Source organism: Setaria italica, chromosome VI, assembly GCF_000263155.2.
Source record: "Setaria italica strain Yugu1 chromosome VI, Setaria_italica_v2.0, whole genome shotgun sequence".
NCBI classification, from domain to species: Eukaryota; Viridiplantae; Streptophyta; class Magnoliopsida; order Poales; family Poaceae; genus Setaria; species Setaria italica.
Window position 1 is genome coordinate 29,928,161 of NC_028455.1, and position 60,948 is coordinate 29,989,108.

General features: G+C 45.9%; 1 protein-coding gene, 1 long non-coding RNA gene and 1 pseudogene across 2 annotated transcripts; all 3 read left to right on the top strand.

Annotated features, from left to right (window-relative positions):
• The first annotated feature begins 19,714 nt into the window (after window positions 1-19,714).
• LOC101752487 lies at window positions 19,715-20,510 on the top strand (annotated as a pseudogene).
• A 16,924-nt stretch (window positions 20,511-37,434) lies between these two features.
• Window positions 37,435-38,661, top strand: LOC111257554. The gene is made up of 2 exons (XR_002678025.1): window positions 37,435-37,602; window positions 38,326-38,661. It is a non-coding gene; the product is annotated as an uncharacterized LOC111257554 (long non-coding RNA).
• An 8,847-nt stretch (window positions 38,662-47,508) lies between these two features.
• On the top strand, window positions 47,509-48,955 carry LOC101770353 (zinc finger protein 8-like). Its single transcript, XM_022827422.1, has one exon. The coding sequence runs from the start codon at window positions 47,812-47,814 to the stop codon at window positions 48,739-48,741; it is 930 nt and encodes a 309-aa protein (XP_022683157.1). The 5' UTR covers window positions 47,509-47,811; the 3' UTR covers window positions 48,742-48,955.
• The last annotated feature ends 11,993 nt before the right edge of the window (window positions 48,956-60,948 follow it).

The window sequence follows — 60,948 nt, forward strand, 5'->3', positions numbered from 1 at the left end:
CAGTGATAGGCAATCATTACTTGGTCAATTAGTTTACTCCCTCCGTCCCAAATTGTGAGTCATTCCAAGAATCTTGAAGAGTCAAAGCATCTCAAGTTTGACCAAAATTATAGAGAAAAATATAAAGATTTATGACATCAAATAGGTATACTATGAAAATATAATTGATAAAGAATCTAATGATACTTAGTTGACATTACAAATATTATTATATTATCATATAAATTTGGTCAAAATTGAGATATTTTGACTCTCCAAGATTCTTGAAATGACTTACAATTTGGAACGGAGGGAGTATTACTTAAGCGTTGTTTACTTTGGCCGACAGTGGTGGTACTAGTATGCATGCACAGTTAGTTTAATTCTTTTAGCTGCTATCTCATGCATGTTTGCCTGGTGCATTTTAGTTCTACAACAGCTCCATTTAATTCTTGGTAAAGGTTCTAGCTTACAATAGTGATCTACTTGTGGTTATTACTTATTGATTCCTCGAGTAAGCATAGTAGTTCATGGGTTATTTTGTGATTCTCAGTTAGCACTTGAATTAATTATCTTGCAAATTTGATTAGAGCAAGTGCTTGCTCGGGTACTTTGTGAGCAGCTCTTTTAAGCTGGTGTTTTTCTTCCGCTACGCTTTGAGCATTTCTAATCGTTCCTACGATGAGCTTATCACAAGTTGATTTATGTCATCTTGGTGACTAGAAGCGATGTGTGTTTGGGATAGCAATCGGGATATAAGTCTTGTTCTCGAAGAGATTTTTAAAGGAACCCGTGGTCGCCTGTCCCGATCCTTCACTTCCTGTCCTTTCGACGATTCTTCAGGGGAAAAAAGTGTTCTCGAGCTATACACATTGGCCCATGACAGAGAGATCGATTTACTGCGTTGCTTCTGCAGGTGTGTGTCATACGCACGATGAGCTGGTGTCCTCTCGATCGGCAGATCGCTCGGTTCCGTGCTTGTCGATCTACTGTTTTCCACACATCTGAGAGTTTCTGAGTTGCAGTTCGTCATGTGGGTGGTCGACCTGCACGCTTGCCCTACTTACTGACGCTAAAATAGTCACCTTCAGAACCAATATTAACTGCATATATATTCATGCAGCCTGCTGCCTGCTCCGGTGCTTTTAACTTCTTACAAACTCGTCAGATCGGAAGCATAGTCGAGGGGAACAAGCATTTCTTTTCCTTTTGTTATAAAAAAACATACATGCATCAAATGCATGAAGCAGTTCATCCGAATAAAGCTTATATGTTTGCATCAGAAAATGAAGAACGAGCACTGGAAAGCTGACATTGTGACAACAGAAATGATTGGCATGACCCCCACGGGCTTAACCTTCCCAGTACTTGGTACACCAATGCATTCTCTAGTTCTTCACTTTTGATTAACCTTGAACTCCTTTTGTTCCAGCATATAGCTAGCTTTAGCATTCATATTTTGTTCTAGAATACAACCATTTAATCAGTATACTACGTTAGTTTTTAGTTCGCATGTATGCATGGTAATTGCTAACAAATCTAGCAGCGACACTGGCCACTGGAGATGCATGTAAACAAACATGGCAGGCTTAGGCCCACGACGAACACTTGAAGGTCGCCCATCTATTGTAGAGATTTAGGTTCGTAGAGGTCAAATTAGTCTTTCAATCCCTTCCCTTACCTGTTCGAGAAAGTTCAAAAACTGGCTACATATGTGGAAACGCTAAAGCAGGAACTGTGCCGAGCATGATGTTAGCTACAAACAGAACAAACACCAGGAGCATGAGGGCATTTTTCCTTGTAGTCTACGCCTACGCGGCAGATAACAGTTGGAGATGTAGTCGTCGTCGTTTATTTCAGGCCTGTCCTCGCATGAACCGATCAATCGCACGCCAAGCGACGTCGAAAGATCCTGACGTCTAACCGTAACCACCGAAGCCGCGAGCCAAACAAGGCAATCGCTGGTTTCATTTAGCACATGCTGTGATTGCTGACTCGTTGGATGCTTCTCCCCCAATGACTCCGACGTACGTGATGAGGGCCACCTGACAGATCGTTGGCGTTCCAATCGCAGTTGTTTTCTTTTCTTTTCCGGAGCTCCGGTGGCCTTCATAGCGCCACAAGTAGTGTACGAATAGTACGATACGCAAAAGGACGTATACGGTTATACGCGGCCCCGTAGAGCTTCTTATGTTTCAGCGTGATGGATCGGTGAGAGCACGCGTGCCTCGTGCGGCACGTGGATCATGGTGTCCGGAATTCTTAGCTTCTACAACAAATGCGACCGGATTCTTCGGCAATTCATATTTACATTAGAGTCTTTTCTCTCTCCTCACACTCGATTTTTTTTTCTTTTCCAAATCGCAGTTGTTTTCTTTTCTTTTCTTTTCATGTTTAGTCCTCCTAATTAGCATCCGAACATCCGAGGTGACACTGCTAAAGTTTAGCACCTAGTATCCAAACACCCTCTAAGCTTTGTACAGTATACATGGCTGTTGGTGTAGCCGTTGAAGGAGGCAAGCTTGCTTGCTTGATCATCTATATTACATGAAGTCCATGCATCCACATTCGAACTCACACATTGCCACAATGGAGAACTCATCACACCTAGTTTCACAAATCTGGTCAATGCAGCAATCCAAAGCTCAGCTCCTCAAAACCCAAACACCCAACAACAAAATGGTTTCTCACCCCATTTTCCCATGAATTTTGCACCGCACCAGTTTGGTCCCAACACCTTTCCACCTCAGTACTACCCACAAAATTTCAATCCATTTGGTGTTCGACCAGGTTACCACCAATTCCCAGCATCAGGCTATCAACATGGCATTCCTTTCCCTGGCAGTTTTCTTGGAGGCGATATGGCTGGTGGTCCATCATCACCAGCTAGTTCAGCGGCTATGTTTGGAGTTGGTGGTTCAAGAGGTGAGGCTCAGCTTCTCCAGTCACTTCTCCAATGGCTCCTGCAGAGAATATGAACAAAGATACAATCAGAGGTGAAGAATGGAGTGATACCGGTTCAGATGAGGAAAAAAAAGGTGGGCGGATGTATTGGTCTGAACAAGACAATCTGCGGCTGATTAGTGCTTGGATCAACAACTCCAACGACCCAATCGATGGCAATTCAAAGAAGGGGCCTCATTACTGGCAGCAAGTTGCTGATGAATACAACCTGTATATGCATCTAAAGGAAAGAAAAGGACAGCTACACAGTGTAAAAATCATTGGAATACAACCAGCGCACTAGTTTCAAAGTTCCATGGCTGTTGGACTGAGATATCAAACATACATGTGTGCACGCCTAAGGATATGGAAGGGCTCGGGATTCTTGACCTCGAGAGACTTGCGAGGGCTCTAAGAATGTAATGGTGCTGGTTCCAGTGGAAGTATAGCGAGAGACCTTGATAAGGACTTGATATCCGTGCGATAAGAATGACAAAGATCTGTTCTATGCGTCAACGGTAGTAATGGTGGGCAATGGAAAGAAAACAAACTTCTGGCATTCAGCATGGGTGAATGGAAAGTCCCCAAAAAACTTGGCACCACTTTTGTTCCAACGATCTAAAAGGAAAAACTTCTCTGTACAACGGGCCCTACAAGATAACTACTAGATAGCGCAGGTTTACCCACTCGTGAAGGGGAGGAAATCAGAGAGTATGTGCAGCTGTTTGAGGAAATAAATATGCTACAGCGTGACCCTAATGCTGAGGATGTGATATCATGGAGGTGGATGAAGGACGGGGAATATACCATAAAGAGTGTATACCGCATACAATTTCAAGGCCAACAAAAGAAGTTGAGTATCACCCCAATATGGAAAGGTAGAACTGAACCAAAATGCCAGATCTTTGCCTGGCTTCTCCTGCATAGAAAAATCTTAACGACAGACAACATGGAAAAGCAGGGGTGGCCTAATGACCCTCAGTGCAAGCTTTGGACCTGGAGATACCCACACACCTGTGCAAAGACTACCCTTACACAACGGCAGTTTGGGACCGGCTGTAGGGATGGTTTTCTCTTAACCACTTACCCTCAGGCAACACATCGCTTTCGATCTGCAAGTGGTGGAAGAAATGCAGGAGCATGATCGACAAACGGAACAAAACTTTCTTTGACGGCCTCATCATATATTTCTGGTGGAACATTTGGAAAGAGCGTAACAGACGAGTTTTTAATTATGAAACCAAACTGGTGGAAGACGTTGCGTTCTCTATCAAAGAAGATCCAACAATTCCAGTTGGCCAATAAAACGCATGAAGCCCCGCGGTTGAGCCAACTTAGCAGCAGTTTTCATCTTTTGAAGTGGGGTTTTTCTCTATTTGGAGTGGATCAAGTAGTAGTTGTTGTATTTTCCTTTCCCTCTTGGGAGTGCTGTTTAGTTGGTGCAGTGAGAGCCATATACATAGAGTGTTTTTTTGTTTTGTTTTTCTATCTTGTTTGGTTTTACCTCTTCTAATAAAAATTCGGTAAAGCTTTTGCTGTCCGTTCAAAAAAATGAAAGTGGGTCAGATCAACAACTTATGGAGAAGGTTCATGCAGAATAAAAAAGGTTAAGGAAACATAAAAGCCCTTTCCATTTGAGTATTGTTGGCGAGCGGTGAAGGATGAACCAAAATGGCTCTCATTAGGAATAAGAGAAACAAGGTGTCTGCATCAGGAGCTTACACCTCTTCTTCAAACCAAGACACTGAAGAGGCAGCTGAAACTGAACGTCGTCGACCACCAGGACAGAAGCAAGCAAAAGAGCAGCGCAAGGGGAAGGGCAAAAGAACAGCGCTGTGCGCGCCACCCGGCCCCCGCCCCGGCCGCCGGCCGCCGGCCGCGCGGGCGCGCGGGCGCGAGCCGCAGCAGGGCCGCACCGTCCGTCATCTGCTCCAATAGATGGCGAATCGATCAGATCTGCTCTCATCGTGGGACTAATTTCAGGATTCATGGTTAGATTGGAAGGATTGGAATGACAAGGGAGGAAGGGGAACGGGGAGGGGGAACACGCGAGGAGAGGGCCCCACGAGTCGATGTCGACACTGCACCCATCGAACTGTAGTTTTGTTCGGCTGGGCTGACTTCTGGAGTTCGAACAAGGACTGGCGATGCTGAAAGTCTAATACTGTAGGTAGATTAAATTACGTACAGTTTATGAACACTAGGTCCTTTTTGCGAAATCCCCGTACGTGCAACTAGCTAGAGTCACGGTCCATTCTGGTTCACCCTTCGCATCGTAACCGCCCGATGGAACCCGTCTTTGTTTGACACACTGTTACTTCACCGTACTTACGCATAAAGTGCTCGCTCTCCCCATGCACGCACAGTGCAACCCCATCAACAACTAAAGACTCACTCCCAAGTCCCATCAACATGCTGGTCGTCGGAACACCTCACTCAGTCAGTCTCAGTCATACGTCCTCAGGCTCATGCACGCGCCCCCAGCTCCTCAGCTTGACCACGTATACGACGACCTCGATCACCCGGCGCTCTCGGCCGATCGAGATCGCGACACGACGGGCCTCGCTCGGTTGAGCAAGTTCTTAACTTGTTATCATCACCCGCTCCGCTCCTCCACAGCCCCACCTGCGTGCTGGCTGCCACGGCTTCGACGACAGGAATAGCGTGTCTTCGGCCGCCACGAGCGGCGCCAATCAACAGTTGTAGTTGTAGTCGGGCCAAGGTCCACGCGCAGACACCGTCTCTGTCATGGTCTCATGCACGGACCGCCACTTCGGGCACCCTGAGTCCCCTGACGCGTTTGCGCGCTAACCATCCCAAGAAGACGGCCACTCCTCTTCTCCGCTAGTTCAGGCAAAGCAAGCTCGATCGCCAGCTACCTCTGGCACTGGCAGGCACCCTGCACTCGATCATGTCGCATAAATGGCGGCGCCCGCGTAAAACCTGGAGTCTGGAGGATTACGTTATTGGCAGCAGGAGCAATCAGAAAGGTCTAGGCCTTGTGACTGTTGTTGATCAAGTAACTGATTACTAATCTCTCCGACCACAAATCCCAGGTACGGATCTGCACCGGCACGAATTCTTCGGTCAGTACACGTTTCAATGTGGTCGTTAGGCTAGGTCCTTAAGAGTTAAAAGACTGTTTCCAGGACTTTTTGGCCCCATGATGAACACGTCATATCTCAAGTTCTCAACTATGCATGGATGGGGTGTTTGGTTGCTGGCCAAAGGCTGCCACACCAAATATTAGGCGTGCCACGAGTGTTTTGGTAGATGCTTGATTGAAAAATAAATTTAGGCTCGCCACAACCACACATCCCTCCAGGGCCAGTCTTGAGATTTGGGAGGCCCGGGACGAAAGTAAAAGTCGGGACCCTTTAATATAAACATTATAACAAATATATACAAAATGTTACCAATAAATACTTAAATGTATGTAAAAGCAATATTCATATCAAATTATTTATACATATTACCTTAAAAGTTTCTTCTAACATTCCTCGATGCAAAGTCACTTATGATAGGGTTGATGTCAATCTCATCCAACAATTTCTTCTCGATGCATAATGTTGCCAAACCATTTAACCTCTCCTAAGTCATTGTTGACCTCAAATAGTTCTTCAATAACTTCAACTTTGAAAAGCTTCTTTCAGCCGATGCGACAGTCACAGGTACAGTAAATAAGAGTCGGTAAGCAATGAAAATATTAGGATAACAATCCACATCTCTGACATGCTCGAAAATCTCCATAACAGACATTACACCATTTGGCAAAGTGAATTTCATAATCTTTAATTCAGAAATAAGATCATATACCTCAACATCAGATGAACCATCAAAAGAAAAAGTTTCTGCAAATTTAGTGCAGCATTCTTCAAGTTCATTATCATTTAATGACTTCAAAGTGCTTGAGCTCAATAAAAATCCGAATATATCTTTAAACACCATGAGTTCTTCAAATCTGTTCTTTGTCGTATCAACCAAAATAAAAAAATATTTAACTTCAAAAGCCTTCTTAGCTTCAAAAATTTCTTCTTAGAAATTACTTTCATCAAATTGTTTCTTTATCGTAGCACGACGTTTTTCTGGAAATGATACCTCTACACCCATTTTTGTTGCAATACCTTTGGTGATGATCAGACTAGAAGAAAACCCCTCATTTCTGTAATTCTCAAAGTATTGTGTTATACCTTGTATTTGCTTCAAAGTAGAGTCAATGCACATGTCTGACGATTGCAACTTCTTGTTCACTTTATTTATAGCAAATAAAATATCATGCCAGATAACCATACAAAGTAGAAACTCAAAGCTGCCAAGTGCATCAAATAAATTTTTTGCATCACTTTTATCCTTAGGTTTAATGTCAGAAGCATGACGTAACTTAGACAAAGTAGATCTTTAACTCAGTAGCTTGATATCTTATTGCTGTAACACTTTTGATTCAACTCTCCCAACGAGTATTGGATAATGATTTCACAGTTAAACTAGGAATATGTTTTAGCAAAACATTCCACCTTTTTGTAGAACCAACGAATAATACATATATGCGTTGAAGAATTCCAAAAAATGAAACAGCTTTCCCACAAGATTTTGTCATATCACAAAGAGTAAGATTTAGACTATGGCACGCACATGGCATATACAATGCTCTTGGATTGATACCAATTAACCATTTTTTACCCATTTTTTACCCCTTGGTATTTTCCTTTCATATTAGAACCATTGTCATAGCTTTGACCCCTTATATCACTAATATTTAACCCAAAGGACTCCATAGATTCAAGCAATACATTAAAAAGCCCCAAACTAGATGTGTCATCCACCTTCAAGAATCCCAAAAAGTACTCCTCAATTTTAATCTTGCCATCAGACAAATTAAAACATCGAACTAATAAAGTCATTTGTTCTTGATGACTGACATCAGGGGTACAATCTAGGATAATGGAGAAATACTTGGCCTTTTTAACAACCTTTATGATAGAACTTGTGATATCAGAAACCAAAAGAGATATCAACTCATTCTGAATTTTATGACTGAGATAATGACAATGAATTTCTTTGTTCTGAATACGTCTAAGGTGGTCTTGCGTTACCAAGTCAAATTCTGCAATCATCTCAGCACAAGCTAAGAAATTACCATTATTATCATTATAAAGCTGCTCACTGCTTCCTCTGAAAGCCAAATTGCGTTTACCAAGAAATTTCACAATGGCTATTATTCTTAACAAAACTTGCCTCAACTGTTCTTTCTCCTTTGTGATTTGCTGCTGCAATTCTTTGTCAATTGTTTCCTTTTTTCGCAGTCTAGATCTTAATTCATTCCAACTGTTCATGTTACTATTATGCTCGACACTATTTTCATGTTCTCTAAGATTCTCACTTATATGCCTCCAATTTCTAAACCCACCACCTGCTAAGGAACTAGGACTCTTGCTAGTGCTAGACTTGAAGATCTTACGGCAGAAACAAAAAACTTAGTCAACATGTTTCGAATAAACTAACCATTTTCTATCATGTACCTCTCCATTGCTTAATTTTCTAGAATAATGAGCATATGAAAAATGTCTTGAGGCAGCATCTAGAGGAAATTTGATATTTTCTTCTCTTATAGGACCTTTCTCGACTAATATGTCTCTTGCTTTATTATCAAGATTATCCTAATTTCTTGGATCATAAATATCTGAAGTGTAAACTAGTTGCTCATCAACACCAGCAGACTGTGCATGTGCACCTAATGCATTTACTATGTTCTTAGAGTCACTTACATTGTTATCATCAACGTTGATGTTGTTGGGATACGAGGTAGGCTATGCTAGCGCAAAACAAAATTTTTCTACTGCGTAAACCAGGAAAACTGCCGTATATGGATCACGGGATTACCACTCGACGCACTGGTGCGGAAGATGTAGAATCGCATCGGGGCAGCGAAGTTGATTAGCGTAGTCGATCACGTCGATGTCGAGCAGTTCCTAAGTAGCTTGTCCACATACAGCGGGATCCTCCTCGTGCCGCGGCTTGTCGTGGCTCATCGGCAGCTCGTCGACGGCTCGTGCAAGTGCTGCAGGTGGAACACCTCCAAGGTATCCACACGTGCAGGGAGGAAGCATCGCAAGCCGGACTGCTAGGTCCACGAGTTGCAATAGGGTGAGGGCGTGGGAGGCGCGGCAGATGTGTTTCGGCCAAAAGGATGAAACCATAGGGCGCCTCCACCCCTCTATTTATGGAGGTTCCTGACAGGCCTCTAGGTCCGAGGCCCATTAGTACTTCTAAACCTGATCTAATTTGGATCACATCCGAATTGGGCTTCCAGCCCCTTAAGTGTGTGACCCTATGGGTTCAGATACGTATAGACATGGCCCGAGTACTCCTACTCGGCCCAATAGTCGGTAGCGGCCTCTAGCAAGACGTGCCAACTCCTATACGCACATGAAGATCATGTCAGATGAATTGTCACGACATCACGTCCTTACTATTCCCTTTGCCTCACGATATTTGGTCTAGCTCCAAGCCGACCGCTCTTTCTCGATCCTGTGATTCAGAATCCCTTTATAGGTTAACTCTTAACCGTACATAGCATGGCCATGCATTTTCGGATCCGATCACTCGAGGGACCCAGTGATATCACTCTCAATCAGAGAGGGGCAAATGCCATCTTGATTGACCATGCCTCACAGCATGCTTCTTGACAAACCCGAAAGCTACCTTTTTAACTACCCTGTTACGGTGTAGCGTTTGATAGCCCCTAAGTAAGTCGATCCACATCTTGAGTACATGCAACAATCTCAGGTCTAAGAACAAAGCGTACATGTTGTGTAAGGAGAGAACTACTTCTCGTGTTGGGTCAGTCCTAGCACATGTCTCTACATGTACCTACATTATTAGTTTGACATCTCCATGTCCATGACTTGTGAAACATAGTCATCAACTAATACATGTACTAGTCTAATATTCATGTGTGTCCACACATGAACTCCGACTAGGAACAACTTTTAGAATAACCATACAAGTAAAGAGTTCCACATACAATTCACATAATTGCAGATCAATTCAAGTAGCCTTTAATGGATATTCAATGAACACAATATACAAATCATGGATACAATCATATATCATCATCTCTATGATTGTCTCTAGGGCATACCTCCAACAGTCTTCCACTTGCACTAGAGTCAATCTAAAATATATCTAATACCCATAGCTCTTATGTGCGCATCATGCTTAGACTGCGGGAGAGCCTTTGTTAACGGATCAGAAATATTCAAATCCATCTGTATTTTGCATATCTTGATCTCACCCCGATTAACGAAGTCTCGAATGAGATGAAATCGCCGCATAACTTGTTTGTTCTTCATGTGATTTATTGGCTCCTTTGGTTGCGCAATTGCCCCATTATTATTACAGTAGAGGTTCAATGGGCTGGATGCATTCGAGAACACACCAAGCTCAATAAGGAAGTTCCTTATCCAAACACCCTCCTTCGCGGCTTTTGAAGCCGCGATGTACTCGACTTCTGTCGTACAATCGGGCACCGTCTCCTGCTTGGAACTCTTCCAACTAACAACACCACTGTTTAGCGTGAACACAAATCCTGATTGTGATTTTGAATCATCTCTGTCAGTTTGGAAACTAGCATCGGTGTAACCTGTTACAATGAGCTCCCCCTCTCCTCCATAGACGAGGAACATATCTTTAGTCCTTCTTAAGTACTTAAGAATGTTTTTCACCGCTGTTCAGTGACTCTCACCTGGATCAGACTGGTGTCTGCTTGTCATACTTAGCGCATATGAAACATCTGGGCGAGTACTTATCATTGCATACATGATAGATCCAATAGCCGAAGCATATGACACTCTACCCATGCGATCCCGCTCATCAGCAGTCGAAGGACACTGAGTCTTGCTGAGATGTATGCCATGTGACATAGGCAAGAACCCTTTCTTTGCCTCTTCCATGCTGAACCACTTCAACACTTTGTCCATGTAAGTATCTTGGCTTAATCCTATAAGCCTTCTCAATCTATCTCTATAGATCTTAATGCTCAGAATATATGCCACTTCCCCTAAGTCCTTCATCGAAAAACTATTTTTCAGTGAAGTCTTTACGGACTCAAGCATAGGAATGTTATTTCCAATCAGCAATATGTTATCCACATATAAAATTAGAAATAATACAGAGCTCCCACTTTCCTTCTTGTAAACACAAGACTCTTCTTCGTTCTTGGTGAAGCCAAACCCTTTGATCACTTCATTAAAACGAATATTCCAACTCCTAGATGCTTGCTTCAATCCATAAATGGATCTCTGAAGCTTGCATACCTTTCTAGCATTTTTCGGATTGACAAAACCCTCGGGCTGTATCATATACATGTCCTCAGTTAGATTTCCATTCAGGAAAGCTGTCTTGACATCCATCTGCCATATCTTATAATCGAAATATGCAGCTATAGCTAGAATAATCCGAATGGACTTAAGCATCACTACGGGCGAGAAGATCTCATCGTAGTCAACTCCTTGAACTTGTCGAAAACCTTTTGCGACAAGTCGTGCTTTATAGATGTGAACATTTCCATCCATGTCCTTTTTCTTCTTATAGATCCACTTGCACTCTATGGCTTTAACACCATCAGGTGGGTCAACCAAGTTCCAAACTTGATTGTCTCCCATGGACTCTATTTTGGATTGCATGGCACTCTGCCATTTTTTAGAGTCTGGGTCCATCATTGCTTCTGCATATGTCGCAGGCTCATCATTGTCCAACAATAATATTTCCCATATTTCGCGGAGCCTTGCCGACCTTCGTGGTTGTGGTGATGCTTCTCTTGCCATGGGTATCTCAACTTGTTCTGCTACGTTAGCATCACTTGTTGATTCTTGCCCGATTGGCTCATCCCGAACTTCTTCAAGATGCACTGTCTTTCCACTCTTTTCCCCTTTGAGAAACTCTTTCTCTAGGAAAACCCCGTTCCGAGCGACAAACACTTTCCCCTCTGACCGGTTGTAGAAATAATATCCTAAAGTTTCCTTTGGATATCCCACGAAAATGCACTTATCCGATTTGGGTGTGATCTTGTCCGACTGAAGTCACTTGACAAACACTTCACATGCCTAAATCTTTAGAAAAGATAAATTGGGAGTCTTTCCAGTCCACATCTCATATGGTGTCTTAACTACGGATTTAGACGGTACCCTATTAAGTGTAAAAGTTGCTGTTTCTAGAGCGTATCTCCAAAATGATAACGATAGGTCTGACTAGCTCATCATTGATCGAACCATGTCTAACAAAGTTCGATTACATCGCTTGGATACACCGTTTCTTTGAGGTGTTCCAGGTGGCGTAAGCTGTGGAACAATTCCGCAACTCTTAAGATGATCTAAATTCATGGCTCAAATACTCGCCTCCACGATCAGATCGCAAGGCCTTAATTTTCTTGCCACGCTGATTTTCAACTTCATTATGAAATTCCTTGAACTTTTCAAAGGTTTCAAACTTGTGCCTTATTAAGTAGACATATCCATATCTACTAAAATCATCAGTAAAAGTTATGAAGTATTGGTACCCTCCTCTGGCTGTCGTGCTCATTGGTCCGCATACATCGGTATGTACGAGTTCCAACAAGTCTAATGCTCTCTCAGGAAAACCTGTGAAAGGTGCCTTGGTCATCTTGCCTAGTAAGCAAGCCTCATATGTCTCGTATGATTCAAAATCAAACGAAGTTAAAAGTCCATCAGTATGGAGCTTCATGCTTTTCTCACTTATATGACCCAAATGACAATGCCACATGTAGGTAGTACTCAAATCATTTGGCTGAGGCCTTTTAGCACTTATGTTATAGACAGGTGAACCATCAAGATTTAAAACAAACAATCTATTCACAATGGGTGCAAAAGCCATAAACATATCATTCTTAGAGATCACACAACCATTGTTTTCACTCACAAATGAATAACCATCCTTCATCAAGCATAAAGGAGACATAATCTTTCGACTTAAACTAGGAACAAAATAACAATTATTCAATTCCATAATAAATCCTGACGGGAGGTGGAGTTGCATCATCCCGACGGACAACGTAGCAACTCTTGCATTATTGCCCACGCAGAAATCTACTTCCCCCTTTCAACGCTTCTACTTCTTATCATTCCCTGCATCGAATTGCAAATATGAGCAACCGATCCGGTATCAAATACCCAAGAATTAATAATTGTATCAGCGAGAAATATATTGTCTATAACATTAACAACAAGCGTACCTGAGGTGGAAGTACTCTTACTTCTGTCATTCTTCAACGAAGCTAGATACTGCTTGCAATTTCTCTTCCAGTGACCAGGTTCGTGACAACAAAAGCACTCTTTATCTGGAGCAGGTCTAGCTTTAACCTTGAGCGCTGGGTTTGGCTTGGACACTCCAGCCTTACCCTTCTTCTTCCAAGAATTGCCCTTCTTCTTGAAGCTAGGCTTGTTCTGTATAGCCATTACATGGCTGCTACTAGCGCTTTTCTTTATGTCAACTTCTGCTGTCTTGAGCATACCACACAATTCATTCAGATCCTTCTCCGTTCCATGCATATGGTAGTTCGAGATGAAGTTCCCATAGCTAGGCAGAAGAGATGAAACAATGAAATCAGTGGCCAACTCCTTGCCCATTGGAAAGCCCAGCTTCTTCAATCGCTGAGTGTAACCAACCATCTTGATTACGTGTGGTCCTACTGCTGCGCCTTCTGCTAGCTTGCACTCCAGAAAAGTCTTGGACACATTGAACCTTTCAGTCCTGACTTGTGTTTGGAACATATCCTTGAGCGCCACGATCATATCATGTGCCTCATGATTTGTTTTGAACTGCATCTGCAGCTCAGGTTCCATGCAAGCGAGCATAAGGCAGCTTACCTCAAGATTGACATCAAATGCTTTCTTGTAAGCAGCCTTAACGGCAGCAGATGCATCATCAGCAGGTACTTGTAGTAATGGGGTGTCTAGAATATCTTCCTTTTTATCGGTCCTGAGAACAATTCTCAGGTTACGGATCCATTCCATTCAACTTGTCCTTCTCAAGGACCGAACGCAAAGCAAATGGTGTGGTGTTGCTAGGTGCCATTTAATCTACAATAAAAGTAATGCAAAATACACTAAGACAAACGTATCCAGGATAGAGCAAATCACATTACACTATTGAACAAAATCTACTCTCACTAAAATCAGTATCCCTCTATTGATACTTAGTGATTCAGGATCCACAACTAACAAGTCTACTAGTGAGCTTTAGCATCATCGCTAGCAAACAAGGTAGATCGGTAAGCAACTTCTTGCTAATCATATCACATATGACTCCTGTTGTTGGGTGACATCTCCATGTCTCGGCGCCCAACCTTTATGCCCCAAGGTCCTTAACCGTTAAGATAACCTTGTTAAGTAAACCAACCCTTGTGCGTGTAATTGTCCGACACAAACCCATCTAGTCAAGGAAAACTAGTGGCACTCTAATTTCATAGACCCACCACCAATTGTACAAGACATGGGACGGTGCAAGTTTTAGTTGGGAGGGCATACTAACTTAAACTTTGTGAGGGATCGTTCTACTTCTAACATCACATTATGTAGGAAGTAAAACATAAAGAATAGCATTCACACAGTTGTGACACAGTATGGCCCATTTTCTTATGGTGATCTCCATCTCCATAGAACCTGTTCATCATGGTGATCTCCATCTCCATATTCCATGTGCGCCATCCTCCTGGTGATGAGTTCTCCAAGAACTAGAACATGCTATTGTACCTAATAGCTAGTAATGTAGATTACATAGTTGCTTGGATCATCACAGATTGGTATGCAGACCATTAATTACATTAAGGTGACAACACATATGGCTCCAGCCGTGTTGCCGTACGCGCGACACGTAGGTCACGAATGAGTTACACACATGCATCACATACACAAGGGGCATACCGATCACAAAATCATAGCATCCTGCAAAACAGAGTTAGGCGTTCTAACGTTTCTAAACTTCAGAGGCCCGAAACTCCATCTTTAACGCCGAATATGGGAAATCTAATTTTGCCAAAACTCACAAAGTCAATCATAATCATGTGTAACTTTTTCTGTAGATCAATTTTCATATAAAATTCGCCTCGATCCGAGATCGTACCGAAAAGTTACGGCTGTTTTACCGAAGCACACGCATACAACAAAAATTCAGACCCGGTAGTAGATCCAGTCTACTATTGCGCATCACATGCACCTGGCATATGATCCTGGTTTTCGATTCGATCAATCACATTGATCTTGACTCGCTGCAACTGGCATTACGTGTATCACTTAACTCCGATGGTGGAAATCCGACCGGTAGGAGTATGTCGTTACACGACCATTGCAGCAAGAACACGAACCAGGCCATATATCAAACTGAAAACTCGCATATCTCCATATGTACACATTCCGAACCCATAACAAAATAGCTACGACTCTGATACCACTGGTGGGATACGAGGTAGGCTACACTAGCGCAAAATAAAATTTTTCTACCGTGTAAACCAGGAAAACTGTCGTATATGGATCACGGGATTACCACTCGACGCACTGGTGCGGAAGATGTAGAATCGCGTTGGGGCAGCGAAGTTGATCAGCGTAGTCGATCACGTCGACGTCGAGCAGCTCATCAGCAGCTCGTCCACGTACAGCGAGATCCTCCTCCTGCCGTGGCTCGTCGTGGCTCATCGACGGCTCGTCCAAGTGCTGCAGGTGCAACACCTCCAAGGTATCCACACGTGCAGGGAGGAAGCATCGCAAGCCGGAATGCTAGGTCCATGAGTTGCAACAAGACGAGGGTGTGGGAGGCGCGGCAGATGTGTTTCAGCCAAAAGGATGAAACCCTAGGGCGCCTCCACCCCTCTATTTATAGAGGTTCCTGATGGGCCTCTGGATCCGAGGCTCATTAGTACTTCTAAACCTGATCCAATTCGGATCACATCCGAATTGGGCTTCCAGCCCCTTAAGTGTGTGACCCTATGGGTTCGGATACGTATAGACATGGCCCGAGTACTCCTACTCAGCCCAATAGTTGGTAGCGGCCTCTAGCAAGACGTGCCAACTCCTATATGCACACGAAGATCATATCAGATGAACTGTCACGACATCACGTGCATGCTATTCCCTTTACCTCACGATATTTGGTCCAGCTCCAAGCCGACCGCTCGTTCTCGATCCTGTGATTCAGAATCCCTTTATAGGTTAACTCTTAACCGTACGTAGCATAGCCATGCATTTTCGAAACCGATCACTCGAGGGGCCCAGAGATATCACTCTCAATCAGAGAGGGGCAAATGCCATCTTGATTGACCATGCCTCACAGCATGCTTTTGACAAACCCGAAAGCTACCTTTTTAACTACCCTGTTATGGTGTAGCGTTTGACAGCCCCTAAGTAAGTCGATCCACATCTTGAGTACATGCGACAATCTTAGGTCTAAGGACAAAGCGTACATGTTGTGTAAGGAGAGAACTACTTCTCGTGTTGGGTCAGTCCTAGCACATGTCTCTACATGTGCCTACATTATTAGTTTGAGATTTCCATGTCCATGACTTGTGAAACATAGTCATCAACTAATACATGTACTAGTCTAATATTCATGTGTGTCCACACATGAACTCTGACTAGGGACAACTTTTAGAATAACCATACAAGTAAAGAGTTCCACATACAATTCACATAATTGCAGATCAATTCAAGTAGCCTTTAATGGATATTCAATGAACATAATATACAAATCATGGATACAATCAGATATCATCATCTCTATAATTGCCTCTAGGGCATACCTCCAACAGATGTTAACATTTTCTTCCTGATTTCCATTAGTTGGTTCATCCACAATAACTATTGCCAACTCATCTGGGTTCGTTGAAGCGCCTGTATTACTCTCAGGGCCCTGATTACTCTTGCAAAATTTATTCATAGCTCCTTTCTGTGATTCTATCAACTCATCCACACGTCCTTTTCTTTTCCTTTTCTCATTACATGATTCATATTTTCTAGACGACATGATATCTCACGGTGCTGAAATTATTATAAATACACAATACTTATAAATCAGTTGAGATTAAATAACTTGTGATAGTGAATTAATATTTAATGGTATGGAGAATTGGGGAATTGGCAATCGAATCACCTGATCACAGAAGTGAATTGACGATCTCCTATCTGATCACCAGGAGAGGAGAGTCCGGAGTCCTGACTGAGTAGTGAGTACTACCTACGCAAGCGCCAACCGCAAGCAACAAACTGAGAACTGGTGGCTAGGAGACCTGATCTCACAATCTTCACGACCTCATAGGATCAACAGGATAAATGATAGGAGAGTGCTACCCTCGTCTCTGGTTCCAGAGGAAACCCTCGAGAAAAGCTCATGAATAAAAACCCCATCTCCGTTTACAGGGGACGCTGCCCAATATATATGCACGCAGGCACCTGGACTTTAGTCCGACTCCAGCACAAATATGTGACCCTACTGGTTTAGTCACCTGGGGTGGGGCCCTTGGGATTTGGGGGCCCAGGGCAGCTGCACACCCTGCCCTCCCCCCCCCACCCCCCCGAGGCCAGCCTCGCTTCCCTCCCGCTACAATTTTCTCTGTCAAAGGTGTTGCGGGCTTTTTCGGCACCACAGCACTCGTGGTGCGCCAAGCTGCCAAAAAAATTTTCCATCTGCGTTATAAACGCACCCTTGACCATGAGTTCACCGGTCTCTCCCTTCTCAGGCCTCAGCTCCATGGCTCCTCCCCTTCCGTGTCGTCGTGCTCGCTGAGCTCGCCGCTCCCTCTTTCTCCCCCAAAGGTTGTGCCCTTCTGCAGCTACCATCTCATCTGCTATCCGTCGGAGCACCATTGCTTGATAAGATGCTCACAAAAAATATGGATAATATTATGTATCAATTTTGGTTAGATAATAGATTTATTTCTTGACTCCTGTGTGCTGAACTGTGAGAATATTTTTTAACATTACAGATGTATTATTTCTCTTCTATTTGTAGTGCTACCAGTTGCTAGATATGTACACGGTGACCTTGTTTTTAAGATTTTCAAATCGTGCAGCCTGATTCCTTTTGTTTAACTGATTCCATCCATCTTATTTCTGAAAATATGTTTACAATATTTTAGATTGGTCAAAGGAAATTATGTTTACAGTATTACTTGGACTACTTCCATTACCTCTGGAGAAGATTGATTGGTGGAATTTTTGTCTGTCTCGCCATGCATTTGTATAAAATTAATGCAAGAAAACGAAAATAGCCATAACATATGCTTGCATGATTGATAGAGATGTTGAAAGATTGACACGTTTAAATCGATTATATCATGGAACTGAGACCCATTGCATAAATGAGTTGCGCATGGGGAAAGCTGTATTTCACAGGCTGTGTACTGAGCTTAGATCACGTGCCCTGCTAGAGGAGACCTTTCATGTCACAATAGAGGGATAAGTCACCATGTTTATTCATGCCGTCGGTCAAAATTGGTCGAACAGATCAATCGGATTTGAGTTTATCAGGTTAAGTGAGACCGTTAGTAGGTATTTCAATCTTGTTTTAGTTGCCCTTTGTATTCTTTCCCGGGACCTCATATGCATCAGATCTATTGACACTCATTCAAAGATAACAAGTGCCCCTGGCAGATTTCACCCTTACTTTGAGGTACTTCCAAATCGCCAATAGGTATTTCAAGAATATTCTAGGTGCCAATGTCATTTTCATATGATCGAAAAAATTATCTGTTTTTCGTAGGGATGCATAGGAGCCCTGGATGGTACACATATACCAGCATGTGTTCCTTTCCATATGCAAGATCGGTTTAGGGGTAGAAAGTCCATCACCACACAAAATGTTCTTGCAGCAGTTGATTTTGACCTAAGGTTCATATATGTTCTTGCTGGGTGGGAGGACTCTGCCCATGATTCTTATGTGCTTCAAGATGCTCTATCACGTCGTAATGGACTTAAAATACCGGAAGGTAGAATTATCCCCACCGTGTGTCCTAATAGCTACTATTTGAAACTTCAATTTCATTCTTAGCTAATTAATCTATCCAAAAAAAATAATGTATTTCCTAGCTGATGCTGGATATGCAGCAAGACCTGGTGTATTATCCCCCATACCGTGGTGCTCGATACCACCTACAAGAATAAAAGGGTACTAGAGAACTAGATACCCCGAGGGAGTTATTCAACCTTCGCCATTCCTCACTTAAAACAACTGTTGAACAAGCATTTGGTACCCTTAAGAACCATTTCAAAATCTTTGGAAGCCAGCCATTCTTTCCTTTGAAAAAACAAGTGAAAATTGTGATGGCATGTTGTGCACTTCATAACTGGATCTTAGAGGTGGTCCTGATGAGTATGTGTATGATGATGTTGCTTGGTACACATCATTGCCTCAAAGCGCAAGAAACCGTAATGATATGCACAAGGAGAATGTGGTATGGGCAAATAAAAGAGATGAGATGGCTCATAAAATGTGGGAAGATAAAGTAGGAGCAGATGTAGCTTTGGATGAATAAATTATGCATGAAACATATGATGCTTCTTACTATTAGTTTCCTATTGATTTACTTCTATGTATGAACCATGTGAGTGTGACCCTCCTCATCAATTTACTTCTATGTATGAACCATATGAGTGTGATCCTTGTCAATTTACCTCTTTGTATGACTTAAATGAGTGTTATGCTTTATATGACCTTTCTTGTTGTAACATTTTTTATTGATTTATTCCACATGATTTTGATTAAATATCTCATGTGATGGGAAACAACCATGACCAAGAGAAAGGAGAAGGTTGATGCTTTTGCATCCTCTTGTGAGAGGTCTTGGAACTAGCATGAGGATCAGAACAAATACATGCTAGAGTGGTACATTGAGTACCTGAAAAAATAGCACAAAGGATTCAAGATGAGGAAGGCACAACACATGTTGTGTGCTGATGCTTTAAACAAGAAGTTTGTTATGGGGGTGACTGTTGGTCAAGTGGACCGTCATTACAGGTACCACAAAGAAAATTGGGGATATATTTCCAAAGCATTGCGGAAGAGTGGCAATACATTTGACCATACCAGATGCTTGGTGATTATCTCAGAATCTGAAAAGCCACTGCAAAATGTAGTATTTTTCACTAGATTTAAATATATGAACTAGTTTACAATCTGAATTGCATATAGTAATTTCACTCATCTAAACCAAATGCAGGATAAAGAAAGACGTCTGCTCTCTAAGCCCATCAAGTTCTACAATGAGATGGAAGAGTTATTCACAGGATCTAGTGCTGATGGTTCTTTGGCTATGGATTAGAACACATGCATGGATGCTAGTGATGGTTCAGATACTGACGATTTAAGAGAATTACTTGATCTAAACTGCTACACACAACCTGAAGACATGGCTGATGAGGATTCTGACACTTTGCCAACTCCAACAAGGCAAGCAACTATTGATAACAGCTCTTCCAGCACTAGTCAAGCTGGTAAGAAGCGTCCAAGAGGCAAGAAGTCACCAACTAAGAAACCAAAAAACAAGAGTCGTTTTGCACAATCCACTAATGAAATCACTGCTATAATGAAATCACTTCGAGAGACACTTGTTGACACTGCTCCTCCCTAAATGCCATAGCTTACTGATCCTCATGCAGCCTTATGGTAGAAACTAGAGGAAATATCATTGACATATGTTTAGAGGGTTCTTTTCGGTGAGCATTTGTCTTCCAAGGAGAATAAAGGTATGCGTGGCTAGTTGTGCAATGCAAGTGCTGCTACTTTACATGCTTGGGTGTCCAAGTTCTTATGTGTGAAGGAAGGCATTGTTGGGACCTCGTCGGATGTAAAGTAAGATGAAGTCACAACACGAAGATGAAAATACGCCGAAGGTGGGTATAACTTTGGCTGTCTTATCGATGAATAGTGTCCATTTCAAAGGGGACGATTCACATCCTTTTATAGCGCCATAAAGTTACATTTCCGTATACTTGTTATACCCATACCCAACTACTAAATTCCGGGCATATTTTGTACAAGACAGTAACTTAACCCTTACTCAAGATGTCACTTTCAAGTGAGATTACATTTCTAGCCCCTCCCAAAGTCTTTATTACCAAAGTGTTCCCCAGTTGATGCGACTCCAGGACTACCCTGACTTCTCCTTTCTCCACTCGTCAGCTTCGCTCGCACCGAGTGCGCCTCCATGCGTGCTCCACCTTCGTTGGCCGAGACCCGCCAACCTTGGGCTCTGGTCATAGCATCTCCTCGAAGTCGAGTCGCTGGGAGTTCCGTGGAGGTATCAACTTCGGGAACCCTCACCTACAAAACCATAGAATGAATATCTTCGAACCAGTTAGCTTCGGTTAGTCATTGACTTCGGGGAAGAGTGTAACCACGAAGTCAAGTTGGTGTCGGGGAGAGCTTCGCGCCGGCTTCATTTAGGGTGCGTTGTGGGGCGGTCCCCAACAGGCATTAACCTATGAAGTTTAACTTGTGAAGGTGGCTTTTTTCTGAACATATTGTGGTGGACTCTGGAACTTTTAGTTGACTGCGTGCTTATTTTGGCTATGTGTAGCGATGAATGATGGCTAAATGTGTATGTACAGCTGGTTGCGTGCTCATTTTGGGTATGTACAACAATGAATGTTGGTTAGATGTGTATATAGTTGGTTGTGTGGTAATGAGGGATGCCTGCTCATTTTGACTGTTGATTTTGTAACTTGAGTGAGTACTAGATAGTATGCTAGTTTCACTGAACTTATTTAAAAACTTATGCACTTGGTCTTGAACATCCTGGAATGGTACTGTTTCACTGAACATCAAGCTTGTCTTTTATACCTGAAATATTGTTCACATATATGCCTATCAGTTGTCTTTTATACTTGAAATATTGTTTACATATATGCCTATCAGCTGTTGCTTGAATGTGGCTGTTTATGAGAAATTGGTGGTAATCTTACCAGAGGTGCTTATACCATCATATGGCAGGAATCCAAACACCAACCACAAGTTTTTGCCAAATATTTGTGGCAGGAATCCAAACACCAACCAAGGAAGAAGACGGACTCCTACTAGGATTTTTCTGTAATCCTACTAGAACTCCTCCTTGTAACCAACTAGTAATCCCGCCCCATGGAGTATGTAAAGGAGGGTAGGAGTTCCTAGATCGGTAGGCAAAGACCTCTGAGAAAAACAACAGAGGATCAAATCCTCAACACCAAACAACACCCAAGCGTAGGGCGCAATATACAACACCCCAAACATGACATAGGGTATTACGCTACTCTGACGTCCCGAACCTGTATAAATTTGTGTCTTGTGTCCTCACTTTTTACCTTCGAGTTCCAGGTCCGACGATCCCCCACCAACCAATCTACTACCTTGGGATACCCCTCGGTAGGTTGCCGGGTATAAAACACCGACATGTGGCGTGCCAGGTAGGGGTGATCATCGAGATCATTGGGCGAGCTTGAAGGACCTCATCTTCAAAATCTATCTACTCGATGAGAAGCAAGTCGCCGAGTTCCAATTCGAAGCGGATACGAGAAGCTTGAGGAAGATCAATCAGTTGTCGGCTGGTCTGCATGCAAAAAGCTACAGCACTGGTTGCACTAATATAGCTGATCATCCTCCGTGGCTCCGTGCCTCGCTCAAGGCTGATGATCCGCTACTGCTCCACACCCATGAGAAGGAAAAATATCGGCGGAATTATTTTTCCGTCTCCGAGTTGACATCAACGACGATGCATCTTAAGCTAATTGCCCCTAGATGCCAAATCCTAAACTGAAGCAATGAAGGCCAATCAATATTCCATCTACTACTCATGCGAGGATCAAGAAAACTATCAGCTCGAGTACTTTCCGTGCAAGGCTACTTTTTGGAGTTTCAGTACACGTACCAGGAAGGCCACCAGGAGGACTTCAGCATGCATGACTGCGCTGGCTTCACCAGAACGCTCGGCAACGCAATAGCGACTACCTAAAACTTCTCGTCTCGACTACAGACTAGTCCAAGGTGGGTTCCACATGATCAACAACTAGTCGGAATCGACTCCGACTAGTCGGCTTCATCAACAACCGTCGCGGCTTCACGACGACCGCCACGGCTTTGTCGACAATCGTCCACGAATCAAGCTAAGTCACTTTTTTAATTATTTTATATAATTTTTCTAACTTGTTTTCCGCATGTAGGCAATGCGCCGAGTACTTTTTTGTGTACGCCTCTCAACGGAAACTAACCTCCAGAGCTACACTTTGCCAATTATTCCTGGGCATGTTAATCGACAGCCATGGGCTTGATACATCGAATTATGGAGGCTATAGCCATGGGTTTTGTGCACCGAGTTCCGGAAGCTCTGCCAACAGGCTTGGTACATCGAATTTTGGAGGCTACGGCTACAGGTTTGGTGCACTGAGTGCTGGAGGCTCGCAGCGGCTACACCCTAAGGAGGCACAAATCCTATGCGCGCCAACATGTGCTCTCCTCGCCAAAAGGCAGAAAAGTCTCAATGACTACTTTACGCGCAATCACGCAGTCTTTTTTGTCGCAATACCGACTACTTATTTTCAATGTCTTCTCTTAGTGGTCACTAATATCCTCAAGCAGAACACGCCTTAATTCGTGAAAACCTTGGATCTTCTGTCATACCTAAACGCTAGTACACGAGACAAAGATCTCCAAAGCAGCTGTGCCAGTACACGTACACAAGATAAAGATCTCACACGCAGTAGCAATGGCTAAACAGGGATTGAGAGCCTAAACTTAATAGGCTAACTACTCGGGAAAAATATGGCCGAAATAAGAGCACGACACAAAACATTTACATTCATCACTGAATAAATTTTGGTAGTATGTTCAAAATTCTACAAATATGCTACATAATGTGTGCATCTCTTTTTGCAGGTCAAGCTTCGGGGATGACTCTCCAGGACGCTCAACGTACCACCAATGGCTCTGCTAGCTCCCAGCCTCGGGGGCTAAGTGCCAATTGCTACTCAGAACATCTCCAATGACTCAGCTTGCTTCCAAGATTAGGGGCTAAGCACCAAATAACTACTCAACGTGGCTTCTACGGCTCACCTGGCGCATAAGCTTAGGGGTTGGACGCCAAATGACTACGTGAAAGATGATTTAATCATTCGAAGGCTTGGGGGCTGATAAGCTACACCCAACAGTTGATTTTTTTCAAGATGAAGAAACAAGATTCAAGATTTTATTGACCCTCAGCCTGATTCTTCAATTCAACCTTAGGCTCGGGAGCTACTCCATATGGAGTGCAACTTCCACCACCCTCCATAACACATTCAAAGATGAAGATTACAAAATCAAGACGATCAAAGGCTTAAGCACAACATAGCCTCATGGCAGCTTTGAAGAACTTTAATGATTCAGCCAGACAAAATACTCGAGAAGTACTAAACTATTCGGTGAGGATCTGAAAAGTACTCGAAGACTGCTGCATTCGACTATGAAGCACTCGGGGGCTTGTTGGGGATAGATCCCCAGTACCCGCAAGGAAGGAAGAAGACAGACTCCTACTAAAATTTTTCTGTAATCCTACTAGGACTCATACCATGTAATCCTACTAGAACTCCTTCTTATAACGACTAGTAATCCTGCCCCCTGTAGTATATAAAGGAGGACAGGGTCCCTAGATCAATAGGCGAAGACCTCAGAGAACCACAACAGAGGACCAAATCCTCAAAACCAAACACCCAAGCGCAGGGTGAAATATACAACACCCCAAACAGGACATAGGGTATTACGCTACTCTGGTAGCCCGAACCTGTATAAATCCGTATCTTGTGTCCTCACTTTTACCTTCGAGTTCTAGGTCCGATGATCCCCCTGTTGGTGTGTAGACCCAGCAACCTACCGAGGGGGGGTGCTCAAGGTAGTGTTTAGTGTGTGGGGATCTTCGAGATCAGGAATTCAAAGGTGAACTCAGACATACGATTTAGACAGGTTCAAGTCGCTAGATTGCGTAATACCCTACGTCCTGTGTGTTGGTTGGGTTGAATTACTTTGGACGGAGTCTCTACCTCACCTTATATTACCGGGGGGTAGGGTTACAGGTCAGTTTGCTTACAAGAATACTAGTCGAATTCGACTAGATGAGTCCTACTCTAATTGCTACGAGTAGTTTCCTACCACGTAAACTATGTCGTCCTGCACCTTAGCCTCCATGTCTGACATGTCTTGGTGTCCAGCCCTGTATCTAGGACTGTCCACACCTTTCGTTGGTCCCATAGGTGTATGTATGACAAGCCCCAGAGTACTTTTTAGTCAAATGCAGCAGTTCTGAGTACTTTTGTAGGCTTCCCTGACTAGTTTTGGTACTCTTGGAGTACTCCATCGGGTTAAGTTTTCAAACATACACGAGCACTGCCATGCAGCTAGAATGTGCTCAAGCCTCATTTAACTTGATCTTGAATCTTCAATCTTGAATTTTATATGGAAGTGCGACGAAAGTTGCACTCCATATGGAGTAGCCCCTGAGCCTTAGGTTGAATCGAAGAATCAAGCTAAGGGTCAATCTGCAATTTGCATCTCTTTTTCCAAAAAAAACCCAGAGAAAAAACTTTTTAGCCAATCGGCACGTGGCACACAGCCCCCGAGCCGTTACACGACTAGTTTGGTGGGTATAAGGGTCAACCTCCAGTCAACGTTACTATTCATCAACAGTAACCTTATCTCGTTCGAAAATAATAGAAACTGCCAACCAGGTGCGAAAACTTTTGGCCATTAAACCAAAATATTCCCTTTAATCCCGTTGTTGTTACTGCGCTATGGTTATAAATAACAAAGGAAAACGTCCCTTCCATTTCGCCTATGCCATCTGCTCTTTCATCATCCGCATTGTAGCCCTAGCGCCGCCGCTACCTGATCCTCGAGCTCGAGCACCACCGTACAAACCACTTAGCCCCGAGCGCATGCGAAGGAAGACCCTCATGGCAACAAGGATGGGAAAGAAGGCACCTTCAAGCAAGGCAGTGGAAGGTGGGAAGAAGAAGGCGGACAAGAAGAAGGAGATCCAACTATCGACTCCCAAGTATGGAAAGACTGACCAGACTGTCCCACCATTCCCTGCTTGTGCCTGGAAGCGATTGTCGCTGAAGGAAGACGACATCAAGGCATTGGTGGCAGCCAACCTCCTCCAGGAGAAGGATATCATCAACTGGAGATGTGCATTCAGCAACTCGTGGTCGCTAGAGATGTACGTCGATGAGACAGTAATCTTCTCTCATTTTATTGAGCGCAAATTAGCTTTGCCTTCCTCCAACTTCTTCCAAGGCCTCCTGGATTACGACGAGTTCGAATGTGTGCACCTTAACCCTAACACCATTTTGCACATCGCGATCTTTGTTCATCTGTGCGAAGCCTTTCTGGGGATCCAGCCACATTTTCAACTTTTCCACAAGTTTTTCCGGGTCAAGCCACAACCCAAAAGAAAGCATACGGAATTAGTTAGAGGGGCTGGGATCCAGATGAGGGACAAGGCCAAGGGCCTATACTTGAACTATGAGTTAATTGACTCGCACTCTGCCTGGAAGGAGAAGTGGTGCTACATTGGCAACCACGAGCCCAAGCTCCCAAAGTTGATAGGCCACCGCCTGACTTGGAACAATAGGGGGCTAGATGAGCCTTCACACGGAGATTTCCTGCAACTACCCGAGCTCTTGGAGAGGATAGCAAAACTCAAGCAGCAAGGGCTAACAGGAGTTGGGGTAGCCTTTAGTTGCATGAAGAGGCGAGTTCAGCCCCTGCAGCTTCGGTGTACCTGGGGTTACAACTACTCTGGCGCTAATGACCCATCCAGGATGTCACCAGAAGAACTCAGGGTGGATAAGGTCATGGCGCAGTTCAGGTGCTTGTTCAAGATGCAAGCGAGATCTCGACGACTGTGCAGGAATTCTGCACCGCCAACCCACCAACAAGTGTAAATACCTGTGGCCGCACCCTCCCCCCCCCCCCGAGTACTAATTTTTGTAATTTATTGGTGTAATGACTTGTCTGCTTGTGTAGGAAGATGTACACTTGTACAGCTCCGCTCCTCCTCCCGAATCAAATGACTCCAAAGCTGCTCCTCGCGTGCATACGGCTGCGAGCGTACAGAGTGAAACCAAGGAGGTGGAAGAAGATGAAATTGAGTCCTTCAGCAGCTCTGACTCTGAAGCTGCGGAGGAATGCATGCTCAAGGCCCGGCTGTCTAACAAGGCTGTGTCGTCCTCCGAGTCATCAAAGCGTGCGGTGGAAGATGATCTGGAGGCTGGGCTAGCACCGCCGCTAAAGAAGAAATAGACTGTCGCTGGGAAGCGTTCGGTGAAGAAGTCTCTCACCGTCAAAGACATGCCTCCGCTGGTAATAACCTTCGAAGAAGGGTAAGATCCTAAGGATCGAGTACTAGTAAGTGAATCCCTTACCACCATGTCTACTCAATACGTCATTGGTGGATTGTAGGTAGTCGGGGAGGTGATTGAGGCGGAGACGACGACTATCGAAGTCGTGCAGCAGCAGCTGCTAGCAATTGAGGAGGTCATCGAGATGACCCAGAGCCCCTCGTTGCTAGGGTGAACCCTGCCAGTGCACAAACTACTTGAGAGACAAAGGCGGCAACAAAAGCTAGCGAGGATCGCACTACAACCCAACAAGCCGCGCCCAAGAAGCCGTCCCCAACCATCAAGCCCATGCGCTTGTCATGGGAGCCCTCTCTGAAACTGAGGAGATCCTCAAAGTAAGTACTGGTACTCCATTCGAGTACTAATTGTAACTTGTTATTGGCTGGTAGAATGTCTTCTGACATCTTATGTTTTGTAGGAAATCCTCTAGCGTGGATCTTGGAGGTCCAAGCCCGAAGCCTATGACCGATGGCAGTAGCCACTCGGTCTAGGACATCGTCCCGGTGCCAACAAGTCTGTTGCAAGAGGCACAACCTGCACTGGCGACCAATCCAGGTGACGTATCACTTTTTGTTGCATTAATGCAAGATGTGAGTTCGTCGCTAAATGCTACTTTAGTGCCAACACCCGAGCCACCAGTACTCGAGGCCGTAGCGGCAACTACCTCCGGTGTTGTGGCTACTCTTGTAGCTCCCGAGCCGGAGGTAGAGACCGAAGCCGTGTTGGCAACTACTTCTGGCATCGTGGATACTCTTGTAGGCCCCGAGCCGGAGGTAGAGACCCAAGCCATGGAGGGGCTGCAAGTTATGGTGATCATCTCCACCTCCAAGCCAGGCCCATCGACTAGTCGCGCCCTAGTTCCACCCTGCGTGGCGGATGCTGAAGCGCATGAGGAACCATTAGCAGCAGGGGTGAATCTTGAAGATGTCCAATTAATCGATGACCCGCTGCTCGACATAGAGATGGAAGTCGGGATGATGGAGATGTACCACCGTGTGGGCAAATATGTAGCGGTAAGCTTTTGATCCATTGATTCTTTGACTTTGAAATTTGTACCCGTATCTTGATACGAGTACTTGCTCTGTTTTGCAGGATATAATCAAGCGCTCCCGCCGGAAGTCCCAAATGCTCCAGGGCTACGGGGACACAATAATGCGAGCTGAAGCACTCGCCCATGAGCTTGCCAAGGAGCGGGAGTACTCCTCCCGACTGCTGATGAAGTACGACGGCCAAGCCACTGAGTATCAGAACACTGTCCATCAGCTCGAGGAGGAGAAGGACCGCCTCCGGAAGTGTAACAAGTCCTTGAAGCAATAGCTGAAAGGTAATTGGTCTTCTTCCTTTAGTCTTCAAGTACTAATTCCACTGGGTGATACTAAGTTCCTTTTGTGTTATTCATGCAGTGCTCGAGAAAACAAAGGAAGATCCCCAAGGTTGAGCTATTGACTGGTAGAATTCCTACTACAGGGTGATGGACTAGCATGACAAGTTGTCTGCACTGTATGAGAACTTGGAGCATCACCTGGAGAAGGAAAAGAAGATACGCGTGGATGGGGAGGTCGACTTGGTTAACACCATGAAGTCCCTCCAGGAGCATGAGGCTGAGCTAGAGGCTACAAAGCTTGCTCTGAAGGAGCTAACTGAAGCAGCTCAGCCCATTGCGGACATGCTGGAGCCCCTAGCCGAAGGTGTGGAGGCCTGCCCTTTATCTGAGATACTCAAGGAGGTGCCAGCAAAGTTCACCAATTACGTCTAGAAGATAGTGGAGTTGTTCTCAAAGTAGCTGCTAGCCTTTGTGAAGTCCTTTTACCCGCAAGTCGACCTAGCTCCTGTTGTGGAAGGGATCGCAGAGAACTACTCAGTTCCATCAATACTTGCAAGAGATGGGCCCTATCGCAAAGAAAGTAGCTAGTCATTTAGACCTTAGTAGTCTCTGTAATACTATAAAAATGTTATGAATGAAATGTAAATATTTCGAAGTCCTGTTGCAATTTTTATTGCCATTGACTTGTTGTTTTTAGTGCATCTTACGAATTACCCTGATAACTGCTCGTGCGGTAGTCATAAGTATCTGCGCACAAGGATACTCTGATGAGCCTCTTCAGATATACAGTGTAGAGTACTTTAGGGTACAACTCCTTTCTTCGGAGTATGAGTACTCGGGGCATCTAGGTAGTCATACTTTTTAGGCGAGTAGACTCTTCAGGATTTCTTCAACTGGAGCCTATCTTTGCAACCTCTATGGATAGTTCAATTGATGTGCTCTCGAAAGCCTGGGACTGCAAACTTGTTATTATAAGCCGCGACTAGATAGACTTGTCTAGTTAGGAACTTGGGTAGTTTAAATAACTCCAAATTGCTGATGACTTCTTTTTTGGAGGCCGCTGAGGGGACAAAATTGTCCAATGAGTTGAATAATTCATGAATTTTAACTGCGGACTTGTCTTTGCAAGCCGTGTTTGGACAATTTTGTCCGATGAGTTGAATAACTCAAAAAGTACTTTTGCAGACTAGTTATTACAAGCCGCATGTAGGTAATTTTGCCTCTAAAAGCAGAATAGCTTTGTACAGACTTGTTATTATAAGGTACGGGTTGGGCGACATAGCCAAGGGAGCTGAATAGCTCTATGGAATTTCCTTTACAAGTCGTAATTAGGCAAAGTAGTCGTTTTACATCAAAAAATAAATATGCTTTATTGAATTGTAATTATACAACTGAGGCTGATGGACGATTTACATAAATATGTAAACTTAAGGATAAAATCAACAGAGTTGCTCGATGTTCCATGAGTTGTCGATGTCCTCACCAGAGAGATGTTGGAGCCTGTACGACCCAGGCCCAGTGACCTTGGAGGCGATGAACGGTCCCTCCTATGGAGAATTAAGCTTGTGCAGCCCCTTGTTGTCTTGGATACGCTTGAGGACCATATTGCCTGTATTGAACGAACATTCTGTGATGTTGTGATCATGATAGAGACAGATTTCTTCAAGGTACCTTGCAGACTGGACAAGTAATGCACAGCGAGCTTCTTCGAGGCTGTCTAAGCCTAGACGCCTTGTTTCTTCTACTGCAACCTCCTCGTACTGCTCGACTACTGGGGATTTCCACATGACGTTGGCAGGAAGGATGGCTTCTGATCCGTAGACTAGGAAGTATGACGATTGCACTGTAGGCTCGCACGGCTGGGTACAAAGCCCCCAGAGGACATTAGGTAGTTCCTTGAGCCACTTGCCCCCCTTTGTGTTTCCAATGTCGTGTATTCTTTTCTTGAGAGCCTCCAGTAACATTCCATTAGCGCGCTCAACCTGGCCGTTAACCTATGGATGAGCGACAGAGATATATCGGACGTTAATCCCGTTGTTCTCGCGATACTCCCAGAACTCGTGGTTGTTGAAATTGGAGCCCAAGTCTGTGATAATGCAGTTGGGGAAGCCACAGCGATGGATAATTTCATTGAGAAAGTTGAGTACTTTGTCTGCCTTGGGGCAGGTTACTGGCTTCACCTCGATCCACTTGGTAAACTTGTTAGTCACCACTAGTACTCGGTTGAATCCTCCAGGTGCCATAGGTAGTGGGCCAATCATGTCTAGCCTCCAGCATGCGAAGGGCCAAGAGGGTGGTATGGTTATCAGCTTGTAGGTAGGGATGTGTTGTTGCTTGGCGAAGAATTGACATCCTTGGCATCGACGGACTAGTTCCTCGGTGTCAGCAAGAGTTGTAGGCTAATAGAACCCTGCTCTGAAAGCTTTGCCCACGATCATTTCTGAGGATGCATGATTGCCGCAGATGCCTTTGTGAATTTTCTCCAGTATATCCTTGTCGTCTTGTCGTGAAACTCACTTCATGATACTCCTGATGATGCGCCTCTTCTGTAGAGCTTGTCTCCGACTAGAATGTAGTTCTTGCCGTGTCGTGAGACTTGCTCTTCTTCTGTTTTGTCTGGAGGTAACTTGTTCTCTTTGATGTAGTCGATGAAGAGGGTTCTCCAATCTATATCGATCATCATAACCTCCCAGTTTGGTGTGTCATGACCTTGATCAGTGGTTGTTGATGGCGCCAGCTCCATTATGGATGTCTTGTGTAGCTCATGGATGAAAACCCCAGCTGGAACTTACGCATGAGTAGATCCGAGCTTTGATAGGATGTCCACGACAACGTTGTTATCGCGAGCTACGTAGTGGAACTCCAGACTGGAGAACTTGTTCTCTACCTTGCGTACTTCTAGGCAGTATGCATCCATGTTGTCCTTGTGGCGATCCCACTCATCATTAACTTGATTGATTACCACCAATGGGTCGTCGACAGACCAACAATCGCTTGATTCCCAGCAAAACTACCAGGCGTAGCCCGTGCAGAAGCGCCTCGTATTCAGCTTCATTGTTGGATACCTCCTAGAAGATTTGCAAGACATATTTGAATTGTTTGCCTTTGGGAGATATTAAGAGTACTCTTGTGCTGGCTCCCTTGAGCTTGAGTGATCCGTCAAATTACATAACCCAATGCTATGGATGTTGTACTGGCGTTGGTACTTGGTTTTCCTACCATTCTGCCATGAAATCAACTAGTGCTTGGGATTTGATGGCAATCCTTGACTTGAATTCCAGGGACAGTGCTCCGAGTTCTACCACCTTCTTGGATATTCTTCCTGTTGCATCTCGATTGTGCAGGATTTCTCCCAAGGAAAAATCTATGACGACGGAGATGTTGTGTTCCTGGAAGTAGTGTCGTAGCTTCCATGAGGTGAGAAGCATTGCGTATAGCAGTTCTTGGACTGGCGAGTACCTACCTTTGGAATCTCACAACACCTCATTGATGAAGTAGACGGGCCTCTGTACCTTGTATACATGGCCTGGTTCTGGTCTTTCAACCACGATCATCGTGCTAACGACATTAGTAGTCGCGGCGATGTAGAGCAGCAAGTCTTCATTGGGATTGGACGCCGTGAGGACCGGTGGCTTTGATAAGAAGTCCTACAGCTATTGCAAGGCTTGATCTGCCTCCTCGGTCCACTAGAATTTTTCTTACCGCTTGAGTAGTTTGAAGAAGTGTAGTCCCTGTTCTTCAAGCCTTGAGATGAATCTGTTGAGGGCCGCCATGCATCCAGTCAGTTTCTAGACATCCTTGATGCATGATGGGGCGTGCATATTGGTGATGGTAGAGATTTTCTCGGGATTAGCTTCAATTGCTTGGTGACTGGTTATAAACCTGAGTAGTTTTCCGGAAGGTACGCTGAAAACGCATTTTGTAGGGTTTAGCTTCCACCGGAACTCTCACAAGCTTGCAAAGGTTTCTTCCAAATGCACAATCAAGTCGTTGGGATTTTTTGTTTTTATGACCACATCATCCAGGTACACCTCTACGTTGCAGTGTAGTTGCTTTTTGAAGCACTCTTGGATTGCTCGTGATAGGTAGCGCCTACACTCTTCAGCCTAAAGGACATTGTAGTGTAGCAGAAAGCTCCATATGGGGTGATGAACGTGGTCTTGATTTGGTTTTCTTCCTTGAGAGCTATCTGGTGATACCCTGAGTAGTAATCGAGGAAGCAAAGTAGGGCCCATCCAGCTACCGAGTCGATAACTTGATCAATCCTAGGGAGTCCAAAGGGATCCTTTGGACAGTGCTTGTTGAGGTCCGTGTAGTCGACACACATCCTCCACTCATTGTTATTTTTCTTTCGTACCAGTATGGGATTGGCCAGCCACTCGGGATGATAGACTTCTTTTATGAAGCCCGCCGCGAGTAGTTTGGCTAGCTCTTTCTTGATGGCTTCCCTTCTATCTTGGGCGAATCACCATAGTCGTTGCTTTTTTGGTGTAGCCTTTGGATCCACATTCAGTGAGTGCTCGATCAACTCCCTGGACACCCCCGGCATATCTGATGGCTTCTATGCGAAGATGTCACGGTTGGTCCGGAGGAAGCTGACGAGTGTGGTTTCCTATTTAGGATCCAACCCTAAGCCAATCAGGGCTGTCTTGGAGCTATCACCAGTTTCAAGGTCAGTGGCTTTGACGTCTGCTTCACTTGCCAGCTTGACCTTGGTTGCCCCCGACTTCTTTTCTAGGATCTCAACTTTCAATGGGGACAATTTCTTGGAAGCAGCGAAGACTTGCATCATTGAATTTGGTACTTGAGTAGTCACTGCCAGCTCCACGGCTTCTGTGTCACAATCATATGATCTCTTCAAGTCTCCGTGCAGGGAGAGTACTCCCTTGGGTCCCGGCATCTTGAGTACTAGGTACACGTAGTGCGGGATGGCCATGAATTTGGCCAATGCTGGTCTCCCGAGGATAGCATGATACGATATTTTGAAGTCTGCCACCTCGAACCGGATGTACTCTGTCCGGTAGTGTTCTTTGGTCCCGAACGTAACTGGCAAAACCACCTAACCAAGGAGTACAACCGCGTTGCCTGGGACAATCCCGTAGAACGGAGAGTTCATTGGGGTGAGCATGTCAGTAATGTCAAGGCCTATCTTCCTCAGAGTTTTGGTGAAGAGTACGTTGAGACCGCTACCGCCATCAATGAGTACTTTGGTGAGTCTGGAGCTAGCGACTACTGGGTCTAGGATGAGAGGATTTTATCCTGAGTCTGAGAAACTAGTCCATTGATCCTTCCTAGAGAAGGTAATTGGCACCTTAGACCATTTGAGAAACGTAGGTGCTGCTGGTTCAATGGACATGATCTGTCGGAGGGTGAGCTTCTGGGACCGCTTAGTAGCAGTACCCGATGTGCCACCAAAGATGACATTGATGGTATTGGAAGGGTTCTAGAATTTGTCGTTGTCACCATATCTTCATCTTCATCTTCCTTGGCTTTGCCCTTATCTTTAGTTCCAGAAGGTTCCGGCAAGTCTTTAATGACTCTGCGTAGACTGTAACAGTCCATCGGGGAGTGCTTATGGTACGGGTGCCATGGACACTACTTCTCCAGGAGCTCGCTGAACAGAGTCCTATCTTGATTCCTGCCACCTTTTTTGGGTGACTGTGACATTGCCGCAACAGTATTATTTGGCTTCCTTTTGCGATTCTGACCTCCCGAGTAGTTATTTCGGTTGTCATTGTTGGGGCGATCATTGCGGTTCTTGTCGTTGTGCTGGTCATTATTCTGGTTATTGTTGTTCTAGCCCTTGTTGCGATTAGACTCGAACCTCTCGATCTCTTTGTCTTCTTCGTCTGCCCATGCATGTATCATGATCTTGAGAGATTTGATAATTTTGGGGCATCTCATGCTAAAATCTTGGAACATTCGGCGATCACAGAGACCGTTCTGGAAGCAATCTATGGCATCGCGCTCCGTGATGTCCATGATTGTAGCCTTCTTGTTGAAAAAATGACGTAGGTAACTGCGTAGGGTTTCACCTTATTGTTGTTTGACTTGTAACAAATCGATCCTTGTGCCAAGATATTTCATTGCCCCTACGAAGTTGTTGGTGAACACCACCTTGAGATCCTTCCACGTGTCGATGGAGTTTTTGTCTAATGACTCAAGCTATGTAAGTGGCGCTGCCTCCATGCAAATGGGGAAGTAGATGACCTTGGTGTCGTTATTCTCTCCTGCTGCTTGTACTGACAGTGAGTAACACTGTAGCCATTGGACTGGGTCCTGCTTGCCATCATACTTGGTGATACCCGGAGGTTTGAATTTTTCGGGTAGAATTGTCCTCCTTACTCGTCTTGAAAAGGCGGGGAACCCGTCGGAATCCTCTCCTGGGTACTCGACTTCTTGCTCACGCTCGAAGCGGTGTCCGTCAATGATTATACGGGCGTCGCGGCCGGCATTGATCTTGTGACAGAGGTCTTGTACTGGGCGTTCAGGCTCTGGGTTGGGCCCACGGTGACCACAGCTTGGCTTGGTCTGGCGCCTCCAATCTGACTTGGTCTGGATGGAGTGTGCCTATGCCTACTGCCATGCTAGGATGGAGTGTGTGGAACTGAATGTATCGGGTTTTACTGATCGAGTTGTTCGTACGCATGCTCCACCAGTTCAGCCAATTGCCTAGTGTATTTGTCTTGTGGCATTGCTCGGGTAATAAGATCAATGGATGCGATGGTGGCAAGAGGAGTACGATATTGACGCAATTGAACTGCTTTAAACACATGATCCAAGTTCATGATTGGCAAGTTTATTGCAAGGCGGCGGCGACACTCTGCTCTTGCAGTGTTTCGTGCTCTTCGTCGAGTTCTTTGAGCTTTAGTTTTTTCTTCGACAACGTTGGCGGTGAGCTCGTCTTGCGAGACATCATCCGGGTGACGTTCATACTGTGGATTTCTCTCTGGTTGCTCTTCCTCTTCGCAATGAGAGCAAAGAGTTCTCATTCCGGAGAATAGTTTCCCGAACTTGACGTGATGATCTCCATGGAGCCACCTTCTTCATAAATGGGCGACAGAGGAATTCCCTCCTGGTATGGGAGGGTGTCAAGGTAGGCAATAAGGCGTGAGTCGTCGTTCTTGGCAAGAGCAGGTGGCTTCATGCTAGGCCAGTAGACGAATCTTCCTTGTGAAGTTGATGTGATTACCATGCCCTGCTGCAAACCTGATAAAGGGATCTCCTCGCTTGGGTCCAAGTAGTAGTCTGGGTCCTCGATCATATCCATGTTGGATTGTGATCTGGACAGGGTAGCTTGGTAAATAGCACCAATGTTTCGGAGTCCGAACGGGAATCAACTTGGGTCGTAGTCCGATTCGCACGATGGCTTAAGGGCCGACTCGTGAAAACCAGTTCGACTAGTGGGAGAAGTCGAGTTGTACTCGGACTTGTCCCCCAAGCCTCTGACTATGTCAGAAATGAAAATCCACCGAATTTCTCGACGAGATCCTCTAGAGCTTGACACTAGAGCTTCATGGCGTGCTGCTTCTTCTCCGAGGCTGGCGCAATGTGGTGGTGAAAGTTTCTAGTGCCGTCTGCGACGCAAACCCAGGAGCCGAAGATGAACGTCGCGCCCACTTCGAACACGACGATTGGCTTGATGATGACTTGGGCCATCAAGTTCACCAGTGGATTCTCAGCGAGATCCCCTACCTGGCGCGCCAGTTGTCGGTGTTTAGACCCAGCAACCTAGCGAGGGGGTGTTGTGTTAGTGTTTAGTGTTTAAACAGGTTCGGGTCGCTAGATTGCATAATACCCTACGTCCTATGTGTTGGTTTGATTGAATTGTTTTGGAGGGGGTCCCTGCATCGCCTTATATTGTCGGGGGCAGGGTTACAGGTCGGTTTGGTTTGTTTACAAGAATACTAGTCGAATTTTTGATTAGATGAGTCCTACTCTAATTGCTACGAGCAGTTTTCTAATCCTCGACTACTTTCTATCCTGCCACGTAGACTACGCCGTCCTGCACCGTAGCCTTCATGTTTGACATGTCTCGGTATTCAGCCCTATATCTAGGACTGTCCAAACTTTCTAGTGGGCCCATAGATGTATGTACGATACCCCCACAAACCAATCTATTACCTCAAAATACCCCTCAGTAGGTTGTCAGGGATAAAACATTGATAAAACCTTAGTTACGAACCAAATGATCTATTTTTGGCATAAAGTATGGCTAGCCACGGTGTGGCAGCTATGTGGCAGCTACCTAAGGACGTGGCAAATTGTGGCCGGCAAATGCACAGCACATCAACTGCACACAGGACAATGTACGGTACCTAGCTACAACGGGGAAGATGAGTAGTTATGCCACCGACACTATTGTACATGTGAACCCTCATCAGTATGAATACCTACCAGTTGATCAATGGAGACCACAATCATACGGAGCATCAGTCCACTCAGATGTAAATGTTTGTCAACCTACTACACCGTCGGAAAATGTACAGTGTTTGGCCGGCCGGCGCTCCAGTGCCGTATGGAGCCGGACCCGGACAGAGAGCAGGACGTACGCGACGGCGGTCCTCACGGCTCCTCGGATTGGAAACATCGATCCATCCATCCCAACTAGCAATGATGAATCCAGTCATCTCCGGTGTGCAAGTATCAACAGTTACACTATATGTACCGGTGGGAGTGGGACATGGCAGTCTACAACAGCGGCGGATTTAGGAAAAAAACATTAGGAGCTGATGGATTTGTTCCCTTCATGTTCTACCTTTTCATTAGTTTGATATACAATTCAGTTATGAATACCCTTCTGTGTAAATCTTGCATTGTTCGGTGGTTGAAGTTGACCAAATATATCTAGTTTTGATCTTGGTAGATTAACTGATCCATTTCAGATAGTATTGGCAAATAAGAGGTGGAAGGCAAGCCATGAATTCTGGAGAACTATTTGAAAATGTTCAGGTTAGAATGATTACTTTTATGTGCACCTCCTGTTACTAATATGTTTGCAGCATGTGTGTAATCCATTTCATTTGTAGCAGACACTGCTAGTTTAGTATGTATGCTTGTTGTATAGTACTTTCATACAGCCCAGTGAAAATGTAGTCAAATACTTTATTCACCTAGCTTTCCTCATCATGCCTCACATGTTCTTGCTCATTTCTTTTGGTGTTGTTTGGTCCTTGCAAGTTATTCCAGAAGGATAAAATGAGGAACATTGTTGCTTGCTTGTTGATATTTCTTCCAGTCATGAGCCTTGACTGGAAGAAATGAGGGAATTGTGTTGTATCCTAAATTAAAGGGGTGTTTGGTATGATCTGCTTCATCAGGAAACTGTCTTAGGCTCTTTAGTAGTAGCAAATTTCATGGCATTTTTCTAGCTGTGACGCTTGTCTTGTGAAAAGCCCAGTAAACAAATATTGCAAGGAGACTGTAACCGTTCTGTAGGGTGCTTGAGCATAGGTCATGTTACTGTCTTGAATTCTAATTGCTGGCTCTTCCATCTTCTTGCTGTTAAATCGAACAGTGTGGTTCACTATTGTTTTAATTACCTTTGCTTTCTTTTTTAACTATGCTCTCAGGCAAAATGCTATAGAACTTGAGAAATTCTGAGTTATTAGTGCATTTCTCTATAGCGTAAGCTAATATGTGTTTATTACTAATTTCTTTATTTCCATGCTGCAGATTTTTTGTAGCCAGTCAGGAGAAATTCCACGGTAGCGCGGACAACCAGTACTGGAAATCGATTTCAAAGCTCAATCCGCATGAAGTAGGCACCATTAAGAAGGGGAAAGAAAGACAATGACATAAATGAGAGAAGGAATATAAGATTCATGTTTTTTTAGTCCGACAACAAATTAAGTTCAGTCCATGATGTATTTTGCTTAATGATTTGATATTAGGTAGTGTGTCAAGAACTGTTCTGCGCATATGAATCATATATGTGGTACTGAACATATACTGTACTCATTTACAGAAAGCCATATCTTGTTGCATATGTACAATAACTACACATGACTACCGAGGAGTGACCCTTCCAGAAATTATGTCGCTGCTCCCATCAAGACTCCCAGGGACTAGACAAAGAGGCTCCCAGTTGCTGATGCCGACACTGATTTCTATCGTTGGTCCATTCTGTCTCGGTGGTCATGTTCAATCATGCATCATCCGTCGAGGTACTGTGAACAATAAAAAGTTCAGTTCAGAACTGGTTTCAGGCGATGTGGAAGATTCAGATAACATCCACCGAATCTATATCTGTAAAACTGAGTTTAAATAAACCCAATCGCTATCCGCCGCAAACACAGTGGTTAGCCTGCGCCACCTACATTGCAGATCCACGGGCAGAGGCGCAGCAGGAACGTCGCACGCGGGTGGAGCGGGAGCGAGGCCCCGGGGATGAGGAACAAGGGGACGGCCACCGCCTTTTGCCCGAAGCCGCCGCCGATGACCACGAATCCGAAGCCGCCGGCAGCACGCGATTTGGGAGAGGTGAATGCGGGAGGATGAGAGGCTCCATCCCCACCGGTGGCCGCTGCTCGCGCAGGCCCGGGCGCTGCCGCCATCCTTGCCACTCCTGGGGGGGCCGCTCGCTATCCTCCAGCCGGCCCGCCGCCACCAGGTCTTCAGATTGGAAGTATAGGTCAGACATTGAGACAAAAACAGAGACGAAGAAAGTTAATTTTAAGGAAAAAAAACTCCAGAGCGTCTTTGCATTTGTTGAAAAGAGGACAATGATTCACGGGAAAACTAATTTACATTGTGAGAGCAGGAATGATTGGCATGACCCCACGGGCTTAATTTGCGCAGATGAAGCAGGGCTAAAGGTTGCGAAAAAGACACAGCCTTGTCCCACCCCCATTATCTCAGCTCGATCATTCACCATTATCAGTTGGTTTATTGTCAGGGCGAGAGCTTGCAGCATCATGCATTCATGCATGCATGGCCTTCTGATTGGCTGGTTGATGTACAGTTTCAGCCACTCTGATGCTCACTAAACTAAGACTAGCAGGCAGGCGGCAGCTTCTAGTTATGTTTACACAGTGTGCTGATCAACACAGTGTGGTCCAGGGTTTGTCTGATTTCTGTCTGATACATGATTATAGGGGCCCAGGCCATGTGACTATATGAATTAGTTGCATATATAGTAACTAAATGGATCGCTGCAATCTCACAAGACAAATTAATTCGGTTTTGTCATATTCTAGGCCACAACCTGTGTATCTCGACGGGTTAAAAATTTGCAAAATGTATGAATAGTTCAAGTTATTTTATGTGATGATAAAGAAATAAGTAACTAACATAGACCAACATACATAAAAGCATATACATTGCATGTAGTAACTAACTTTTGTATAAAAATCTCGGGATAAAGAGTTAATTATATGATTTAGGGGTAGGATTCAATGAAATTGAGGCACAGTATAGAAAGCATATACATTGCTTTTAGGCCAGTGAATTTTGCACTAAAATTTTTTTAAAATTCAAATAAAATTTGAAATATTAGCATTATCCCCCTCCCCCCAACAAACAAAATTTTTAGTTTTTGGCTCCGGCACTGTTGAGACATGTGTATGTATTTCTCCTATTAATGTGCGAGCTTTCTCATTATTTTTTTATTATGTTAGTAATGTAGGACTTTTTTTAGTTTATGGCTCCTGTTGACGCATTTGTATGTTTATTATTATTATTATTTATTATGTAATGCATGCAGGACATTCAGGACAAACAAGAAGATCCTATGCAGACTCATAACTAATACATTTATAAATGCAAAGATAAACAAACCAACATGCATAGTGTGAGGCTTAGAGAGCACACTTTTTTAAGCGGAAATGATGCAAAATAAAGTTAGCAATCAGGTGACCTTGGATTTGTTGGATCTTTGAATCTATAACTGGCACTTGAAAATCAAATCTAGAAAAAAGTTATCGGGATGCTTTTAGGAATTTCTAGATTTTTTTTCTCTTAACCTTAACATTAGAATCGCGCATGAGCAATTAGTTGATATGTTATGATATAATTCTGAAGGAGAAAACAGTAGGCCATACATATTGCAATGATAGATTATAGTCCTCGGTCGATGATGAATGTTTATTTGTGTTTGTGAAAATTTCTATTGGTGGGTACTGGGTAATGTTTGCATCCGGAGAAGCTGATGGAGAAGTTACGTCAAACATGACCGTACCGTACACTACCAGCTGGCACCTGCTAGGCTGCTAGTCACAAACAGTACAAGGCACCACAAAAGCTCGAGGACACTTCCTTCTCCAGGCATTGTAACCAAACACACGCCTTAAAAGAGAACGATCGATGTACTAAGGAATAGATCACGATCGATCGAATCCTCTCATGTCCTCTCGCACGGACCGATCGATCACGCATCAGGGCGACGTGCTGAAAGGGCTTGACGCCTTGACGTCTAACGGAAGCCGCGAGCCAAACATGCTCGCGCCCACGTCAAATCGCTGTGTGACAGCCTGGTTTATTTATGGGATGCTACGACTGCTCGTTGGGCCGGTCGTCGATGCCGCTTGTCCCGTCATGGACTCTGACGTGAGTGACACCTGATCCACACACGAGCTGGAGCGTTCCCATCGCGGCTTCTCGGGAGCTCCGGTGGCCTACCTGGCACCACACACCATGGACGTACGCCGGGCCCGTAGCCGTACGTCTGTCTCTCTCTGCGTACTCCGTCAGTGAGAGATCGATCGAGCGTGCATGCGCACATGAATCATGGTGCCTGAATTCGCGGCAAATCAGTGCGGATTCTTCGGCATCCGGCCAAATTCCAAGCAGCCAGGGGGCCAGGGCTTTGCTTTAAGCAACTGCCAACTGTGATCAGCAATCCATTTGCCTTTAATCTGCATGCAACGGCGCAGAGTTTGTCTTTTATTTGATCTGCTATTTTATTTCCCAGGTTACATACATGCATGCTTAGCAGTGGGATGCGTCGTCTGACACTGACAGTACCTAGTGGGAACAAAATGTCTGTGAACCCAAACAAAAGTTAGGCCACTTTTGTTTGTTTAGGAGCTATAATATTTAGATACTGATTAGGAGTATTAAACATAGATTAATTAAAAAATCAATTGTACAGATCGAGGCTAATTTGCGAGATGAATCTATTAAGCCTAATTAGTTCATGATTTGATAATGTGGTGCTACACTAACATATGCTAATGATGGATTACTTAGGCTTAATAGATTCATCTCGGGAATTAGCCTCCATCTATATAATTAGTTTTATAATTAGCTCATATTTAGTCCTCCTAATTAGCCTCTGAATATTCGATGTGACATGAATTTTAGTCCGGACTAAATATCCAAACACCCCTTAGCGTGCTGTTGATGTTGTATCAGCATGGCACATGTACCTAGAAGACTGTTGCAAAGGACGAGCGCACATGATTAGTGCCGGAGTGTTGTTGCTAAAGGTTCACATACTTTGGCAAACTGAAACCCTGTAGGGTCACTCTACTCTACAACTAATCATTGATGGCCCTAGGCGGCGGTACAGTCTGGAAAAATCAAAGCCCTAAAACATGAGAGGCAAGAGCTTCAACGGTTGACATTTGACAATGCACACGACAACGAAGACCTCGCGCGGGTGGGGAATGGAGAAAAAGGAGAAAGAAACAAGTGGTGCGAGTACGACGGCCAGCATCCACCCAGAAAATTCCTCGCGCACGCACTCGCACGCGCGGCGCGGCAGCATGCAGGAGCATGCATGCTGCTAGGCAGGGCAGCTGGGTAGCTGTGTCTGTGTAACGACTTCTCACTGCTCCAGAAAATGGGCAGGCAGCCAAAAGGAAAAGAAAGGTTCTCTTCGATCGTCGAGCGGTGAAAAGGCTACCAAGCTGCCGAGCTAGCTGCGTATGGCCTCGGGAGACGCTAAAGCGGAAGAGGAGAAAGGGGACGAACGGCGTGCATGCAGGAGAGAGCTAGTGTTATACACGGAGCAATGCACACATACTTGTTCAGTTGTTCCAAGGGAAAACAAGGCCTGTTTGGTTTCAATTATTTATTATAAGCAACTTAAAATTGTTTATTGTAGTTGCTTATTTTTAGCTCTAGGTGTTTGGTTTGGGTTGCTTATCTGATTGCTATTGACATATTTACCCCTGCCATCCCATTTCCCTCTACACCTAACAATTACCCAGCTCCTGTGGGGACCGAGCGGGGCGCGAGCGGGCTGGGAGCGGCGGGCGGCCGGCGGCGGCGGCGGGCGCGCGGCGCGGAGGCGGGTGGGCGGCGGGCGGACGGGCGGCGGGCGCAGCGGCGGCGGCGGCGGGCGGAAGCGGCGGTGAGCTGAGTGGTGACAGGAGAGAGGAGAGAGAATGAGGGTAGGAGGTGTAAAGTGCCCCATAAGCAACCATAAGCAACCCAAAAGTTGCTTATTTGCTTATACATAAGTAACTTATAAGCAAGTCTATAAGCAAGAGTGATTGGTTCATAAGCAACTTATTTGCTTATTTTTAAGTTGCTTATGCATAAGCAACTCAAACCAAACAGGCCCATACTATACGAGCTGTGTCATTAACTTAATTTTTCTTAGTGGGTTTTAAAAGACGTTATAATGACATATTAATATACAATTTGGTTTCTTCTTGAAGTTTCCATCAAGTTTTTGGAGGATTTTTTTTAATATGATGGCCACACCATGGAGATTATAAGAAAATAACTCATCAATGAGAGAGTTATAATCAAGATTGTATTAGTGGTCAATTAGAATAGTTGCAATTAGCAACCGTCAGTAGCACTTATTAACAATAATGAGACGTGAAGGGGCATGTGCCCCTCCGTTCACACACGCACTCTATTTTCATCATTCTTTCTCTTCGTGTCCTAGGTCTTTTGAAATACCTTCACAAGATATGGCATCTCCACCAGTTAAGAGTCCAGTACATTTGTATAGATCACATCACCTAGCTAGGGCGAGAAGCTAAGGTACGTCGTGGAGACATGGTATATAAGCTCCTAATCACGGCTACCGATAGTTGAAGCTTAGTCAAACTCCCACCATGCATAAGGAGCGCAGTGGACGGCATGGTCGTGATCGAGCAAGAGCGAGATGCGCTATGGGCGTTAGATGATGCTGGTGGCGCACGTCACCCATAGACGATGTCACGCTGCTCCATCTCGTCGCAACTAGCAGTGCAGTGGGCGTCACTGATCACCACCACGCGTTGGAGATCGCGCCATCTCCTTCTCCATCTCCCTTCAACCCTTCAAACCGGAGAATGGGTCTCCCGTATATATCCTCCTTCCACCAAAAGGTGCCGGTAGATGTGTTGGCCAAAGAGGACGGCGAGGAGCGGTGGTCACGTATCCAGTGAAATGGACTCAGACGCGTATGGGATCCATTCCAGTCGTCAAAAACCACCGGAGAAATCATTTTGAAATGGTCAAGCAGGGTAATTTGATCAATATTGTTTTAGAAGTTAAGATGCGCACGTATGATTCATGATTTCTGAGTTGATAGGAGGTTTTCAAACTTTGATACGCCAGTTTATCCTAATTACAAAGTCCTCAGATAGTAGTGATAAACTGCCAGGCCTTTTTTAACATGCCATGCTCACTTTATTTTCCTACGGGTCCGCCCCTGGCAGTGGGCTGGTACCTTCACAACAGACAAAGAGTCGTCGTTCCTCTTTCTGATGTGGTAACTGCCATACGATGCTGCCGATGGCACTTTCTGGGCCGCACGATAATTTCACGAAGTGTATGATCGAGTGTGGGATTTTTGGAGAAAAGTTGAATGATGTGTACAACATTGTAGTAGCAAATTGATTTGACTCCACCGTTGGAGCGACGTGGCCAAAGTGTGTGACATAGATCTGTCGATGTTAAGTTTCATGCGATGGAACGTGTCTTCCTTGTTGCACTATTTCACCGTACTTTTGTCATCCACGCACACAGTACATGAGCTGATGAGTGATGAGCACAGCGCGGGCGACGCCATCAAATCATCAATGTCCCCCTCCCAAGTCACGTCGTCCTGAGAAAGTGAGACCCCGGCCAGGCCCCTCGGACCGCGACGTCCCCCACCTCGTCCCGTCGCCCCCGCGGCCCGCCCACCGCGACGGCGCCGATCGCGCCCGCCTGCACTAGCTTTGACGATCGACGGCGGGAATGGATAGCGCGTGCTCGGCTCGGCCCGCGCGACCCGTCCCTTTCACGAACCACTACCTGCGCGTGCGCGCGGCACGGCACGACGGCGGCACCGTCGGCACGGCTCCCCACCCGGCCGCGCCGCCCGCGCCCTGGGAAGTGGTAACCAACGCGTAGACTACGTAGTAGTCTCACCTGGTAGTGGTCGATCGATCGGTCCCCGATCCGCTCCGCCCGCCCGGCGTGATGGGTGGATCCGCCGCGTCGGGAGGGATATGTCCCAGGAGTAGTAGTACCGCAGGGGTGTTTGGTAGGCTGCATCGTCCCTCAGCCAGACCCAACTGGAGGGGCGTGATTGGTAGCTTGGATGGGGTTCTTGGCCAGACCCAACGTATGCAAAAGAGACCTGCTAGCGTGTACCGCATGGAACGCCAAAATCGATCGTTCTACGCGATGCATACTGGAACAGGCGCTTGTGAGGTGTTGCCGTGACCCCTGGTCTTCCTCACGCACATGCTCGGCGCACCGCGTGGAGAAGGAAGCAGAGGAAGAAGGCGCAGGGTCTCCCGCCACCGCGACGCTGTCTCCGCCACCGCGTCCATCGCCCACCTCCTCTGCGTCCTGTGTGACTCCGTTCCCCACCCGTGTGTCCCGCGCGATGCCATGCCCGCCGCGCATCCATTGGCCGCCTCCCCGCGTCCGCCGCAAAATTGAAGTCCCTCCCATCAAGATTGAGGTCCCTGTCGTCCAAATCGAGTCCCTGCTTCAGTTTACGCTGCAATTTTGATCCCATTATTGGTGTTCTGCTGCTCTATTTTAGGGTTTCCTATGAGCTATTGGTTCGTAACTTCATATATTTTCCTTTCCTCAAGGTTGTGATGGATTGCCACAACGAGGCCTCTATTTTGGGGTTTCCCCACGCTATTGGTTTAGATTGAAATTAATGTTGAGATAAGGTTGAATCGCAATCGAGGTCTCATTAATTTTGTTCTGAAGCGAGTGGTCGCAGGCGGGCCGCGGCGTGCAGCTGTGCCTGCGGGCGATCGTGAAGCCGCGGCGAGCAGTGGTGTGCTAGCCGGCAGGCAAGCCGTGGCAAGCAGCAGCGCGTGAGCGAGCGCACGGGCAGGCCGCAGCAAGCGGTGGCGTGGGAAAGCGCACCAGCAGGCGGCTGGTGGTAGTCCGGGAAGGCATGCGGCTAGCGAGCCCGTGGGACGGCGGAGATCGTGGTGGCGCGGGGCGGTCCGGGGACCCGCGACGGCAGCGTGCGGCTACAGCAGCACGCGGAGGATGCAGCCCACGGTGGTCCACATAGTTGCGTGGTCGGTGGCGGCGGCGACTACACCTGCGTGCGAAGGATGCGGCCCGCGGTGGCGAGAGACATGGTGGCTAGTGGCGTACGGTGGCACTGTGCGAGTGAACAGAGGAGCGGTAAGTCTACCTTAGCTAATGTGCAAGGTACCCACACCAATCCATCCAGTCTAACAAACACAATCTCGGTCCAACCAGTACCATGTGGTGCAGATTTGCCAATCAACATCTCTGCACCCCATGAACCTAGCCCGTCTAGCTTCAGCCTGACTCACAAGCCCGGCTAAGGCAGCCCAGGCTACCAAACGCACCTACGGCACATGAGGCTGGCGCGCGGAGCCACCAGCGTCATCACATGGCCCCACGGCAACGACTTGTGGGCTGTGCGCGCCGTGCACTCAGCATGCACTCTGACTCCGCGTCCGATCTCTTGACTTCTTGGGTGATGGGTGATGAGTCGACCGGCTGGCCGTATGGTATCACTATTTGGTGTGATCGAGCAGGTAACCGATGAGATGACAGAGATCGCGTTCTTTCCGATCCTGGGAATAGGATTGGTCGCGTCAATCAAGCAATCATGTAGTCGTGTCAGGGGCTCTCAGGGCTGGGGTGTTTTGTTCTCTCTATAGTACGACCCTTTTCCGTCTGATGCGTCGACTCCGATGACACGTCTTTACTAAGGCTCCGTTTGGAGACAGTAGTCCTATCACATCGAATATTTAGATACTAATTAGAAATATTAAATATAGGTTAATTAGCAAATCAATTGCATAAATGAAGGTAATTGCATAAATGAAGGCTAATTTGCAAGATGAATCTATTAAGCCTAATTAATTCCTGATTCGACCGTGTGATGCTACAGTAAATGGATTAATTAGGCTTATTAGATTCATCTTGCGAATTAGCCGCAGCTTATGCATTTACTTTTATAATTAGTTCATATTTAATCCTTCTAATTGGTATCCAAATATTTGATGTGACCCGAATTAAAAGTTAGTACATTGATCCAAACACCCCCTAACATGGTTTGTTGTTGTTGCTGCTGCAGCTGGGAGCAAGTACCATGCGCAAGATTCATGCCGTTCAGAGGCAAGTACTAGAATTACGCAGAGATATTCTTTATTTACGTCGAAGAAGATAAATTCAATAATTATTTCTAATCTTTTGGAGACAAACAAAGGATGAGAAAGACTAGCTAGAATAAGTCTACACGACGACGACAGCATATAGGAGCATTTGAATTTCGAATTCATTCAAGAACAGGGTGCCATGCATGCGAAATGCACAGATTAACACATCCCACTTACTCACACACCGGAACTGGCGCAGGAGGCAGGACGGAGGACCACGACACACACACTCACACACAATGACACAAGCGCAGGAGTACGTTGACAACCCTACATACTCCCAACACCAGCTGGTCCCAAATTACTCGAGTCCCCACAGCTGTGCTGTGCACTGCAAAGCACCCAGCCCCCTCCTCTCCCCTCCCTCCTGCTCCAATCCATCGCATCCCATTCGCCCCATATCCTGCAATATTCTAGCTAGCCCCTCTCGCCGCAATCACAAACCCATGAGCAACCAAACGCCTCTACCAGCCGCAGCGGCTAGCTTTCCTCGGCTTCTCGCCTTCCTGCTCTTCCTCTCCCCAATCAAACCCTAACCCTACGACACCTCGATCTCGCTCCCCCGTCGCTCTCCCTCAAGCAAGATCGATCGGCGCAGCCGGCCGCTCGATTTAACAGGATGAGCGGCGGCGAGCGAGATGCGCATGGGATTAACGCCAGCGGCGGCAGCAAGGTGGCCGCGAGCATCGACTCCTTCTCGCAGCTGCCGTTCATCCGCTCGGCGCGCGAGAAGCAGCAGCTGCAGCAGCCGGCGACGACGCCGGGAGGTGGGACGGCGGGTATCCGGCTGTTCGGGTTCGACGTCCCGCCGGACTCCGCCGCCGCCGCCATGGCATCCTCGACTGGCTCGAAAGGAGAGGCCTTTGTCAAGGAAAGCCCCGCCGCCGCCGCCGCCGAGACCTCGCGGGCGCGAGCGGCGAGGGCGGGGAGAGAGGAGAGGAGAGGGGCAGCCGGAAGTCGAGTGCCACTACTGCTACTGCTGCGGAACTTCCCGACGTCGCAGGCGCTGGGCGGGCACCAGAACGCGCACAAGCGGGAGCGGCAGCACGCCAAGCGCGCGCAGTTCCAGACCGCCATGGCCATGCACCACGGCCAGTACTACTACCCGCACCATCACCCGGCCGCCGTCGCGGACCCCGCCCACCTCTACCCCGCCGCCCTCGCCGCGTACCACCACCACCGCTTCGCGGCCGCGCCGCCGCCGCACTACCCGTCGTGGGCGGCCGCCGGCGGCAGGTACTACAGCGGGCCTGGGTCCATCTCGCAGCCGATCAACGGCAGCCCGGTGGCGACGCCGCCGCCGCCCGCGCTCTGGCGGGTCCCCACGGGCGGCGTCGGCGTGGGGATGCCGTTGGCCACGCGACGGCAAGAAGAGGCCACGCCACCACCCCTGGCTGTGCTCGGAGGTGAGGAGCAGGTGGTCGTGGGAGGATCTGGCTCGGCGCCGTTCTCGCCGTCGACCTCCTCGTCGTCATCGTCGGCTTCGCCTCATAAGCGCCCCGCCCCGCCGGAGCGTAAAGAGAATGTGAGTTTGGATCTGAGCTTGTAGTCTCGAGAAATGACCGGTCGATCGATCGGAGACAGACTTATAATTGTTGCGTTTTTACAAAACAAAAACGAGTGCCCTCTTTTTCTGGCCTCCTCTCTCATGCTTGCAATTATCAGTGTAGCTTCAATACCGTTTACGGTGCTCAATCAAGTGATGATGAGCAAAAATGACACATCTCTCCGCAGTTTATATGTGCACCTTTTAAACTGTTCCACTCCTCTTGAGGGTTTTGTTTTTCTGAAATTCCGTATTGAAACTAAGGAGTACTAGAACTGGTGAAAGGAGTAATTTATAAGTTTTGCTCCTGCACTTATAGATGGATTGAACACAAGTTTTGCTGGAATTAATTCTCAGTTCTGCATGCATGCATTCTGCCTTTCTTCTTGAAAGGTTTGAATTAGTATTTGGAAGTACCTCTATCCATTTACATATATTCGGCTATTCGAGTATGCATGTCTTAATTCCGAAAATCTAAACTCAATCCCTACCATTTTAAATTTGAAAACCGTGCCTTTTCTTCAGTGTGGATTTCGTTTTTAATCTTATAACCCAAATCCATGGTTCTTTTGCTAAGCCGCGACTCCACAGGAGTACTTGAGAGCATGTGGCTAGCATTCTGAAAACAAGTTTCAAAACACGGAGAATGGTAAATTAAATCTTTAATCATCACTTCCAATAGCTCTGAATAAAGGTAGTCGTATTATCTTGAACTGTTCATTTAACCATCGATTAACGACCGAACTGCTACCCTGAAAATTTACTTCATTCCAAATTGAAGGGGGAACATAAAGGAACGTTAGTTATGGCTTTGAAACATGGGACCACTGATGAAAATGTATACACTGCGAGAAATATTTATACATGCTTCATTTGAATGTTATTAGTCACATCCATGCTGCATACCCAGGAGCCAATGGCATGTTTTGTATGCTTAATGGTCACCAGCTAATTTGCTAGTTTACGTTGAATGCAATCTAATTTTTTATTTTTTATCTCCCTTATTGTACAATTTTTCTGATGTAGAAACTGTGGATAGGAAATTATTAATTGGTTTACCCATTGTCCTGTACTTAAAAATATAATATGAGGTGCTTTTATATGTATGGAAATTATTCTTATGCATGCCAACAAAAACTGCAATCTGCCTTTAAGGAAAAGGCTGGAAAGCTGTTGTTCAATAATTGCATATTCCTTAAAAAGAGCGCAGCAGCAGTAGAATAATCATACCATCCATCATTATATGGGAAAGTCGGACAATTAAGCGAACTTTGAACCTTTTGAATGGTACGTAAATGTTATATGGGAGTATGTACACCTGATCAGTTAAACAAATCTATCTAGTACTACTTCCTATCAGGTGCTAGTTTTCTAACAACAGGTGCAGCGTAAGTAGCTAATACAAAAGCTATTGTATTTCATGTTGATATTTAACTTATTTATGTGGTGCTCTCAATTAAGTCCAAACTTGGTGGAAATATTATTCAGACATTTTCATCAATATTTTCAAATATGTATATCCTTTATATTTTGAGTTTTGAGACAACTAATATAATTGCAAATGCGCTGTGCAATTAAACTTGAGTAAATTAAATAACTTGTAGACTAAAGCAGTGAACCAAGCATGAACAATATTCATGTTGAGAATATACTTCTGTCAATTCCATCTTGCTGGTAATGTTAATTATCTGCCAACAGTGCCCCTCCCAAACATGTAGCAGAAAATATGGGACGTGTGGAATCTGTGTTTTATATATAGTATTGATGTTTCTGTTTCCCTCTTTTGAGACCAATTAAGGAGATTTATTGTATTATTTGGAAGCAGGATTGCAAACATGTAGGAGTACTGGACTAATGTTTGTGTGCCCCTTCCAATCCCTAGGCCCCCTTTTTCTTACAAAGATGATGCGCACACAGGTACACCTCGCACATATTATCCACAAGTGCACCTCCTGCGCGCTATTCACAATATGCATGCAAAGTTGGTTCTATTATGTATATTATACATATATACTCCCTTGGTTTCAAATTATAAATCATTTTAGTTTTATCCTTAATCAAACTCTTTTAGCTTTGACCAAGAGTTTATAGAAAAATATATAAATATCTATAACATCAATCTAGTTTCACTAGATAAATCATGAAATATATTTTCATAATGCATTATTTGATATTGTAGATGTTAATATATTTTCTATAAATTTGATCAAATTAAACTAAAATGCCTACAATTAGGAATACAAGGACAAGGCGTACAATCTAACATCCTCGTACTACGCAAATGCCCCAAAAGCCTGATAGATGGACCACACACTGGCAAGAGAGGGCCACATCCAGCCTCCTATGTGTACACATACGTATAACCAACCAATGAATCTGATATATGAACTTGCGTTCAAACAAAAAATCTGATATATGAGCGGAACCCATCCATCACAGGTGTATGACCGCTGCTTTATTTCGTATGTGCAAAGTCTACATCTACCTCATGTGTAACATGTGCGCGAGTGTGTGTTGCACTGTGGAGTTACAACTGCTGGGGAATGCACCTTTAGTGCTAGGTCCAAACCCCCCTTTAGTATCGGTTGTGCAACTGATATTGCTATTTTGGTACTAAAGGAGACCTTTAGTACGGGTCAAATAATCGGTACTAAAGGGGGGCCTTTGGTACCGGTTGCTTATAGCAACCGGTACTAATTTGGGGACCCCACCTGGCCGCCCCCACATCATCGCCGGCCGCCCTTCCTCCTCATCACCGTCGGCGCCCTTCCTCCTTGTCGGTCGAGCCTAGTCCTGACCCTCGTCCCTGCCGCCTTGTCTCCCCCGCGAGCCCCTGTGGCACCCTCGCACCTGGCCCCATCGGCTAGCCGGCCACCCTCACGATGCTCTCCGCTAGCCCCCTTGCGCCGTGGGCTACCCTCACCCAAAGAAAGAGAAAGAGAGAGAGGTGAGGCCATGCACCTCGTCTTACCGCACAACCACCCCTCAGATCCCGCCGCCCCCGCCGCACCTTCGCACACTCCCACCGCACCAGCCTGCAGATCCGCGCCACGCTGCAGATCTCGCTGCTCTACGTGCCATCGCCTGCTGCTGCTCCACGCGCCGTCACCCACTGTAGCTCCCCGCGCTGTTGCCTGCCACTCCGCCTCTGCGTTCCCCCACTGCCGTGCTGTCGCCTCACCTCGCCCCGCCGCTGCTCCTCACCGGCGTCGCAGTGAGGGGCGCGTAGAAGGGAGATGGGAGGGACAGCCATGAGGGGAGGGGAGGGGACAGGCACCTGGAATGGGATCGAGGAAGAGACGAAGGGACCGAGGGAGAAGGGAGAGAGGAGGGTCATTCGGGAGAGAGAGGGAGAGTCAACAGCGGACGTGTGCAATGGAATTCAATCCAGTTGTCGGATTTATAAGCCTGGCAGTCCACCGGGGGTTACCCAAGTGGTTGATTTGTAGGTGAGGGCGATTGCGAAACCAAGAACTCAAAGATGATCGCGAGAACACAAGGGACACGAGAGTTTTAATAGGTTCGGGCCTCCAGAGAGTAATACCCTACGTCTTGTATGCGTGGATTGTATTGCTGGTATGAGATGAGGTGCCCTCGGGAGACTCCTTTGGCCGCCTTATATAGGTTGATGACCTAGGGTTACAAGTCGGTCTGAATCTAATCTACTCGGTAGTTACATGAAAGGTAATCTGAGTTGGACTACAACACGTGTCCCGCAATAGTTGGGCTGATTTAAATCACCCAGCCTCCTTGGCGTGTACTTCAAGTAACTTCACATCCTTAGCTTGCACGCCCTAGTCGGGCGGGCCCACTTGTTAGGACTGACCAGTATCCTAGTGTGTGGGGACCCATAGGGTACCCATATCCCTCAAGCCCCCGAGCGATGTGTAGGCAAACAGGAACCTGAGGACATCGCAGCGAAGCTTGGAATGTAGTCGGCTAAAGCTGCGATGGCATTACAGTGATGGAGAGATTGTGCAGTGCTCAAAAAAAAAGAAAATTCAAGCGAGCGCAGAGCCATACACGCAGAGCGAAGTCGAGTGCTGAGCTGATGGATGTCGAGCATCTAGTAGGTCGAAGTGAAGGACATGGAGAGCATCGCAAGACGTACTCCATATGGAGGAGCCCCCGAGCATTGAAGCGATTAGTATAATCGGTCCAATGATCAAAAAGGAAGAAAAAATTGATCCCAAAAGCAGGTCCTTGTGCCCGAGCACAAGGATAGATGAAACCACGTAGGCACGCTGACCTGGAATAGGCACCCAGCCCCTGAGTACGAGGACTGGCGGAGCCACAGAGGCATGCCAACCTGAAATAGGTGCCCAACCCCCGAGTATGAGGACTGGTGGAGCCACGGAGGCATGCCGAGTCGCATCCCGCCCTGCGTCAGAGAAGTCAGCCGGGCAACGAGAGGCACGCTGAGTCGTCTGCGATGCCCAGCCCCCAAGCCTGGGAGCCGGACGAGTCGCGGAAGCACGTTGAGTCGCCTTCCACCCCGAGCCAGAGAGGTCGGCCGGGCGACGAGAGGCACGCCGAGTCATCTTCGACGCCAGTCCTCGAGCCTGGGAGCTGGACGAGTCGCGGAAGCACGTCGAGTCGCCTCCTGCCTCGAGCTAGAGAGGTCGACCAGGCGACAGGAGGCACGCCGAGTTGTCTGCGGTGCCCAACCCTCGAGCCTAGGAGCTGGACAAGTCACGGAAGCACGTCGAGTGGCCTCTCGTCCCGAGCCAGAGAGGTTGGCTGGGCGATGCGAGGCACGTCGAGTCGTCTGCGGCGACCAGCCCCCGAGCCTGGGAGCTGGCCAAGCCAAAGAACCATGCCAAGTCGCCTACCGCCCCGAGCCAAAGAGGTCAGCCGAGTGACGGGAGGCACACCGAGTCGTCTGTGGCGCCCAGCCCCCGAGCCTAGGAGTCGGCCGAGCCACAAAAGCACACCAAGTTGCCTCCCACCCCGAGCCAAAAAGGTCGGCCGGGCGATGGAAGGTATGCCGAGTAGTTTTTGAGTTGTAAAAGAACAATACAAACATTATTTAGCATAGCGTAGATCATTTAATAATTGAACAAATCGGAAGTTTAATTTGTTGTAGATGTAAAATCTTGCGCATCCGGCTCTTGTAGGCTAAGTGTTTTCCCCGAGTAGTTAGCCTGTTACGTTTAAGCACCTAGCCCTGCTGACCACTGCTCATAGAGAGGACGTCTTATCTCAGGCTATAGCGCTAGGGCTGACCCGATGCTCGCATATAGGAGACGCGCAGGATGAGTCAAGGTTTCACGAATTAAGGCATGTGCTACCCGAGTACTTTAGCAACCGTTAAGAGGATGGACAAGCCGCAAAGCAACCAGAACTATGCAGAAAAGCACCATCATGAGCTGGGCACCCATGGGGTGTAGCCCCCGACCGCCCGTGTAATGGACAGACCAAGTTGTATAAGCAGTCGGGGTGCGACCAAGATGGTTGGCGAAAGTCACGGAGACATAGAGAAGCCGAGGCGTGAAGGTGTATGAAGATATACGGAAGCCGTAAAATATTTAATTAAAAATAAGACTTACCTTGATTCGTGGTCGAGTTAGAGAGTCAGTGTCGTCCTCGTGTCCAGGCTTAGAAGCCCTCAGGCGTCGCCTTGATCGTCATGCCCAGTTGGGTGGTCGGCGATGAAGATAGCAATCAGGACCGATTCCTAACTGATTCTTGTTGGTGCGGGACTCATTCCCGAGTAGATGGTACGGGATCCGAGTGAGGCAGGGTGACGTAGACGTACGACCTTGTAGAGGTAGCACGCACGCGCATACAAGCGTGCCTGCTTGCACACATGCACATCACACGTTGATGTGTCCCGGTGAAACTCCGAGACGTGTGCGCGTAATGCCCCTGACCGCTAGCGTAATGCTGCCGCATGATCCAAGAGATGATGGCGCTGCGAAGGGGTAAACCCAGACTTTGCTTTTGATTCTCTGTCCGCGTGCGGTGCAACACCGCGGCGAGGTGGACATGCAACCATACATGCAATTGGAATTCTAGTTAGCCAATGGAAATAATCAGAGTAAAAGTGGTATTGGCTGATTTGTCCTTGAAAGAAAAGGCAAAATTACAAACAGGAAAGAAACTCCCTATTGTAGGCGCACTTGGTGGTCCCGATCTATTCCGACTTGATCGATCCAATCGATTGTGTTGGGGTCTCATCATCCAACGGTTGGCAACGAATGCTACTTTTTTCGAGCTCGTTCGGCACTTGAAGCCACGCACATGCCGTTCACATAAAATCTTCCTACTTGTTGATACATGTTGCACATGTGTGCTGATTCATCCTAGGGGTGCGTACGCCAGCATCGATCAAGGCATGCCAACCAACTGCCTCGCGTGTGCTGATGATGTGCCAAGAAGTCCCGCCGATAGCACGCGAGGACCCCTGAGGCCCCAACGGTCGAATCCAAGTGGCTCTCAATCGGGAAGACGAAGCCCCGTGCATAAACCCATCCAGATTGGAAACACAAATCAATATGTAATATGCTACCGAAGAATCAAATCAATCTGATTTCAAAAATAAGATCGACTCGCCCGGTTAGGTTGGAGGGTGTGGGTGGGTGGGTGCTTGTGAGGAAATCCTTCATGCTCTCGGGGAAGATGACGTCGGGGCAAGATGCCATCGAGTTTGCTGGGGAGGATCTCACAATCATCCCTACTTGGCACGCCAACTGTCAGATTTATAAGCCTAGCAGCCCACCAGGGTTACCCAAGTGGTTGATTTGTAGGTGAGGACGATTACGAAACCAAGAACTCAAAGGTGATCGCGAGAACATAAAGGACACGAGAGTTTTAGGTAGGTTCGAGCCTCCGGAGAGTAATACCCTACGTCCTGTATGCGTGGATTGTATTGCTGGTATGAGATGAGGTGTCCTCGGGAGGCTCCCTTGGCCGCCTTATATAGGCTGACAACCTAGGGTTACAAATCGGTCTGAATCTAATCTACTCGGTAGTTACATGGAAGGTAATTCTAGTCGAACTACAACATGCGTCCCGCAATATCCGGGATGATTTGAATTGCCCAGCCTCCTTAGCGTGTACTCCAAGTAACTTCATGTCTTTGGCCTGCACGCCCTGGTCGGGTGGGCCCACTTGTTAGGACCAGCCAGTATCCTTGTCGGTAGGGACCCATAGGGTACCCATATCCCTCACCAGTGAAGTCCAAATTTCGAGTCCCCCCCACCAATTAGTACCGGGTGGAGCCTCCACCCGGTACTAATATGCCTGAGGGCACATTAGTACCAGGTGGAGGCTTCAACCGATACTAATTTGTGACCTTTAGTACCGGGTGAAGTCTCCACCCGGTACTAAAGCGGTTCATGGGGGGCTTCTCGGGGACTGGCCGTTAGGCCCGGTACTAATGCTCACATTAGTATCGGGACGAATGCTCAATTTTCTAGTAGTGTTAGCTAGCGTACACGCTCGTAGTTGTAGCCTATATATGCTCGATCGTGTGTACTTGTGTGTACAGTCAGTAGCATACCACGTCGTCATGCGTCGCTTTAGCCTGAGCTAGGTTTAGCTCCATGTACTCCAGCGAGCTAGGAGTCAGTTTTGAAGGCCAGCTTGCTTCTCAGATCAGTGTCAACAGAGAACCTAAAGCTGGAACCATGCACTTCATGAGAATACGGATACAAGCTACAATATAATGCAAGCAGTTCAAATATCCTGCAAGAACAATTAGAAAATAAATGATCAAAATGTTAAGCAAGCCTGCCATTCTCAGCGAACAACTTGTCTGTCTTGTGTGTTAGTTAGAGAGAGAGAAGGCAACCTCAGATGCACATGAGGATGATGCAATCATTGACGGTGGTCATGGAGTCGACAGAGAGCAGCCATCTCAGGTAGGGTCATCACATGTTCATTTATACGATAATGTAGAAACATCGCATGTTACTCATCTATTTTGGTACGATCATGTATAACATGACTGAATAATTAATCATCATCTCATTTTACAATAGGTGGCAGATAAAGTTGGGATCACTCCTGAAGTTGGAATGAGTTTTGAATCAGAGGAAGAAGCCTTTGAGATGTATAACACCTATGCCAGTAAGGTTGGGTTCAGTGTTAGAAAGAGCAATACAAAGCGTCGAGTGGATGGTAGTATATCTCAGAAATATTTAGTTTGCAGTAGCCAAGGACATCGGCAAACCGAGTCATCATAAGACACTGCAAGAATTGGTTGTGATGCTCGTATTCAATTTAGTGTCAGCAGAGAGGGGATTTGGACAGTGCAAAAGATTGTAACTGAACATAATCATTATCTTGCTAGTCTAGATAAGTCGCACAAGCTGAGATCCCAATGACGCGTCACTGAAGCAAACAGGATGCTAATTGGCCAGATACAAGAAGCCGGGATGAAGCCAGCCTAGTTGTATGAGTTCATGAAGTAGTTTTACGGAGGAGCTGACAAAGTGTCATTCGCAAAAATGGATTGCAATAACGAGATTGGACGCGAGCGCAGAAAGTACTTAGAAGTCAATGATGTACATACACTGGTAGAATACCTGAGAAACAAGCAGTTACAGGATCCTGCATTTTTTTATGCCGTTCAAGTAGATAAGATAGATGGTCGGATAGAAAATTTTTTCTGGGTAGATGGTCAGTCTATTATGGACTACAAATGCTTTGGTGATGCTGTGTCATTTGACACTACATTTCAGACTAATAAGTTTGATATGCCTTTTGCTCCGATCCTTGGAACAAACCATCATTTGTTTGGCTCTTTGAAACCTTCCTAACAGCAATGTCAGGCAAGCATCCAAGGACAATTTTCACTGATCAAGATGTGGCCATGGCTGGAGCAATTGCTTATGTATTCCCAAATACAAGCATCGCCTTTGTTTGTGGCACAGTTACTTAAATGCTTCTAAACATCTCGGGCATGTAATTCACAAGTCAGATAACAAGTTTCTACCTGATTTTGAGAGATGTGTGTATGAAGATAGATCGGAGGCTTACTTCATCGAGAAGTGGAATGAGTTGTTATCTGATTATAACCTATAGGATAACTCTTGGATGAGAAACCTATATGATTTGAGGGCAAAGTGGGTAGCTGTGTACCGTGATGCTTTTACAGCGGATATGACCTCGACTCAAAGGAGTGAAGGAATGAACAATGTATTTAAGAAAACATTTCATAGGAAACTCGGTCTTTTGGAACTCCTTGTAGAATGTGAGAAGGTTTTAGTTAGTCTTCGTGAAAATGAGTTGGATGAAGACTTTAATTCACGCCGAAAGGATGCGGTTACTTACACCCCAGGTTTACCTATGCTGAAGACCGTAGCGGAATTATACACAAGAAGGATGTATTCTGAGTTTGAGGATGAGTTTAAAAACAATTATCATTGTCTCATAAATTGCTACAAACTGAAGGGACCAACTTGACATTCTTTGTGACATACATGCAATCCAATCATGGAGCAATAGTAGTGTTCAACGGTGTAGATTCTACCATTCAATGTTCTTGCAGAAAGTTTGAAGCCATATGTAGTATATGCATTTCAATTTGTAATATAATTTTTTTATACAATTTGCTGAAAATGGTATCCATGTCGTATAGGTATATTGTGCAAGCATACCCTTAGAGTCTTGAATATAAATGGAGTGTATAGTTTGCCATTAGAATATATTCTAAACGGATGGATAAAATATGTGAAAAGGGGATTTTATATCGACAAACAAGGAAGTGAGGAGGAAGATTTGAAAGCACGTCCTGCACTTATCTCTTGAAAAGCTACAACCATTGCATTGAAGTGTTCAGAGTCAAGAGAGCTTCTTGATGACTTGGCGAAAGCCATAGAGAAGTTGGACTTGGAAGCAGATACTTCTCTTAGCAAGATGCAAGAAAAATCAAATGAGGTTCCTCTAATTCCGAATGAACGTGACACAGGCTCATTGAATGGTGTAATATCTTTTAGAGTTCCTCAGGTGGTAAAAGGCCCAAAGAATGCACGGTTCAAAAATGTGGTTGAAAAGAAGATAGTGAAGTCAAAGAAGAAAAGTGCTAACAAGAAAGGTAGTGATCCTACCCATTCAAGATGGTTTTTCTTCCCTTATGGTTGCTTCTATAATAAATTTTTTATGTTCATTTTTTCTCAACTGCAGGAGACGATCCAAATACTGTTGTACAAAATAGAGATGGAGGTGCTGATCCAAAGCAATTAACTGTAAGATATGATTCAACTAATTATACTCTTTTCACAATTTATTTACTTATATGCACATTTAATATGACACATGATCTTAATTCTTCTATCGTGTCTGCTCCGTTGATTCAAGGTGGATATGGTAATGCGATAATACCACACTTTAATATGATTGGGAATTATTCTACTATATCTGCCCTGTATATACAAGGAGGATATACGAGTTTGTTACTTGGAGTTGATCAAGGCGCCACATTGCAGTCAACAGTTAGGAAATTACATTTTGCTGGAGGATCCAATCATGAAAATATGGAACTATGCTAAGCTGTTAAAGTTTCCACTTTACATGTGGATTTTGTTATTTACCCTAAATTTTATCATCGGAATCAGTCTTGCTGTCATTTTGTTATAATGATCCTTCCGCAGACAATGATCAGTGATGACTCATTTCAACAATCTTTTATCTACTCGTACTCGTTATCTTTTATTATTGTGAATATGCTTTATCTAGCACTGACTGGACCGATCAAAGCAAAAGAAAAGGCACGGTCTTTGTCACGTTCTCCAGGCGTTGAATACTCCAGGCGCTGAAATCGCATCCTGGAGCCATGCAGCCGTGCGTTCCCGGAGCCATGCGAGCGAGCGAGCGAGCGAGCCGCTGGCGCCGTTATCCCGAGCGAGCGAGCACGCGGTTCCCGGAGCCATGCAGCCGAGCCGCTGGAGCCAGCGATTTGTTCCGTCGGATTTGGGGCGCCGTCCACGCGTCACGCGAGCGCACGGGTACGCACCGAAGCTGTTTGCATCCGGCGCGCACCTAATTTTCTTCCGATATGCATGGCCAAACAGGCGGCTGAGCTAATGCATGCTGTGCCCCTGCACGATGCTGCAGGTTTGGTCAGGATGGCAGGAACTGCCCACGCAAACCACCAACAAACTGATGAAATACATGCACACATCTCTACTGCTGCATCACACTAGCTAGCTGCTGCTGCTGCAATAATGTACGTACGTACTGAGATCGAGTAGGGTACATACCACCAGGGGATCGATCAAGCTAGCCCAGGCCTGCGTGTGGCCGTGCGGGGCAGCGCGCGGTTCAATGCAACCACCAGCCAGCACCACCACTACTGTTGTTGTGTACCGTAGCTAGCGCTGAGACGTATGGGCACTGCCAGTACTAGCTGCCATTGCCATATGCCACCCGCCGGCCCAGGCAGCAGTGCCACTGCCGGCCTCTGCATCTGCAATTCTGCATGCATGACAGGCAGCCGAACGCCGGCCGGATCGATGAACTCGGCAGGTGGGTTGTGCCCATACGTGGTGGTGGTGGTGGTGGTGGTGGTAGAAGACTAGGAGGAGTATAAACTTGATCCTGCCATGCTTCTGCGTTTCAGGATCGGTTTGTGTGTGCACAGATTATGGGTCTATTTGGGAGGGTATATACCAGCTTCAGCTCATCTTTTTTTTTTTTGCACTACAGTGTGAAACTGTTTAATAACCAAGATGAAAATAAACTACCTAGAAGCCGGATAAAGTTAGGTTTTTCGCTTCAGCAGTAAAACCATTTCGAAGCATGAAGCCCTCACCCAAAAATCCCCAAAAATAATATACTTAGGCGTATACGGCAAACCCCAGAAATGGAGTAACCTGTGTCTCTGTCTGTCAATGGTTTCCTAGCATCCGTGCGTCCAAGGTTCAGATGCTTTCCGATTAGGACCCTGAGTGCTAGCTGCCGTACTCCCCCGGCCTTCCATGCAACTCTCGCTTCTCGAAGAGTCAAATAGGTTCAAGTTTGATCTAATTTATAAAAAAATACTAACGTTCATGTCTCCAAATAGATTTAGTATGAAAATATATTAAATGATTAATCTATTAATATTTATTTTGTACATGTTAGTACTATTTTGCATAAATTTGGTCAAATTTAAAATTGGTTGACTTCTCGGAAAGTAAGAGTCGTTACATTCTTTTTGGGATGGAGGGAGTAGCTACTAGCTGGTGCATTGTGCACTTGTGCGTACGTGATTGTTGTGCAAAC

Bases quoted from the DNA above. Each gene is read 5' to 3' on its own strand.
- LOC101770353 (XM_022827422.1), top strand. From the start codon at position 47,812: ATGAGCGGCGGCGAGCGAGATGCGCATGGGATTAACGCCAGCGGCGGC.